The 72,089-nt window shown below is 39.3% G+C and overlaps 1 protein-coding gene across 2 annotated transcripts; it reads left to right on the forward strand.

Moving 5' to 3' along the window:
• Positions 1-1,118: 1,118 nt before the first annotated feature.
• On the forward strand, positions 1,119-55,918 carry LOC148038915 (plant cysteine oxidase 4-like). 2 transcript variants are annotated; one of them, XM_087674801.1, is made up of 5 exons: positions 1,119-1,436; positions 54,591-54,763; positions 54,902-55,058; positions 55,140-55,334; positions 55,509-55,918. In XM_087674801.1, exons 1-5 carry the CDS (start codon positions 1,307-1,309, stop codon positions 55,625-55,627), a joined length of 774 nt encoding a protein of 257 aa, XP_087530927.1. In that variant the 5' UTR covers positions 1,119-1,306; the 3' UTR covers positions 55,628-55,918. The 2 variants fall into 2 exon arrangements, with proteins under 2 accessions (XP_087530927.1, XP_087530928.1); XM_087674802.1 differs by having other exon boundaries at positions 1,122-1,400.
• Positions 55,919-72,089: the final 16,171 nt, after the last annotated feature.

Raw genomic sequence — 72,089 nt, forward strand, 5'->3', positions numbered from 1 at the left:
TGAAGTAGATCACCATGGCCATGGATGCCATATTGATAAAGGAAGCAAAAAAGACCATCTTAATAGGATCACACACACAGAGCCTTAGCTAACCTTGCATGTATTCATGCATCCAAGGGGGGTTTAGGAGAGAATTTAAGAGACTAAGAGAAAATTATAATTTATGAAAAAGAAAAAGAGGCTTGGGAATATTGTGCACTTGTTATGAAGGATCACTCGTTGATTCGGCAAATCTGTCAATTATAATATAGTATAGATTTGCCAACAAGAGAGTGGGCCATTAGGAGAAAGTAAAAAGAAAGCAACTCTACCTTATCATTTTGGTGCAGTAAAGGTCAACATATTGTGTGTATGTTATTCCTCAAGAGATAAGAAATTAGAGTTGAGATAGATCCTGCAAGGTCTATTGCTTTTTAGAAAATAAGTTTTTGAATTATATATTTCCAAAATGTGCCTTGCAGAAAACCTTAAAGCTCCATTTAGAGTTGAAACATTTAACATTTGTATAACTTCGATTGATTTATCATGTTTTTGTCTTCCTTCTATACGCTTATTATAGATAGATATTCTCATAATGCAAGAAGATATTGTAATACTTGAAAGCCTATATTTCTTCTCAAAGGTTATAACTCACACTTTATGTCTCACATAGCCAAAATCAGTGGTGCTTTGCTCTAAATCTCTCATGTCACAATATTGTTCCTTACATTGGTTTCCATGATGGAATACAAAATTTCCAAGATGTCTTTGGATCTCGAGCTTGACTTTCACCAAGTAATCAATCAACCATAGGGGTCACTCTACGTATACATCTTCCTTCCACAACAACAATGGTCCTCAAGGTGGGGAGCTCACATGACTATCTATTACCAACATTTTATAGAGAGCTTGAGTCTCACTTCTTGATAATGAAATTGTTTGCACGCTTAAGGTGACATAGATGGCCTGCATGACTCTCTCAATTCCTCTTGGAGTCCTAGAGTACCGAAGGTTGTAGCTCACTTTCCCTACCTTCGGATTGTTATAATTATAATTATAATATAATCATATTTATCATCGTTAAGCTAGATTAGCTCTCAAAACTTGCTTGCATAAATTGTCGTTCACAACAGTTGTCTACACCAAACGTCGTACAAAGTAGCTAGATCTTTATTTGTGGGTTGATCTATGGTGTTTGTAGGCTGTGGCTTTCCGAGGAAGAAGCGACATCATCAATCTATGGCTTCTGAGAGGGAAATCTGCCCCGGCGACCGATAGCTGGCGAGAGAGAGAGAGAGAGAGAGAGAGAGAGAGAGGCTGTGCGGCCATGGCTCTGCAACGGCTTTATGACGCTTGCAAATCGACCTTCACTCCCGACGGGCCTTCATCGGAAGGATTACAAACTGTGAAGTCTCTCATTGGTGTGATTCTGTCGCCTGCCCTTCGTCTCTTGATGTGTGTGTGTTTCTCTCTCTTCGTATCCATCTCCTAAAGTATCCATCTATCTATCGAATTCCATAACCTGAAATGTAAATGTCAGCTTGTGTCGTCAGTGTTCCGACTTGCTTATCTTGGCTCCTTAACAGCAAGGCTTCAATTCAATCCATTTGAAACAATAGAGTCACACATCACTGTACTTGCAAAGGTTGCGGGCGATTTCTGTGTAGGGAGTGAACCACGCCTAGAGTACAGCCTGCGACTTATCGTGGTACCTTAGTGAAATTCATTACTGGTGTATGCATCTTTGATGCTTCTTTTTGGATCTAGTTTTTGAGGACGCCAGGGTATTGCAAATGACCTTTGTCCATGTGAATGGTCAGTTCCGCACCTCATCAGACCAATTGAGGATAGAGACAAAGAAAGAGGCATGATCATTGAGAATATAGCCCCAGATGACCATATAGTTCATCAAGGTTTTCCGAACCTGCCCTGTTCATCAATATGTCACTTGCATGTCAACGAAATAATCTTCCATTAATTCCAAATCAACTTACTGGAATTGAATCCAAGCTGATCCTAGCTTGCAACACAATAAAACTGTCATGAATCTCTGCAAATGGATATTTGGTTTCCATAATTTGCAAGTCGCAAGGTGGACATTCCAGGAACTGCAAAAAGTGCCTGGCAATTTCACATGATGAAAGTGGACAAAGTTTGGCTGTTATGAGCGCAGGATCCTTTGTTCACCTGTAACAAATCCTCAGGATTATCATGTTGGCTCCTAAGGCCACACACACGTACGTCACGTTTCTGTACTTTATAACTGGTCAGTTAATAACATGTACTGCTGATAGTACTTCATCTGAAATAAACTTCTGCTGTTTGAGTACACCCTTAAAGACAACTATTGGTTGCCGGGTTTCATCATTTCAGCTATCTCACTTGGTTTCCTTGTTTCCACTGTTTTTGTGAGTGTGAGGGGGATGTGTGGCCGGCTTATTGGCATCCTAGGTTGGGGTTTTGAGGTGGAGCAGTTTCTATTTTGCTGCCTGACTGTTCTTGACTAGTTCCAGAGGCTTTCATGGTTGTTGGAGATGAGTTTGAGGTGATGAAAGTTTGCTACCCGTAGGATTCAGGCTGTTTGCGGAGTGAACATCTGCAGGTTGCTAGGCTCTTTGCAGGTCCACAAGTTATTGCAGAATTTGCATCTTGCTGCTGCTGTCTGACTCTTGATGTCGTCACTGTCTTGAGATATAGTGTTCGACTCCATTTGGTTCATGCTTGATTTTTGGCCAGGTTGCCCACTTTTTTGCACACCTAGATAGGCACCCCATCAATCATGTGTGTGCGCACAATTGTCATACTTATTTTTCTTTGTTCACGTCTTTGTTCTCATCCCCATACCCCACCCCATGTTTCTATGGCTCTTGTTATTTGTTGTATATATCTTGGCCATAGTGCTTGCATCATCCCATAGTCAATATCTAGCGAGCCCTTATATATCGTTACAAAAAGATCTCTTGTACCACACTATTCACACTATTCATCTTTATTTGCCAAGCTCTTTTCATCCATAGATCTAGTCAAGCCTATGCTCTATCCATGGTTTCTCATAAACTTTGCTTGTCTATTGGTGCATTGGTGGTTTGTGGTCTTCATTAAGAGTGTGAACTACTGTAGGTTATCCATGTTTCACAATAAGTGCTTTTGTTTGCTCCAACTTCCTCAATACAAAACTTTCTTCATGCCTTGTGGTTGTTTACTGCAGCTTGGTAGTTGGTTGCATGATTGTTGTCATTGAGTTTGAGCACAGTCATGAAGTGGTGCCTCCATTGAGAAGCTTTTAAAAGATGGACATGCTATGTGGTAGAGACTTTCAAGTGGAGTCATGTTGTTGCTCTGAGTGCTAGGATTGTGGATTACTCAATTTCATGTGGAGGGCTTTGTGTTTGAAGTTGTAGCTAAGCTTGTAGTGGAGTACAAAGCCTTTATCTTACTTGATAATCTTTGTTTGCGAATGTCGAGTGTCTCGAAGTAGCTATATATTTGTCTATTATGGAAGAGCAATTTAGCTGTGGAGGAGGCTGATTTGAGGATTTGTGCTTAGAGGAAGAGTGTAAGACCTCCTCAACATGTTATAACTTGTTTGAACTTTGGATACTTGATATGTCTTGTACAACTGTGTGAGCTCAAAGAGATCAAGCTTGGTTAATGGTGGCATTGAAAATTGACTTGCCTAATTGTTTGTGCATGTCAGATGGGTCCTTGGCCCTTTGTGTCACAGATTGCAATCTTCTAAGGGTCTTTCTAGATTGCAATCTTCTAAGGGCCTTTCTTTGAAGCAACAACCTCTTTCCTTCATCATTGGGTGATCATTTGCTTCCGCCTAGCCCTTGGTGCCTATTGTTTCTTTGCAAGTTATGGCACCTTTAATAGCTCCTCACCATCATCTCTCAATTGGGTCAGAGACTTGTCTCACTGATCGCCTTGTGGGGTCTTAGAGCCTCCCTTTGTTTGCAAGGGCTTAGTGCACATCATGTGTGTCTTATTGCCTTGAGCATATAATTTGATAGTTGATGCAAAATGATTTGTGTGGCCCATAAGAGTGAGGTGGCACAAGGCATGTTGAGGGGAAGATGCATATAATCTAGTGGAGTAGGGAGCAAAGGTCAATGTCAACAATCTTTGGTGGTATGACTGTTCTTGCGGCAGGAGATGCATCCATTGGTGTGTCCGTTTGTCTATATAGAGGCCATAGCACTGGTGTGGCAAACTTGTAAAGGGAGGGTGGGAGGGAGAAGAAGACAAGGGTATCTCTTGATGATGTAACGGAAGTAGGGTTAACTTGAAGGTGTTGTTGAACCCATAGCCTTTGTTTGCCTTCTCCAATGAAGAGGATCTTTAGCTCTTTGAGCACCTCTACTTTGATACCATGTCAAGAAAAGTGATGGGATGATATGCACTCACACCATATTAGAGAGACAATAGGGTTTTCGAGGAGAAAAGCTTAGAAGAAGAGCGAAGAATGATGAACATTGAATCATGCATGAATAAATCACGCTGATACAATGGAGCCAAGCTCAAAGATGATTGCATTGTCTTGTCTGATTAGGTGGCTGTATCTGAAGGGAATTTGCATAGTGAAGTGAGTGAAATGCAGTTCTCTAGGCTGTAGGATATTGAAGGTAAATGCTGATGATGAAGGATAGTTGTAGAGGGAGCATAACACACTCCTCGGATGTTGTTGGAGTCAAGGAAGAAGATCACCAGCAACCACCACACTCTAGAGATTAAGGGACAACAGGGCGGCCTGCCTCTGGCTAAAACGCAGCAATAGAGAGCCCAACAGCAACAAAACACAGCATATTGGGTGAGCCGACTGCTTGTCGGAGATGGTACAGATGCTGGAAAGGTGCCAGGCTGCAAAACACAAATCTTGGCTGACGAAGAGTGATGTCACTTGCAGCAATCCTATAAATGCCAGTCAGCTTGAAGATGTAGACCAGCCGGGCAGCAGCATCTGACTTATAAATGCAGCCTGTAGTGAGTGGAATAGGCCGCCAAGCATTAGATAGGTGCGAAGGATCATCCACAAATCGAGATGTCCTTTGGGTAGGGGTGTAAACAATAGTGGAGAGGCTGGGGAATAGAGTGAAGATTGATTGAATAGAGTGACCTGATGCTAGTCATCCTGAAGGTGTAAGACCAGTTGGGTGGCAGCATTTGACTTATAAATGGAGCATGTAGTGAGTAGAAGAGGCCACCAAACATCAAATAGTTGCGAAGGATCATCCACAAACTGAGATGTCCTTTGGGTAGGGGTGTAAACAGCAGTGGAGGGGCTGAGGAATAGAATGAAGACTGATTGAATAGGGTGACCTAATGAAGAGAGTTAGTGAATGAATGTGTCAGGAATGAAGGGAGTCAATGCCCTATTCATAGGCACAGGCAGTCTTGGGTGTCACCTGAGAATGTGGATGCTTAGCCCTTTTTGGAGTTGTAAATGTGAAACTTGAATGAATTAATGAAAAGAAATGGGGTAGGGGTGTAAACAGCAGTGGAGGGAGTGAGGAATAGAGTGAAGACTGATTGAATAGGGTGACCTAATGAAGAGAGTTAGTGAATGAATGTGTCAGGAATGAAGGGAGTCAATGCCCTATTCATAGGCATAGGCAGTCTTGGGTGTCACCTGAGAATGTGGACGCCCAACCCTTTTTGGAGTTGTAAATGTGAAACTTGAATGAATTGATGAAAAGAAATGCAGTTAGTGAGTGGGTTTCTCAACATCACCAACAATGATTGTACCCTCATATGAATGGAGATATTGGAGCTAATCTCCTCGGGGAGTCATTTGACTCAAAGCACTGTTGTTGATGAGCCAAGGCCTCTTAAAAGACAAGACAGTGAAAGAAGGCTCCTCCACGTCATTGATGCGAAGGAACATTGCCTCATGAGTAATAATTGGTGTAGATTGACAAGTAGAGGTAGAGGGAGGCTCTGATGATGTAGCTCCATCCTTTGCTCTAGGATGAAGGTGAGGGTATCCAACAATTCTTCTTGGGGTGTGAGGGTATTTCTTCTAATAGAGTGAGGACTCTTTGGATATCTTTTGCATTTTCCCTATAAATTTGTATCGAAGTTTGAAGATGAATCCCATTTCTTGGATTTCTTCTTCCCTTTCTTTTGCTTGGCTTATCTATGGGCACTAGCTTTGCCAAATTTTTTCTCCTTGTGATGCGCATCCTGCTCAAGCACCATGGGGATCAGCCCCTCTTAAGTGAGATTGTGTCTCCTATGAGAGGTGAAAAGGCTAGTGCATAACACACTATATTTTGGTGATAGAAGATGTGAGAGAAGTGCCACAACTAGGTCCTCGAGAGACGTGATCTTATCAAGGGATTTAAGGAGCATCCTCTTGCTTCCTTACCTAACGGTGTTGAGACGATATTGGTAGCATGTTGCACCATCTTCGAATTGCCCGTTCCTTTGTAAAAAGCTTTCTTACAACCTTCTAATACATCTTCTCACTTTCATTCTTAAAACTCTTTTCACTCTCTTCCTTGCAATCATGTCGTGTCGTGTCGTGTCGTGCCGTGACGTGCCGTGTTGTGCCATGCCGTGTCGTGACGTGACATGTCGTGTCGTGTTTTGCCAAAGGAAACTTGGGGATATTACTCTACACACTCCTTGTGATCATGAATCTCCTCCATCTTGTTGATGGGGTCCTTCATCATACGGAATCCGCAACAGAAAGTTGCTGTAGCAACAATTTATGGGATATGTGATGCCCATATGTTTGGACCAGGTAGAGGGTTGCCAATCTCTTCTAGACCTTTGTAGTAGTATAGATGCATCTTACATGCATGAGCATATAATTGTGAGAGTGCGATGGAAGAAGAAACACGAGCACACAGAGAGAGAGAGAGAGGGGGAGGGAACAAAAGATGAAGGAAGAAATACTGCATTGACCGAAGAAGAATGCTGAATACAATGATGAGGATTGATCAGTCCCTGCAGATAGCTCGAAGCGTCGGCGAGGCATCGGCGAGGCATCGGATCAGGCTGAGATGATGAAGGCAGCACCAATGACGAAGAGTGTGTCGGAGAGGAGTGTGCTGAAGATAGCCTGTGAAAGTGAGAGAGTGATCAATGAGATCGCTATAATTAGCCTAGCCAACACCCTCCAAATTTGACTGACACTCGATTGTTGTAGGAGGCCCTAAATCTAGTTGATTTGTAATAAATGTTCAAAAATGGCTGCATTTAATGCAGTCCGATTGTTGAAAAAAATGGAAAAAATAATGACAAAAACAATTAGCAGTCATGGAGCAATCTGACACTGACCAGAGGTGGAAACCTTGTGACAGACTAGGGAAATGCACAAGAAATGTGCTTGAAATGAGAGAAATGCATGCTAAATTGTTAGAGCTTCCACGTCTCCATTAGACTCTGACGGGAGCTCACAACTAGGAGATGATAGACAGACATGACTAAAACAAGTAGGTTGACATCCCCTCAGATCCTGGGAGTGTCTAAAGACCCAACAACCTCATGTCATGAAGCATAGAAACTTGAGGTAAAGGCTTTGTGAAGAAATTTGCAGCATTGTCCTCCCTGGGACAAGAGGCCACTGCTAACTCAGAATCCACGATTTGCTCCCAAACATAATGATACTGAACCTCAATGTGCTTTGTGTGAGCATGAAACATTGGGTTCTTCGCTATAGTAAGGGCACTCTGGTTGTCCATGCATAGCTCCGTATGTCCTATCTGAGGAAAGCCAATCTTTGCCATCATACGATGGAGCCATGCTACCTCCATGGCGGTAGAATAAAGGGCACGATTGAAACTAGCCTTCCTTCCGTGGATGGGTGGTAAATCCTTGATTACAACTTAATTACAGCAGCAAACAATAAATGCAAATCTGAAAATACAAATTTACCTATTGATCTTGGACAATGCATACCCAATTGGTCCTAAAATTGGCGCCTCTTTCAGTATTTCTTTAGCTTTATTAAAGAAGAAGTTGATTTACAATGGGATTCTCCCGATCCCTTTCGCAATCCAAACTCCCCTTGCTATCCAAAGTGACCATGCTGTCTTCAATTTGTTTCGCCCCTTGATTCGGGCACTTAATTGGCCTTCATCCACTTCATAGACGATGGAAATGCCTCAAATTCAATGACCGGCTAGTCACATTTGAATTTAGCTGAAATTCACCTTCAGCCCTAAAAAATCCAAGACTTGGAGCTTCCAATTTTCGGCACGCTTCTTGAGGCTGCTGTTAAATAATCTCTGCTGTAAATTAGGGTTTACAGTAGAGAAATTTGCAATTTCTCAGCTTCCAAGGGTCCAAATACTGAGATCTTTAGAGCAAGCCTGTGAAATGGCTAAGAGATGAGAGAGATGTTGCGCAGGTCGTGCGTGAGTTGAGTTGAGAGTGAAGGGAGTTGAGAGAGTAGTAGAGTGAGCACGACACTTGATGTTTGGTACAAAGACTTGTGTACCACATTTTAGGTTTTGAATATATATAAAGTACAAAGTGTAAGGGTGCGTTCACATCCGAACATGGTAAAAAAAGGCATGATAAGCCTTTATTCCCAACAACCTCCCACCTAAAGGCAATATGCTTGAAGGTAGAGGAATGAATCAACCAAGTGTATGTATGTACAAAGCTGAAAGACACATATACTATCCTACTCCTATCATCTGGCGGCAATGAGTAAACTGCGCGGCTTGAAGACCTTTCGTGAGGTCTGCATGATTATCATCCGTATGTACCTTGACAAGCTCAATGCCTTTGCTGTCAAGTACATCCCTGATAAAGTGATACTTTACCTGTATGTGCTTTGTCTTTGCATGAAAGACAGGATTCTGTGCTAGCATGATAGCACTCTGACTGTCATAGTGGAGGATAGGAACCGTTGTAATCCCAAGCTCTCTCACTAAGCGTGGAAGCTATAAAGCCTCTTTGCATGCCTTTGTGGTAGCCACATATTCTACCTCTGTAGTAGACAGTGCAACACACTTTTGCAGCCTAGATTTCCAAGAGATTGCTCCTCTTGTGAACATAAACATATATCTTGAAGTAGATTTTCTGCAGTTAGGATGGCTAGAATAGTCTGTATCCGTGAAACCAACAACAGATGACTTCTACTTACCAAAGTAGATACACAAATCCTTTGTGCCCCTTAAGGTATCTCATGATACCCTTCACTGCTTCCCAATGCCTTTTGCTAGGATATGCCATGTATTTGCTAGCCACTCCCATCGCAAATGCAATGTCAGGATGTGTAGCAACCATAGCATATATCAAGCTACCAATAGCTGAAGCGTAAGGTATCTTGGCCATTTTAGCCTTACCATCATCTGATGTAGGGCTGTCGTCTGCACTAAGTTTCACACATGGAGACAATGGTATACTAATAGCTTCCTCCCCCCCTCCATATTGAAGCATTGCTGAACTTTCGTAATATACTCCTACTGTGACAGATAAAGAGGACTTTTTGATCTGTCTTTGAGTATACGCACGCCAAGAATGTAATTTGCCTCACCAAGATCTTTCATAACAAAGCTATTGTGTAGACTCTGCTTCAAGGAGTCCAAGGCATGAACATCCTTGCCTGCAATTAGCATGTCATCCACATACAATACCAAGAGAATAAGGCTGCCATCTGCTGCCTTCTTGGTATATAAGCAGTGATCAAGCAGTGATCAATTTGAGAACGATGAAATCCCTGAGATTGCATGAATATATTAAATTTGTGATACCATTCGCGTGGTGCTTGCTTCAGCCCATATGGACTTTTGTTGAATTTACATACCATGTGCTCTTTTCCCTTTACAACAAAACCGTGAGGTTGCTGCATATAGATTTCCTCATGCAGATCACCATGTAAGAAGGCGGTTTTTACATCCATCTGTATGAGTTCCATGTCCTCAGATGCAACCAAGCCCAAGATGGTTTGCAAAGTAGTCATTTCGACTACAGGAGAAAAGATTTCATCAAAATCAATTCCATGTTCTTGCTTGTACCCTTTAGCAACCAAGCGTGCCTTGTAGTTGGGCAAAGAACCAGAAGTGACTTTCATTTTGTAAATCCATTCGCAGGGTAGCACTTTTTGTCCTTATGGCAAATGTACCAAATCTCAAGTGCCATTCTTCATGAGAGATTCCATTTTTGATAGCATTGCTTTTTGCCATTTCTTACTATCCTGTCTGTCCATTGCTTCTTGGAAGCATGACGGTTCACCACTTTACTCCAGGAACAAATCTATTTGGCTGTTTTTGCACTCTGGTTGACCTATAGACCCAATGGTCAATATTTGTTGGCTGTTCATCCTATAAATCTGCATTAACAGCTTGCTATTTTGCAGGCATAGCTTGCTGTATAATTGGTTCAAGTTGTTCCAAGTGCATGTGTTCTTGCTGAATTTGTGGGACATCATGGGCAAGATTCTGCTGATCATTTACAGCATCATTCCTTGCATTTTTAGGGACATTTGCAGCATGTATGTATTGCTGTCTAACTAGCATTCTTTGCTGTCCTATTGGTACATCCTCCCGGAATACAACCCTTTGGACCTCCTCTGTTCATTTAGGCTATTTGTGCATGCGATCTTCCTGGAAGATGATATCATTGCTGCATAGTATTTTTCTTTTCTCGGGATCCCATAATCTATACCCCATTTCACCTTCATCACCATATCCTAGGAAAATACATTTACAGGACTTTGGCTCAAGTTTACTGCGTTCTTCCTTGCGTATGTGCACAAATGCCTCGCAGCCAAGCACTTTCAAGTGTGTATACAAAGGTGGCTTGCCCGACCACACTTCTTGGGGAAACACCCCTCCCAAAAGACTTGTTTGGTGACCGATTAATCAAGTGTATGGTGGTCATAACAGCCTTTGCCCAAAAACCATGGGATAAAGTAGTATGTGACATCATTGTACGGACCTTGTCTTGAACGGTCTGATTCATACACTGTACAACACCATTTTGGGGCAGATTATGAGGAGCAGTAAGCTCCCTCTTAATCCCTTTGCTGTCACAAAAGTCTTGAAAGGCTTTGGACACATATTTCCCACCATTGTGAGAGCGAAGGCATTTTAAGGCCTTGTTGGTTTGATTTTCAGCAAGTGCCAAGAAATTTTTAAATTTATCCAAGGCCTTGTCTTTGCGACGGATTGGATAAACTTAAACCTTGTGTGTGGCATTATCAACAAAGGTAATAAAATACTTCTTTCCCCCTAGAGATAATCTTGGCATTTGACATACGTCTGGATATTTTGACTCTAAGGGTGACGACTTTAGAGAAAGAGATTTTTTGTGTGACATTTGAGCACGTTTACCATAAATACAATGATCACATTGTTCAAAATCAACATATCTCAAAGATGGTAAATAACCCAAATGAGAGAGTACTTTCATTCTAGATTGACTCATGTGTCCCAATCGGCTATGCCACAAAGAAACACTTGGCTGCTCAGTTACGACGACAACATGGTCACGCATACTAGAAACATGCAAAGGATACAGAGTATCACTTTTGGACCCCTTAGCAACTATGCGGGAGCCCTTACATATTTTCCATTTGCTATCCCCAAAGGTGGTGTGATAACCTTCATCATCTAGTTGCCCTGTGCTTATCAAACTCTTTTTCAGTTGAGGTACATGTCTCATATTATACAAAACAAACATGGATCCATGCTGAAATTCCAATTTCATACTACCAATGCCTGCAATTTTACATGCATAGTTGTCCCCCAAGAGGACAACAACACGTACAATACCATTGTAGTCGGAGAACCACTCATGATGTGGTGTGACATGAAATGATTGTTGTGCTAAGAAATGCACTTAACCACTTAAACAGCCCCAAAATATGCTTATTTTAGATTTATTTTAGCCAAAACCCTAAAATAGGGAGCAGATTGAGAGAATTAAGTGGAAGAGGATCTAGAACCCTAATTTTCTATAAATATTCAGCCAGCCCTCCACTCTTCTCTAATATCGTTTTTGTAGATTTTAGGTATTTCAGCTTGCTGCCCACATCTCGTTCCACAGAAGACATCTCAGCCAAAGCTGTCCATTGCTGTCTCCATCAGTTGTTGGCGCCTGATTTTCAGCCCTCTTTACGCAATTTGGAGCTGATTCCAGCCAGGCGACTGTTGTTCCTGTGCAAACTTGTTGCCCTACAGCTTGCCACATCATCACAGTCCTATTGCTTGCATTTCTAGTCTTTCTCTCTCTTATAGGCTGTCGTGCCTACGTTTTTAGTCTCTCTTGCAAGTTATCCTGCTTGTATTTTTAGTCTTTCTCTCTCCTCACTACTGTTTGTATCAGATCCAGCTTCTCACTGCTGCGTTTGCTTGTGTTCGACATTCGGAGGCTGCCTTGTTGCGATTCGGGATTCATTAAGAGTACGACACACTCATAAACTCATTACCCTCGCCTTGATCCTTGAGATACAGGAATTCGAGGTACAGTATTCATTCACTATATAGTGTGTTTGTTGCATAAGCATCGTATATTCAATTGTCATATCACTTCATTCATTCACTGTGTTCATTGTCTTTGAGTTATCCTAACCCTAACTGTGTTCTTTTATCAGTCTGTGCTTTGTCGTACGGTTTTCGTTTATGTTTTTGTGTTAGGGTATTTCTTTACATGGTATTAGAGCTTGATACTCTTTGAGAAACCTAGGTCTTTGATCTGAAAGCTCTACACAATAAGCAAGAACTACAGTAAGTTCAAATGACTTCGAACACAACAACACCGATTCAGTCTTCAAAACCAACTATGTCGAGAACCGAGCGAGAGTGGGCCGATCAGCTTGCTTCACAAAGTTTCGACATGGTGGAAGACACTTCTGATTACATGGAAGAAAAGCTAGGCAAGCTGACCTCTGAAAAATACAAACTGATCATAGCTTATAGACAAAAGAAGATTGAGGAGCTCGATCGAAGGATTGCTCTTTAAGAAAAGCTTTTAAATGAAGGTTTACATGAATCTCTCTCTTCAGATATTGTGCATAAATTTGATGATGTTGCAGGGCCGTTGAGACCTCCATCAGGGATGGGTCCCCCTCTTGGGGAACAAGACTCGGAGTATGTTCCTTTCTTTCATCCTCTTCCTTCCACTTTGATGCAAGGTACTTTAGATTCGTCTTTTGTTCCTTCTTCTTTTACCTCTTTTGCTTTGCAATATTATGGTAGAGATCATGTGGAAGAAAGAGTCCAGTCTGTTGACTACAGAAAATGTCCTCTTGAGGACCAATTCCTGTATGTTAATACATGTTGTGGGGATTATAAGAAAAAGCCAGATACCTCTTCTTCTACCCTTTCTTCTTTTCCGTCTATTTCACAAAACTGGAATGAATTTAGTATTCCTTTTTCTTCATTGTATGGTGCATCATCATCTTCACATTTTCATTTCCAATCATTAAATGATAAAAATAAACAAAATGCATTTGCATCTCCTGCAACTTATTTTCAAAACCCACCCATTCCACCACATTCATCCGCTGCTTCTCCACTTCCATTCACACCATTTATTTTTTCATTTCAGACATTTTATGTCGCACAGCATATCACACCGGGGGGTTATGGAAACATGGGCACATCCTTTAGGACTTCATCCTACCTCTGTTGGGTGGTGTTCCACCTACTTCATATACACTTTCGGGATCATTGCAGCTTGGGTATCCCCCCCAGTCTCTCTCGAGTGTGGATCAGTTGACTCCACAGTTTGCCTCCATGGCTTTACCTAGTGGACCTTTTGGTCATACTGCTGTGTCCTAGCCTCACTTTGGACAAGGCTTCTGTGTCCCCCAGTGCCTCCACCTACAGCGGCACCTTATGGAAACATTCATGTTTCAGTGCCTCCATCTTAATCGGCACTCATTGGACACTCACAGCCTACTTCTGCCTATCCATCTTTTTCCCCTTCTCCTTCTTCTTATCAGACATATCCACCTCCACCATCTTACCCTCCACAATCTTATTCCCTACATCCATCTTACCCTACGTAATGCATTTGAAGACTTGTTTGCTGAGTTATTCTGTCTATTGAGTTCTTCCATCAACACAAAGAACTCTCCACATTAGAGTTTAATAGCTGAGCATTCGAATTACTCAAAGCTGTCCTGAAAGTATCCGAACTTTCAGGTAGAGTGCATAGCATGAAGGTAGCTTGGAACTCTTCATCAATATGAAAATCCAAAGCAATCAGTTGACTGAAAATTGAGTTAACTCATTTAAATGTAGAGACATGGTTGTACTCTCTTTCATGCGAAAGTCCATCAGTTGTTTTAGCCAATAAACCTTGATGGCTGCACTTTTTTGAGCATACAATTCTTCAAGCCTTTGCCACATTGCATATGTTGAATTCAGCTTCTCAATGTTGAAGAGCAAGTTGTCTGACATTGAGAGCTCAATTGTTGAGCGAGCAAGCTCGTCCAAGTCATCCCACTTGTCTTGTTCCATGTTTGCTGGTTTGATTCCCTTAGTTTTGAATCTTGATGGGCTTTACATGTTTCTTCTATACCAAGACATTGTAGCATTGCTTCTGCCAGATTGCAAAATTATGGGCACCCTCAAGCTTCTTTATGTGCAAAAGATTACTGCTGTCATTGTTTCCAACCATAATTTGCAATCCCAAATTGACTAACCAGTCGCCAAAGGCAAGCCCAAATATGACACAAGTGACCACAGTGCACAAGAGTACCAACCAGCAATGAAAAATCTCAAGATTGCAGAAATTTTCAGATCTGCAAATGAATTTTCAGAATTAAAAATCTCGTGTGCTGCTCTCCTTAAGTAATTTCTAACACAATTAAAGACCAAGCCAAGAGTTACTTGTGAAATCCCCAAAATTTCATTGCAATTTTTGCTCCAAAGGCATTTCCGAGCACAAATTTGACAATTTAGGTGAAACCGGTCTCTGACTCACATAAAGCGGTAGTTTCTTCAATTAACACATGGTCTTTTCACACACACAAAAAAATGGAGACCTCACTTCCTTGCTCAGCACCAGATTGGCCCCGAAGACCGGCACTCCTCTCGGTATTTCTTTATCAATTAAAAGATGGAAAGTTACAAAAATTAAATGTTCGACAATACATAATCTGTAAACAGTTGGTTTTCATTTTTTTTTGAGTAAATCCCAGCTGCATAAGAATAGTTCAGCATGATTAGATCAACACCCTTTTAGGAAAGCATTTTCTATAACCATAACTCAATGATTCATGTGTAGAATTGCAGTCTGCAGAATTCTGAATTCACTGTTCTTGCTGTCCAGATGTCTGAATTCACAGTTCTTATTGTCCAGCATGTCTAGAACAACATTCATTTTAGGAAAGCATTTCGTGTGACCAAAACTCAATGATTCGTGTGAAATTGCAGTCCGCAGATCTCTGAATTCACTGTTCTTACTGTCGAGCATGTCCAGAACAACATCCCTTTTAGGAAAGCATTTTCTATAATCAAAACTCAATGATCCGTGTGTAGAATTGCAATTTGTAGATCTCTGAATTCACTGTTCTTACTGTCCAGCATATCCAAACAACATCCCTTTTAGTTTGGCATCATTCCAGCAGTAAAATAGTTCCACGAATAGCACTAAATCAGAGCTGAAAAATCTAGTTCCTTCGATGGAATCAGTCCATCATGCATTGCATTGGCTCTGAGAATAGAGAGAGAACTGACTAGAGGAAGCAAGCTCTATCTCCATACATGAGTCAGAGTTGAAGAAGTACTCTCTATAGCTGATGTTCTTGCAGCAATCTGCCCTTAGCTCCTCAAAACTTCATTCTCAGATCTGCCCCTTATGCCTATTACGTTTTTTTAAATGCTCTCTCTCTCTCTCTCTTTTGGGAATTTGTGCCACATGGCATATATGTAACAATTTTCCCGTTTAAACCTTCCGGTCTAAAATTCTCCATGATCGGTGGAAAATTTGACCTCGGCATAGACCAGAGAATGAATCGTCGTGCAAACACAAAGATAATGACACAAACAGATTTTGGGGTCCAAAAATAGTAACTCCTTAAATTTTAGGGATGGTGACCCTTGCATTCCTCAAGTTGTTCTGAGTAACTTTTATCATTGCGACCACATAAAAAAGTGTAATGTGGCTCAGTTACGTTGACTTTTATTCCGTGAGCATTCCCACATGTGCATCTTCTGTCTTGGCCAGGCTCATTGTCCTGTACCATCTCCAGTGGCTAAGCACGCAGTCTCAAACCATTGGCATTCTATTCTTTAGTGCCCATTCAATATGGAACTGGTTCTAAGGCTCAGACAAACCATTAGTCCAATTTGTCCCAATGGCTGTCTCTTCTGGCCATGGAAAGATCCCGGCTTAATTCAAGAAACCTCTGGGATAAAAAGCAACAACAACTAAAGAAAATAAAAATAAAATATCTAATAAGTAAAGAAGGAAAGCAATTGTAAAAAGTATCATCACCTGGTAACATACCCTCCTCTTGAAAGAAGCAAGCGACCTCGATTGCATGCTACACATACTAACGGATGACACAAGACGATAACAAGATTCTCCATGTTATTAGTGCCATCGCATGTATCACTTGCTAACAAATGACACGGGGCGATGGTAGGAGTTACCCCACTACCATTTGTGCCATTGCAAGTTCAAGTCTCACATAGGTGGAGGATCACATTTTGTATCCAACTATGGTTACTAGGAGCCTTTCTAATATACATGTTTCCAGATGCAACACAGGGTGATAGCACGTATCCCCGAACTATTAGTGTCACAACATGTATAATCATTCAATTGAAGTGTAACAAATACAACTTCAAAGCACTAAGATTTCATTCAATGATACACATGTTAATGCTAAGTGTAAACCTTACATTGTGCATTGTTCAATGAGATGCACTATTTAATTGTATAATAGAGAATGTACATTGCTTTAAAAAGCATTCTAAGTTACTGTAGATTCCACTAAGAAAGCTTCTCGGTAAAGTTGCAATAACTGAGGCGAATCTATCAATTCAGCCTCTCCCATCCATTTGGCATCCATTGGTGAATAGTTCTTGATCTTCACGAAAAATCTTCTTATAACTCTACCTTTTACTTTCCTATCCTTATGTGCCAGAATTTGCTCAGTAACTAGAATCTCATCTAATTCCTCTACTTCAGGCTGTTTCTCTTGAATCATATCTTTTGGCACTTCACCAATAAAAGGCCTCAGTAGGCTCACATGGAATGTATTATGAATTTTCCAATTCTCTGCCAATTTCAGCCTATATACCATGCCATTGATCTTCTCTGAGACTTGAAAAGGGCCATAGTAACGAATACTCGGCTTTGGAAACAAATGTTCTTTGCCCTTCTGTTTTCTCAAATGTGCCTTTTAAAAACGCAATAAGACCCAATCATCATTTTTGAATAAGAGTTCTCGACGATGACTATCAGCAGCTCTTTTCTATTTAGCTTGTGACTTTTGTAAGGTATATTTGACCTTTTTATATGCTTATTCCCAATCTTTTACATAATGATTTGTTTCAAAAATGTTATCTTTTGTCTACAAGATGGGAGGCAATTTCTTTTCACCTTCTACAATCGCAAAAGGTGCTTTACCAGTAGATGAGTGCATTGTATTATTGTATGCATACTCAACCAATGGCAAGTAGTGTTCCCAAGAAGTCTTATGATTTGAAACGTAACACTTCAATAGATCTAAAATAGTTGAATTTGCTTCTTGAGATTGTCCATCAATTTGTGAATGGAAAGAAGATGAAAATTTCAGCGTAGTGCCTATGTTTTCAAGCAATGCTTTCCAAAACAAGCTAGTCATTCTTGGGTCTCTATCGCTCACAATTGACCGTGGCATTCCATGATACTTGAAGATATTATGCATAAATATCTTTACCATGTGTTCTGACTTAACCTTTTTTCTCACAGGAATGAAATGTGCTTGTTTGCTGAATTTGCAAATGATAGTCTAGATTCCATTATTCCTTGAAGAAGTTCTTGGAAGATAAAAAATGAAATCCATGGCAATACTTTCCCATGGCCTTTCTAGAATAGGCAATGGTTACAATAACCGTGGTGCCTTCTGTCTATCAAATTTGACCTTTGGGCATACAAGGCAAGATTTGACATATGCATCAACATTAGATCTCAAGGCTAGCCAATAGAAGAGAGTCTCTACCGCTTTGATTGTAGAATCTATACCACAATGTCCTGCATACGGTGGAGCATGACTTTCTGATAAAACTTTTGGTCTTAGTCGTTTTGTAACGCATAGTCTTCCATGTATCATGATAAAGCCTTCTTTGAATACATTATGATCATGATGTTGGCCATTGATCAACTGTTCATAGATTCCAGAGAAATCTTCGTCATCAACATACTGCTCTTTCATATCATCCAATTCATGGTGGCTAACACCTGTGGTTTGCGAGATAAAGCATCTACAACTACATTCTTCTTGCCTTCCACATGCACTATTTGAAAATCCAAGAAAGCCCTTCTACTTTTATCTAGTACGGACACATTACTGTCAACTTCATTAACTTGCTTTGCAAAAACCAAATACATTGAAATATGATTTTTCATTACAGAAGTAATTGCAGAAGCAGAAACAACTGGGACAGACTCTCCTCTAGCACATGAGTCTTGGCCCTATGTACAAGAGTAATCGTTCTATTGTAAGTATCTAAGATAGTATGCTTCCTGTGGCACCATGGAATACCCAATAGAACATCACAGCCCTCTTGAGGTATAATATGGAACTCTGTGTCCACATAGCTTTGAATGTGCATACGTAGTTTGCCAAGAATGGGGGTGACATTATCAACATTCATTTTACATTATCAACATTCATTTCACATGTCTTAGTTGCCATATGCTCACTAGGCTGAGAAAAACCAGCTGTTGCATTTTGTACTCCAGGCATCAAATAAGGACTCTGCAAAGTCTGATAATTGGGCTGTAGATCAATATTAGCATAAAGTGGGTTCACTGCCTCAACAGGCATCATTCCTGGTGGTCCTCTGGGCAAGTATCCGAGATAACCAGTGGGTAATCCAACCATTGCTTGAAAAATTGACCCACCACCAAAGTAACAAGGATAGGTAGCAAACTGAGGAGGAATAGTTTGCTGTGCCACTTGTGCATAATTGCCTTGACCATTCACTCCGTGATCCTGTGCTTGTGCTTCTTGTTGCATTGGACCTATCTCCATGTTTGGTGTCTTTTCCACATGCTCACGCACTTTAGAGGTTTGCCTTTTTGAGTGCTCCATGGCATGGTGTGATGACTGAGCCTGAGAATCGTTATTATGCGACTTCAAAATTTTTTTCATCCGAGGATTCTTTACCAAATGTTCCAAAGAGCCAACCATACTAAGGAGTTGTGCCGTAAACAAGTCCTCCTATTTTTGCTCCTCATCCTGTGGTTCAATGTCGGTTCTAGAAGGTGCTGACACCTGTGCATCAATACTCTCTTCGGTGTCTATGAGCAGAACAAGAACTCTCTTCGTCATGAGGGAGTTTTCCTTTGCCTTTATCCATGTTTGCCATCTCTCTAGTCCTGTAATCTCTGTAAAACCTATGTGTATGGCCTTTTCACCCAAAACTTTTTGAGCTTTCTCACATAAAGCGGTAGTTTCTTCAATTAACACATGGTCTTTTCACACACACAAAAGTGGAGACCTCACTCCCTCGATCAACACCAGATTGGCCCCGAAGACCGCACCCCTCTTGGTATTTCTTTATCAATTAAAAGATGGAAAGTTACAAAAATTAAATGTTCCAAAATACATAATCTGTAAACAGTTGGTCTTCATTTTTTTCTGAGTAAATCCCAGCTGCATAAGGAGAGTTCAGCATGGCCAGATCAACATCCCTTTTAGGAAAGCATTTTCTATAACCATAACTCAATGATTCATGTGCAGAATTGCAGTCTGCAGAATTCTGAATTCACCGTTCTTATTGTCCAGATGTCTGAATTCACTGTTCTTACTGTCCAGCATGTCCAGAACAATATCCCTTTTAGAAAAGCATTTCGTGTAACCAAAGCTCAATGATTTGTGTGCAGAATTGCAGTCTGCAGATCTTTGAATTCCGTGTTCTTACTGTCCAGATCTGTGAATTCACTGTTCTTACTGTCCAACATGTCTAGAACAACATCCCTTTTAGGAAAGCATTTTCTGTGACCAAAACTCAATGATTTGTGTGTAGAATTGCAGTCTGCAGATCTCTGAATTCACCGTTCTTACTGTTCAACATATCCAGAACAACATCCCTTTTAGTTTGGCATCATTTCAGCAGTAAAACAGTCCCACGAATAGCACTAAATCAGGGCTGAAAAACCCTGTTCCTTCAATGGAATCAGCCCATCATACATTACATTTTCTCTAAGAATAGAGAGAGTTGACCAGAGGGAGGAAGCTCTACCTCCGTACATGAGTTAGTGTCGAAGAAGTACTCTCCATAGCCTGATGTTCTTGCAGCAATCTGCCCTCAGCTCCTCAAAACTTTATTCTCAGATCTACCCCTTATGCCTATTATGTTTTTTTAAAAATGCTCTCTCTCTCTCTCTCTCTCTCGGGAATTTGTGCCACATGGCATAGATGTAATAATTTTTCCGTTTAAACCTTCCGGTCTAAAATTCTCCATGATCGATGCAAAATTTGACGTCGGCACAGACCAGAGAATTAATCGTTGTGCAAACACGAAGATAATGACGCGAACAGATTTTGGGGTCCAAAAATAGTAACTTTCTAAATTTTAGGGATGATGACCCCTGCATTCCTCAAGTTGTTCTAAGCAACTTTTGTCATTGCAACCACATAAAAAAGTGTAATGTGGATCAGTTACAGTGACTTTTATTCCGTGAGTATTCTCACATGTGCATCTTTTGTCTTGGCCAAGGTCATTGTCGTGCACCATCTCCAGTGGCTAAGCACACAGTCCCAAACCATTGGCATTCTATTCTTTAGTGCCCATTCAATATGGAACTAGTCCTAAGGCTCAGACAAACCGTTAGTCCAATTTGTCCCAATGGCTGCCTCTTCTGGCCATGCAAAGATCCCGGCTTAATCCAAGAGATCTTTGGGGGTAAAAAGCAACAACTAAAGAAAAGAAAAATAAAATATTTTTATATTGTGCATTAATTTTGCAAATTTTGAGTGTGATTGTCCACTTTTGCATTAAAATCCTCAAATCTGAGAAAAGTCCCAAATTTTTGGGTCAAAATTGTACATTGTGCTTGTGTATATGGATGCTCGGCAAAGGGGAGAATGAAAAATTTCAAGAATTTTACAAAATTTGACGAAAAAGAAGACGTCTGCCGAATCTCGAACGCGACGTGTTGACTTGTTCGAGTGTCGTCAACTTTGCCTGTCCGCATGTGCTGTCGGCTCGCTTGCCCGTGTGTGCCTTCAGCACGTTACATCTACCCGTTTCGTCAGGTTGCAGCACATCCGTCTTGTTTGCCGCTTGTCTATACGCGAGCTGGTTACGTTTGCACAGGTCGAGTGCAGATTGTGCTGAGGCTGGTCACTTCAACCTATCGCTTGTTCGACTACCTCTCTTGTACTTGTCGAACACTAACGATTGGTTCATGAAGCTCTTTCTCGCCTGTCACATGGCTTGACGACTATCATTGGCTTCGAGAAACGTGCATAACCTGTCCGTTTTGATACCAGTTTATTGTGCAGGTTGTGCTTGAGTTGAGTTGAGAGTGAAGGGAGTTGAGAGAGTAATAGAGTGAGAACGACACTTGATGTTTCGTACAAAGACTTGTGTACCACATTTTAGGTTTTGAATATATGTAAAGTACAAAGTGTAAGGGTGCGCTTACACTCGAACACGGTAAAAAAGACACGGTAAGCCTTTATTCCCAACAAGAGAAAGCTGTAGGAGAGAAAATTCAGAGTTTTGTCGCGAAGAATGATTGAAAATCAGTCAAATGCAGCTGCTGCCCTGCCACAACAGCATTAAATGCTGTCGCCTACAATTGAGACATCCAAATCAGTTGTCACCTCGTACATGGATGCAATTGCCCAGTTGTGGAGGGTTCGAATTTGCAATTGCCTCCTCAAAACTCACTCGTGGCTGGTTACAATGGCTGAAAATAGGTTGGCCATGGCTGCTCATAGCTCTCCCACATTTGCTACAGCAAGAATGCTCTCGTTTTTTCTCTTCTTTAGTCTTTTTTCAGCCTGTATGGGCAGGTTTGCCAAGTGGCAGCCTTCTTAAATGGTTTTTTCAACATTATCCATAATTTAATTTTAATTTACAGCCTTTAATTACTGAAAATTAATCTAATAATTATTTCTATGCCCAGAAAAATAATCTGATTGGCAAGTAATTAAATTGGCTAGGCATTTTCCAAGTACCATTAAACGCCACATCTCTAGTGTCACCAATTGACACTTATAGCCAAATGAATGACCTAAGCAAACAATTGATACAACATACATGATACCACCAATTACCTGTGCAACATAACTTATAGGACCTTTTGCCTTTGACATTCCATGATTTTCTCGGGTCTCGGGCTCGTAAATTTACTCTAACCCCAGTTGCACCTCATATGTGCAATATTTACTTAATCAAAAATTAATCCACGTGTTAAGTGAGGTTTCAAAAATACATGTTCTCATGACGACGATACTCAACCTCTATATAAGAAAGAGCCGTAGTAGGCTGTATCTGATTGCTCCAAGAGAGAGCTCCCGATCCAAGGGAGAAAGCATAACATGTAGTGGACCGTCTCAAATCCACATCATGTGCCCAATTAGAGTCACTCCATCCAGAAAGAGTAACCCCCTCTACATACATGATCTCGTAGGTGAAGAAAGGTTCGTACCAAGGGATGCAAGCTCATCTTGAAGCTTCTCCATCTTGTGGATGTGATTTCTCATCGCAGGGGAATTTGCAAAGATGGAAATTTATCGTAGCTTCAACTGGAGAGATAATCAATGCCCTAATGTGTGGATTCGAAAGAGATGCCAATCTTCAAATCTCTACAATGGTGCATATATGTCTAACATACACAAGCATAGTATCTGTACAACTCGAAGAAGACAAAAGAGCGGGAATAAGCTAGATCAAGGAGCCAACAAGGCACCTATAATGAGTAGTATCGGGAAGGGGATCTCCTGCTACCACAAGCTTGGACTTAAGGTCCATGGGGCAAGAAAGAGACCGACACTCCGCCAAATCAAACTCCGAAAGAAGCTCGGAGATGTACCTATGTTGGGAAATAATATTGCCTTGTGCCATATGATAGATCTCCAATCCAAGGAAGAAGTGAAGGATTTCAAGATTCGTCAAGTCAAACTCTTGTCTCAAAATCTCCTGAGGGCGATTAACCTCCTATGCAGAGCTCCCAATGATGATAAGATCATCCAGATACAAAATAATCAGAACACAGTTGTCACCCTCAATCTTGTAGTAAAGGTTAGGGCCATGTACCGATCTCGATGGAAGCCACTGTGCAAGAAGAATCGATCAATCCTTTGGTAGCAAGTCTTGGGAGCTTGCTTCAAGCCATAAAGGGCCTTCTGCAATCGGTAGACATGGTCCTTTCTCCTGCACAAGAAACCTAGATCTCGCATAAGAAAACTTGGAGGTTGGGAGACATAAATCTCCTCCTCGAGGATGCCATTCAAGAAAGCGGACTTGACATCCATTTGGTAAACGGGCCAATGATTATGGGTAGTGATAGCCAAGATATCCCGAATAGTAGACATCCGAGCCATAGGTGTGAAAGTCTCAAAATAGTCTAATCCTGTACGTTGTACAAAACCCTTGGCAACAAGCTTGGCTTTGTGCTCGTCCAAGGAACCATCTACAAGATATTTGGTCTTAAATATCTACTTCACACCAATCACCTTTTGTTTTTGAGGATGCAGAACTAACTGCCAAGTTTGATTACGCTTGATAGAATCGAACTTAGTTTGTATAGCCCACCTCTAAACATCCTATGAAAGAGCCTTATCAATTGTAGTAGGCTCTCTATCTTGAAGAATTTGTGACATAAGAGCACTGTTCACACAAAGTGAACTATCTTGCTGGGCTTGTAAGCGAGGTTATCTGCGTGGACCTGAAGGGGTAGAAGGAAAGTGAGAAACACCAGAATCTTGCATAAGCGGTTGATACCACAAATAAATATGGAGAGGCTCATCTTACTGCGAGGGAGACAAGGAAGTTTTCGATCCTTGTAATGCACCCATCGAAGAAAGGGACTGCCCCTCTTAGAGAGAAGGGTCATTCTCTTGATCTGAGGAAGGTTCCCCTCCTGACAATGAAGGATCCCTCGAAGACTTCGGAAAGGAGACTAAAGGGATGGAAATACTCGGTGAAGGAGAAACATCCGTCAGAGGTGTTGGAGCTATATATAGCTCACCCTATCTAGACTAGGTCTCACCTATATATATGTAGATTGTGATAAATATGATAGCCTTTGGGAGTATATATGGTATCTCTTCTCTCTCGATCGTGTCTCTACATTTCTTCTCTCTCTACATCTTAACATGGTATTAGAGCTATCACGATTGACTACAACTAATTCCATGAAGAAGATAACCAAGAAGTACACTTATATAATATCTCTTCAATTCTTGATTCATATTTTTTTCATGCTTAAATTTGATGTATTCTGTATGTTATGAGCATCTTATGTTTTGAATTTTAAGCATAGAAGAAGTTCACTCAATCATCATCGATCATCATTTAGATTGCAGATATGTTAAATTGTAGATATGCCTTGCTTAGATACCCTAAAAGTTTTTATTTGGGAAACTCTTAAGGAAACTCCTTTCTTAAGAAAATCAGTTTTTTTGATGTGCTAGGATTCATAAGCTTTCTTTCTATAAAATCTGTGCTCAATTTGGAGTTCTATGTCAAAAGTTATGTCAGTTCAAGTAAACTAGACTTGAAACAGGAAAACAAACAGGACAATAGCTTTTTGTGCAGACTTCTACAACATAGGTAACTAGGTTTCATCACAATTACTGATTCTTGCGTTTTTGCATTTTGCTAAAATTAGCCAGATCATCATCCATTCCTGGCCAAAAAGTAAAGTGATAACATTTTGAGCGTTGTTTATATTTCTCGTCTATGTTGGATCGATTTCTTCTCTCAAACGTTTTATTTATTTTGGGTCGCTTTATTCTTGCCCACATTTCGTCTATCTTGGGTATCTTCCTTTTGGAGTATGCTTTTTTGAACTAAACCTCTTTTTTTACAGCATAGCTTTTGCGTATGATTTGTTGTGTTGTAGTTTCATCTCGTCGTTTCGTATATGATGTGCAGATTTTGTGATCTCATATTATACGTATTCTCTCGGCTAGCAATGTTGAATTCTATAATCGCCAACAGATTTTCTTTTGGATAACATTATGTTCCTCACTTTTAAGGACAAGGATTCCTTGGGTGAAAAGTAAAGATGCTGCTAATTCTTGAAGACGATGACTTGCATGATATTGTTTTTGGTAATTATGAATGTCCGTCTCAACCAATTGATCAGACTCATGATAATACCCTTGTAATTGAAGGACCTATCTTTGAAGAATGGTAAACTATTTATAATGAGTGGGTCAAACACGACAAAGCAGCTCGTCGGTATATTCTTTTTGCTCTTTAAGAATCTCTTATGTTTGATGTATGTAATCTTTCAACCTCACAAGCTATATGGGAGTATTTGATAGTAAATTTTGAGAATAAAAATACTTTATCTTTGTAGTCAGCTCATTGAGCTACAATACAATATCGGAACTTCTATGACGACACATCGAGTCATTCAAGAACATTATCAATCAACTTGTTGCTGTTGGTGATTTTATTTCACGAAAGCAATTGGTAACACAACTTTTTGATATTGTAAAGGATCCTGCTTATGATAATATTGTTACCATATTATCTAACAAAGTTGGGATCAATTTTGATCAAGCTTGTATATCTTGATTGAATATTCAGAACGACATGAATGACGACACACAAATCAAGAAATAGTTATGATCTCCCAAGAGGATACACGGTTAGAACAAATCAATCAAGCTTTACTTGCTTGAAGGCATTTCTTTCCACGCTCTACACGTAGGAGTTGTCGTGGTGGTAACTTCTCTCGTCTTAAGTTTCCTAACAAACATCGTTCTTATTGCAATAGAAATGGTCACACTACAGATGATTGCTGGGCAAAACAATATGATGAAGAACATGCTAACAAATAAACAAAGATGTTTATCCAAAGATTATTCTCCTCATGACTACCACAAAAAGAATGATCATTCAACTCATCTATGTTTCTAGTGGTATTTTGATTTAGATTGTAACAGAGCATATGTTGTTACACATGACAACACTATTGAAGAAGCAAATTGTGTGAGTTATTTTCTCTCCAGAAAGGATACTTCATATTCGTGATGGATCTTTTTTTATTATTGATCCTGGTACCACAGGAAACATGACATATCATTCCCAATGGTTACATAATCATCATTCTATTCTTGTCAAGAAATTGGTTTATCTTGCTAATGACACAACTTATCAAGTCAAAGGTATAGGTGATTTATATCTTGATACTCTTTCTTCAACAAGAATTTTGCGTGGAGTTTTATATGTCCCAGATCTACAAAGGAATCTTCTTTCAGTTGCAAGACTTGTGGATCTTGGTATCTTTGTCGGTTTTGACCATACCAAGTGTCGCATTGAGAAAGATGGCCAAACCATAGTTGTTGCTACTCGAAATTGTAATCTTTTTGAGTTGTTTTTAAATGAAGATGTTGCAAATGTTGTTATAGCTCCTGGCGATCTTAACAACAAAATATGACATTATCGCTTTATTCACTCTGATTTTTCTAAGCTTGTTGATCTTTATCGGCCTGACCTTGTTCAAGGTATGGAATTCAAAGCTCATTCTCATATGGGTATTTGTGAATATTGTGTACTTGGCAAGCATTTTCACAAAACCTTTTCCATTTTCACCACAACTCATTCTAGAGATTTGCTTGATCTTATTCACACAAATATTCGTGGACCTTTTGCTCTATCAAAATCTCAATATCGATATTTCATGACTTTTATTGATGATTTCTCAATATACACCACTTTTTTTATTTTGCGATACAAATCGGAAGCTTTATTATCTTTTAAGCAATATCAAAAAGTTGCAGAACTTCATACTAGTTGTCGCATCAAGAAACTTCGTAGTGATAATGGTGGAGAATACATTTCAAATGATTTTGATGATTATTGTACTTTTCAAGGTATTCATTACGAATATACGGTTTCCTATTCTCCTCAATAGAATGGTATTGCTGAATGTAAAAACAGGACTATTCTCAATGCCATGTAATGTATGTTCATTTATTTTGGCTTATCTTGATGTTTTTGGGCTGAAGTAGTCTTAATAGCAATATTTGTGCAAAATCATCTTTCTATAACAGCTCTTGGTAAAATACCGATTACTACTTGGACATGTGAAACTCCTTTTGTTTCATATTTTGGAACTTTGGATGTATTGCTTATATTCACGCATCCAAAGAGACTCGCCGGAAACTTGATTCTCTCGGTTTGAAAGTTATTTTCGTTGGATATTCAACTTTTTCTAAGGGATACAAGTTTTATAATCCATCTTTCAAGAAGATAATCATAAGTCGTGATGCTATTTTCAATGAGCAACTTATGGATAGCACATGGTCTTAGGAGGATACTGGGCGCACGTGGTCACTAGAGGGCATTGATGATACAAAGGCATTACTCACTTCTTTTCTTTTTCTATATGATGATGAACCTCCTTCACGGTATAATATTGACTCTTCAAATCAGGATTCACAATTTGCACCTATTATTGTTGATGATGACCTTGGCGTTGATCTTCCAATTGATAATGAGCATGGTACTTGTCATGTTTATGATGCTGATATTCTTGAGAATGCTCTCAATATTTGTGAAGACCCTGTCTCTTATAGTGATGCCATGTCATCCCTACAAAAGTAACAATGGTAGGAGGCCATGGAAGCTAAGTATGAATCTCTTCTCTTTAAAGGTACATGGGTTCTAACTGGGTTATCACTTGGATGTACTGCTATTAAATGAAAGTGGGTTTATAAAACTACAACAAGAGTAGATGGCACATTTGACAAATTCAAAGCAAGGCTAGTTGCCAAAGGTTTCTCACAAATTGCAGGAGTTGAATATCAAGAAACTTTCTTACTTGTTCATATTTCCAGTATTCGGGTCTTGTTAGTTTTTGCTGTTGAGTTTGATTTGGAGGTTCACCAAATGGATGTGAGAACTGCTTTTCTTAATGGCGATTTAAAGAAAGAGATATACATAGAGCAACCAGCGGGCACTCTATGTTCTCAAATAATCTTCATGAGCTTGATATCAAAATATTCAGTGTTTCCTTACAAATCAAGGTTTTATCTCTTGTTCTTTAGATTTTAACTTATAGGTCAAGTGCTGCAATGATAGTTTTGTTATTCTTGCTCTTTATGTGGATGGTACCATACTTGTTTCTAACAATCTCAACTTCCTTCAACAAGTAAAGAAGGTTTTATCTTTTGCATTTGACATGGTCGATCTTAGAGACATACACTTATGTCTTGGTATTCAGATTCAACGCTATCAAGAAAAGGGCGTTTATTACTGTGTCAAACAAAGTTCATTGAAGATATTATTCAGAAGTTTGGTTTGGGTTCTACACATCTTCTTAGTACTCCTTGTCTTGTGAGCTCTACCAAAAACTCTCATTTTTTGCAGAATGATGGACAATTAGCATTACATCAATCTTATGCTAATCTTGTTAGATGTCTTCAAATTGTTGGCTCAAATTCTCGCCTTGACATTATTTTTGCTGCAAATTTTCTTGGACAACATCTTAGTTCTCTATGCCTTAAACATTGGACTGCAGCTAAATGAGCTTTGAAGGAAAAGCGTTAGAGATTTTGGGTTGGTTTATCAGTGCCAACAAAACTTTGATTCTCTACATTCACTTTAACTTTTGGGTCATATAGATGCAGATTGGGCAAGCTCTTACTTATCTATGTGTTCTACAAGTGGAAATTGTTTCTTTATCAATGGTTGTCTTGTTTCTTGGACTAGCAAGAAACAATGTTGTGTTGTTGTTTCCATTAGAGAGGCTGAATATGTAGTTGCATCTTTAGTGGCTCGAGAGTTAGTATGGCTTCGACAAGTTTTACAAGATATTAGCCATCCTCCTCTCTCCAATACACCACTTCGATGTGATAACCAAAGTGTTATTAGTCTTACTAAAGACTATGCTCAACGTAACAAGTCTAAACACATTGTAGTGTATTATCATTATGTTTGATATGAAGTAAAGAAAGGCATGATCACAATTAAACATTGTCCAAGTGATTAGATGATTGCAGATATATTTGCCAAAGGACTCAATGAAGTACCCTTCACTCTGCTGCGCTCGCAACTTGGAGTTGTCTTAACTTCAATATTTGGGAATTAATCTATTATGACATTGTAGTGCCAGTGTACATACTCCTTGTAGGCACTATACACTTCACATATACACATACACCTCAGACCTCTTGGTCATCTTTGTACATGCATATTCAGTTTCATTTCACATGCACAAATTCACTTTACATGCACACAATAATCCTTCTTGATCATATTTGTACATTTGTATATAGGAGCTTGGGTTTTTTCCTTGTGCTTTCGGAGGGTATTTTCATTCATAGTTAGAAACCTTTGTTTGAGTGGGAGTGTTAGAGATATATATAACTCGCCCTATCTAGACTAGGTCTCACCTATATATGTAGATTGTGATCAATATGATATAGTCTTTGGGAGTGTATATGGTGTGTCTCTTCTCTCTATCGCGTCTCTACATATCTTCTCTCTCTACATCTCAACAAGGGGTGATAGGGAAGAAGTGGTAGATGGAGGAGTAGGAGGATGACGAGGGAGGGGTGCTAATAGGGTACCTAGAAGGAAAAAGAGGAATTGAGGGTGGGGGAGGGTTAGGAAAGAATAGGTATCACCTGCACAAGGACCATCAATCGGATCGTCGGAGACCGCAACCTCATCAAAGATCACATTCCCACTCACCTCAATCTTGTGTGAACGAGTCGTAGAGTCGATTGCCCTTCGTGGTCGTGCTGTATCCCACGAAGGGAAGATTCTACAACTTCGAGTCAAGCTTCGTTTGCCTCTTCGTTCTGTCCACATGGACATATGCCATGCACTCGAAGATGCGAAAATGGGACATAGAAGGCTTTCTCCCAAAGAAAGCGTCATAGGGGGTTATGTCCACCAAAGTAGAAGTTGGAGAGCGGTTGCGGATGTGAACCGTTGTAGCCATAGCCTCACCGCAAAGGAAATGTGGGAGGCCCCTATGCTCCAACATGGATTGGGGGCCATCTTCAGCATGGTTGATTCGCCTGCTCTACTACACCATTCTCAAATGGTGTGTTTAGATGAAAGTACTCCACTTGAATCCCATATCCCTACAAAACTCAGAAAAGAGGTTAGAAGTAAACTCGCTGTCGTACTCCACTCGTACGCCAAAATTATGGTACTTATCTGGTTTTGTTTCACTAATTTGTTTCCTGATTGTGAATGTGTTCCCGTTCTCCATTTCTGAAACTGTTCTGCTATGCACAAATGTGTATCTCTCACCGCATAAAACTTGAGAAGTTAAATAATTTGCATCCTCTTGCCCTATGGTTCTTGATTGTGAAGCTTCGAACCTCAAATCTAACAGCTTTGCTCTTGGAGTAATTTGTAAATTATCAACAATAGGTTTATGACATAATTAGTAATTTATGTGGAATATGTTTTGGAAGTTGGACCTTAGAAGTTGTTTGTGTCTCCATAAACATCTTCCACTCGCAAAAGCGGGAGTATGCATCGCTCTTGTACTCCAAAAAATAAGGCCACACATAACGATTAAAGTCATCAACAATTAGCATCAAATGCATGGCCTTCCCAAGGGAGGCCATACCCATAGGGCCACAAAGGTCGGTGTGAATCAACTCACGCGATGAAGAAGCCTGTCGTGTGGCAACCTGGGGATGTGGTTGTTGATGCTGCTTGCTTCTCAAGCAGCTAGGGCAAAGGGTGTGAACAGGAGGGAAATCAGGAAGGCTCTCCACCATCTTCCTCCGAGAAGTCTGTTGAATTGCGTCCATGTTTAGATGACCATAACGAGCATACCAAAGTAGCCCAAGCTCGTGGGAAGACCTTGCGGCTAAGGTTGTGAGGGTGTAAAGCCACCTTCTTGTGTACCGGTCCAAAGAGCTGCTCCTGTAAACTCATCCTTCATAGTCACTGTATCTCTGGTGAATACCATGTGGGTACCTAGTTGGGTAAGACCATAGATAGATAAGAGGTTGAAGCGTAGCTCCGGAACATAAAGAACTTTGGTGGAAGAAGATTGTCTGTTTGGTAAAAGAGAGGGATGATCCCCATGCCACGGACGGGAACTCTAGAGTTGTCACCAATGGTGATGATGCCACCTATGGATCTCAAATCCTGAAGCTAATATTGTCTCTAGGTCATATGAGAAGAAGCGCCACTATTCATGAACCAAGGCTTCTCTTGGGAAGAAGTAAGAGCCGTATCCTTCTCGGCAAGTATATGCACAAAGATAGACTTTGTTGTAGTGGGGGTCGCCTTTGAATCCTTCTCCTTTGGCTTCAAAAGGGGATACTTTTGCCAACACTTCTTCTCTGGATGAGTGCCCTTCCCATAGTGTGGGCGCTTGGGCTTCTTCTCCTTCAAATCCTTCTTGTCCTCTTCCTTCCTCTCCTTGGCCTTCTCCTTCTGTTGCCTCTTCCCTCCTCCTCTACATGCTGTAAATGCCTTGGTCGAGCCAAAACCACTGGATGCCACCTCTCTGAGTCGTTGGTCATGGCCCAAGACAAGCGGTGAAAGCTCCTCCCATAAAAGTCTCTCTGGGTCCTTCAGGTGATAAGGTTGGTGTAGAAGACATTGAACCGAGAAGAGAACAACTGAGTCAAAAGAATCATAGCCATATCCTCAGAAGAGATCTTCCGTCTGAGAGAGGCAGGCGCACCTCTCATATTCTCCATTTTCGTGACGTGCGCCTTCATAGAAGGAGAGTCGTAGAGACGGAGCATCCGTAGCTTCTTCTCAAGGGAGATCTTGTGGGTAAACGTCTCGTGCTGATATAAAGACGCAAGCTTACTCCACACTTTTACCGCAGTCTTCAACATGCGAACATGCACAAGAATGTTGTCCTGCAAACTCATGAAGAGAAAAGATCTGGCTCGAGAAATCTTGCTGGGATTGCAACGAGTTGCGCCATTATGATTAGATTCGCCAAAAGTCCTTGAACTATGAAACTATTATCCCACTCAAAGTGGGATGATCAACTGGGAGAGGGGAAGTACTAGAACTTCATTCTCCTTCTAACGGACTATTCACATGGGACTAAGGTTGCTAAGACTCCTCCCTCTTGTAGGGACTCTAAGTGAGTCACTCAAAAACAATAAGCTATAGATTAAGGATATCTTGCTCTATCACGCAGTAAAGAGTCGATGGCTTTTGGGCAAGTTTTTTCTAATATAATAGTCTTAATAGTGTTGTCCTTCGATATGACTATTTAGATGTATCTATAGCTCTATTGTCTCGAATTGATTTGAGAGCCTCCTCTATTAAAGTTAACATATTGAAAATCATCCGGATCATGCACAACAAAGGAAGAAACAGGAGAGGGTTTTGGCTCACACGACTTAAAAGGGTTATACAAATGTGACACAAGGCTTCGCAGAGATAAAGGAGATGTATCTCTAGATGTGCTGAATGTCATAATCCCTCCAAGCTGTGAGAGATGGCCAATCTTACCAATCGGTCCAGACAGAGTAGTAGCACTCGTTGGAGGAGTGTAAACCGAATTGTACGTGATGCGCAAGTACTCCTTAAACTCTTCATGTGTAAAAGGACCAAAACAAGAAGAAGAGGATAGTAAAGGTAAAGGTGTGTCTGCCGCCTCCTCGAGACCATAATGCCTTCTCAGAGCCTCCAATGATGGAGAGGCTTGATAGGGCGTCATAGGATCCAAAGAAGAAGGTGTTTGAGACATTATGAGTTAGAATCAAGTCGCATGTGAGTCTCGCTGACTAGCCTCCACAATCATCGGAGGATACTCTTTAGTTGAGCACCGGCTCTGATACCATGTGAAGGTGAGATCTGCACACAAGGGTGAGAAACTCACATAGAAGAGATGAGGCTGAATGGTGGGCAGCTTGTCTATTTATAGATATTGAAGGGTGCCCCAAAAATTAGGGTTTTGGGGGACCATTGAAACTCTCTTGAATCGCGCACTAGATTTGTGTTTTTCATTAATTAAGTGTGTTTTGGGGCTGTTAAAAAATGCTAATAAGCTATAAAGTGTGTTTTAGCCCAACATCTTTGTTGGCTACAGTTCGGAAAGCAAAGGCTATTGGTTATATGATCCAAGCACTTGCAAAGTTTTTGTTAGTAGGGACATTAACTTTGTTGGAAATGCAGCCTTTTTGCATGACCAATTCGAAATGCGAGCCACATATGATTTAGGTGATGTTTTTGAAGGTCTTCTACCACTTACTTTGGGATTCAAGCCAGTTGTAAATGCCTGAACAGATGTATTACAGCAAGCTGCTGCTGCTGTTCCACATGGTCCAATCAACCATTAATAGATCATGGTTTGCCTCTAGTAGCAAAACATGCAGTTGAACAAGAAAAATCTGCTGTAAATGCAGCAAAAATGGTTCCTAGGTGGCTGGTAGAGACTCTCTAGGAGAGCAAAATTGATGCCCTCTTACCTCAACATACTAGAAGGGGTGCTAGATAGGCAACACATGATATAGAGGGGGCACATTTGGTTGACAATATGGAAGTAGAGACTCCTTTTGATGAGCATTTGTTTATTAGCTCACTGTTTGATGATGATGAGCCTACTCCTTTTGATGAAGCACAAGAAGCTGCAAGATCCACATTGATTGTTGGCCATGCAAGAGGAGTTGGACTCTCTTGCCACTAATGGTACTTGGGATCTTGTTGAGTTGCCATCTAGTAAGAAAGCTATTGGTACCAAGTGGGTTTTTAAACTCAAGCACAAGGTTGATGGCACCATTGGTGGGTATAAGACACGTTTGGTAGCAAAAGCATATGCCCATAAGAAGGGCATCCATTATGAGGAGATATTTTGCTCCTACATCTCGCATGAGTACAGTGAGGTGTGTTATTGCTATGGATGTGCATTATGGTTGGAAAGCGCATCAGCTGGACATAAAGACAACATTCTTGAATGGTGACCTTCATGAGGATGTCTATGTCTCAAACCGCCAGGGTTTGTGGTGAAAGGAAAAGAGCACTTGGTTTGCAGGTTGCATAAGGCTTGTTATGGATTGAAACAAGCTCCTCTTGCATGGTATTCAAATTTTGGTGTTTATTTGGCCTGCATTGGGTTCAAAAATAGTCCAATTGCTCCCACTCTTCACATTAAGAATTAAGGGGGGGGACTTGTTGGTTATCATTCTTTGTGTGGATGATATGTTGCTCATCGGACCTCGACAATAAAAAATTGTAGTTATAAGGCTGATTTGAAACATGCTTTTGCTATGTCAGATATGGGCTGCTTGCACTATTATTTGGGGATCCAATTCACTTTAAATTAGCACGGTATCATCATGTCAAAGTCATAATATATGGACAAACTTTTGCATAGGTTTAACGGGCAAGACTGTAAACCTATGAGCTCTTTGGTGGAGCCAAGGCTGAAGCTATCCATGCATGATGGTAGTGAAATGTGTGATGTTGCAATTTACAGCTAGGCTATTGGCTGTCTTATTTACCTTTGCAACACATGTCATGACATACAATTTGCAGTATATCAGGTGAGCAAGTACAGGAGCACAAAGGTATCGGAAAAGAGGTTAAGAGAAAAGAGAGAGAAAAATCACAAGTAGGTGGCATGGCAGACTTTGATGCACATCCTTTTACAACACTTGTTTTAGCAGCATAGCTTCATAGCAAGCATTGATTCTTGATTAGCTATAAAAAAAACACGTCTAAAAAGCATTATTCATAATGCTTGAACCAAAGTTGAAACTCTTGACCAGCTTCGTATCATTGGAATGGCCAATTCATAGACAATCTAAAAGGAAACAACCCACTTCATGCTTGGATTACAAGCTTGGGCAAACATCAATTTTGACATCCATTATTTGGCAAAAGTAAAATTGCATTCCATGAGTGAAATCTTCATGCATTTGAGTCAAACAAGAAACTAGACGAAGAAAGAGAGATCAATTTTGGGATGCTTTGAGATATCACTATACCTCATCAAGTCAAGCGCCATATGTTGTGCTAATCTAGAGTTGTATGCTTGATTTGATGGCAAGAATTACAAAATTAGTGCATGTTAAAGAGCTCCAAGACTGAACGCAAGGTGGTAATGAAGTTGCTATTTTGAATTTATATATCAAGTCGAGAAGTCGATGATTAAAAATAAGAACTTCATTGTTTTGTGGCTGGCTCACCTATAAAGAAATATATCTCAGACTAAGCCCTTGATTTAGAGAAATTAAGTTGACAAACCAATTGTTGACCAATAATACAACGCGAATTGTACATTGACAAGGTGTTAAGTAGATCTTTTGCTATTTGCAAGGTACTTAGGCATATGTATTACTATTTTCCAGGGGGGAGACTTGCAACTACAGGCTTACAACGATTCAAATTGGATTGGTGACTCAAACACTTGATAGTCTACTAGTGAACATTATTTCTTTTCGGGCAGTTCATGCATTTCATGGCCTAGCAAGAAACAACCTACAGTGGCTACCTTGTCTCATGGGTGAAGAGTACGAGTGGAAGAAAAATAGAGTATGTGCGTCGATCGAGGTGTAGCAGTGGTTGGGTGAACAGTGAGTGAGTGAGAGTAAGAGTCGACCGATAGGTGTGTACGAGTGTGGTATACACACAGGATAAAATAAAGTATTTATACTTAGGATACAATACCCTTACATCCGCAAAGGTGAGTTCACATGTGTAAAGGAATATATATACGAGGGTGGCGTAAGGGCCTTTACACCCAAAAACCTTCCACTTAAAGGTCCTAAGCGAACCTTTAACCAACTTCCACTAGTCGAATAATGCAATGCTCATGTTGAGCCTTTACAAGACTTTTAGTTAGAACATCTGTAGGGTTATCCTGTGTTTTGATCTTAGTTAGTGTGACTAGACCATCATCAAGAACCTGTCTGATGAAATGATACCTAACATCAATATGTTTGGTACGTACATGAAACATGGCATTCTTAGCGAGGCATATGACACTGGCTATCACATCCAAGTATAGGTGTTTTGGTGGGCAGTCCAAAATCCTTGACTAAACGACCAAGCCAAACAACTTCTTTTAAAGCTTCAATGGCTGAAATATTTTCAGCCCCAGTGGTAGAAAGTTCTACTATCTTTTGCAATCTAGAGCACTAAGAAACTACCCCACCAGTCAAGAAAAAAAAGTACCCATTAGTAGACTGTGAGTATCCAAGTCACTTGCCATGTCTGCATCGCAATATCCTTGGAGATCTAATGTACCCTTTCCATAGCAAATACATTTTCTTTGTGTGCCCTTAAGGTACCCTAAGATGCATTTCACTGCTTCCCAATGGGCTTTGCCAAGATTTGACATAAATATGCTCACAACTTCCACTGCACGAGCAATGTCAGGTCTAGTGGCAATCATAGCATACATAAGTGAACCACAAGCTGAAGCATGAGGAACACCCTTCATAGAGCTGGCTGCCTTATCATCTTTTCGGCAATATGCTTTGCTTAGCTTAAGATATGGTGGTAAAGGAACACCAAGTGGCTTAGCATCAACCATAGAAAAACGATCAAGTACTTTGTTATGTACTTTTCTTGTGAGAGAAACAAGAGCTGCCGATCTCAATTTCTCGTTACACGCATGTCCAAAATGTGTTTAGTTGGACCCAAGTCCTTCATGGAAAAGGCTGCATTCAACTGTTTTCTCAATGAATTAACTTGGCTTTTATGCTTACCGGCAATAAGCATATCATCCACATAAACACAAGTATAATAAGGCTTCCATCATCAGCCTTCTTGATATATAAGTATTGATTTGCATTACTTCTTTTAAACCCATGTGAGAGCATGAAGGCATTAAACTTTTTATACCATTGTCTAGGAGCTTATTTCAAACCAAGCTTACACACCAAATGCTCCTTTCCTTGTATAACAAAGCCTTCTGGCTGCTACAACTCTTTTTTCAAATCACCATGCAGGAATGCAAGTCTAACATCCATCTGATCCGGTTCAAGATCCATAGATACTACAATGGCAAACAATACTTGAAGAGTGGTCATTTTGACAACAGGAAAAAAGACTTCTTGAAAGTCAATACCCTCTTTTTGTGTATAGCCCTTAGCTGCAAGCCTGGCTTTGTATTTGGGTTTGCCACCCTCACATTTGATTTTATAGATCCGTTTGTTAGGAATAGCTTTCCTATATTTGGGTAATGGAACCAAATCCCAAGTATCACCCGGCTCAAAAAACAAAAACAAAAAACTTCATTTCTTCCTGCATAGCTAGCTCCCACTTTTTCTTTAACTCACATGATAATGCCTCTTTATACGTAAGGGGTTCACCTTCGTCTGTGAGAAAAATGTAGTTCAAAGAGGGATCAAACCGTTGTATAGGACTTCTGACATGTGTAGACCTTCTTATCCAATGATTTGTGTTATCATGCAATGGATCCACATCCAAAGGAATGCCAATGACCTCATTATTTGGTTGCTGAACTGCATGTCCAAGTTGCTATAATACATTTTCAGGTTGCTGTAATTCATTTTCAGCATGCTGATTTGGTTGCCCAAGCTGGTTTTCAGCATCCCCTTGCTATCCATTTCATTAGGCTCAATGATGATATGCTCAAATGGAGTTGAATTTTCAGTGGCTGATGGTTGTCCAAGTGGCGGATCATGCTGAAATTTCACTTTTTTTTTGTCTTAGTCATTAGATGTGACATTTTTTAACAGCTTTGACTCATTAAATACCACATCCCGGTTACGTAGCACCTTTTTCATGCTTGGAACCCAAACTCTATAGCTCATTTCACCTTCATCTCCATAACCCATGAAGATGCCTCTATGAGATTTCATGTCAAGTTTGGTTCTGCTATCAGCAGGTACATGTACATAGCATTTGCACCCAAAGATCCTTAAGTGGTCATATAAAGCAGATTTGCTAGACCAAACCTCTTTAGGGATGCCACTTTCAAGTGCACGATGTGGAGATCGGGCAAATATGTACTGTGGTTTTAAGTGCCTCTTCCCAAAGTGATTGGGGGAAATTAAGTGTGGACAGCATGCACCAAATCTTCTCACATAATGTGCGATTCATTTGCTCAACCACACCATTAGATGACGGATGATAAGGAGCTGTAAGCTCCCGTGTAATCCCATTGACATCACAAAGCTTACTGAAATCTTTAGATACATACTCTCCCCCGTTGTCTGTTCTTATGCATTTTAATTTTAAATCCTTTTGAGTACTAACAAATGCATAAAACCTTTTAAAGCCTTCCTGTGACATTAATGTGACATTAAAAGTGATATTTAATGTCACATTAAGGTTATAAATGTGGAATGTGACATTAAAAGTGATATTTAATGTTACATTAAGGTAAATTTAGGGGAACATGCACGAGAATGACCGTCCGGGCTCTTGGGCGCCCGAACGGGGTTAAGGGGAGCCTAGAGAGTAAGGGAGTCCAGGAATAGTAGGACTCCAGGAAGTTGACGGCTGGCAAAGGGATCATGTTGAGGGCTAGCACTTATCTAGGCGTGGCTAGGAGGAGAACGACACTCGTGCTTTCCATCGATTTTGAGTTTTCTGACTCTCCGCCATTTAACATTGGTATCAGAGCCTATGGTTCAACGATCAGATCCGTTAAACTGTCAGAAATCTGTCAAGTTGTCAGCCGCCAGTCAGGCCGTCAATCTTTGTAACGTCGCGTGAGCACTAGGCGACGGGCCGAGAAGAAAAAAATGAGGAGGAGAGGCACCACGTCACATCGCTGAAAACGAGACGGGACGGGCCGTCGGAACGCGCCGTGAAGGAAAACAAAAAGAAGTGCAGCGCCACGTCACGTAAGTGACACATCTTACGTTACGGGCAGTAAAAGAAAAAAAAAAACGTGGGTCGTGAGGACCAGACCAGGCAAGGACGTGAGGACCAGACCAGGCAAGGACCAGATCAGGCGTGGAGCCGCCAGCATCAGACGTGGGTCATGAAAAAACGTGATTCTGTCATGATTGCTGTTGACGGGTAAATCCGACTGCTCCTGAGACGGATAGAACTGCGACTGCTGTGAGAGGGACAGAAGAATGTCATACACAACTGAAGCCACAGCCTGCCATTAAAAATCAGGGAAGTACTTTACTTGTATACAAATTTCTTATTTTTGCTTTCCAATTCCAGTGTATTAATGGCAGAAAAAGGGAAAGAAAGGGTAATGGAAAGTTCTAGTTCCAGGGATCAACCTATCGTAGATCCCCATGAATGAGACATACAAGAAGAACAATGGGAAGAATTTTTTGCCACGCGAGAGCAATTTGATGATCTTTCTGCTCGTGTGCAAACTCAGGGGGTTCAAATGGAATTTTTAACCCAAACACTTACTGAAATAAAATCTCAATTAACTTTATTGTTGGAAAGAGATAAAAATAAGATAGAAATCTCGGATGTCCCATCTTCATCGAAAGATTTAGATGTGACTATGCGAGATTCTAAGGAACCCCAAACTTACCATAAATTGAGGGATAATCCGGTTTTAAAGGATATGAAACCACCTCAATTTTACGGGGAGGAAAAAGATAGGAATAAAGATACAATCTTTAATTTCCTCCAAAAATGGGAAGATTTACATAAATTAAAAAATACCCCACCACATCTCCAAGCACTGGAGGCCAGTTTAACTTTAGGACCCAAAGCATATAAGTGGTGGCGAACCTTAAAGGAGGTGAATAAAATACCTGAAACTTGGGCTCAATTTGAATCCGTCTTTTTAAAAGAATTTCTTTCTGAAAATGAAATGGAAAGAAATTGGGAAGATTGGGATTATGTCAGACAAAAGGGAAGACCCCTGCTGACATATCTGGAGGAATATCGTGAGATAATCCTCAAATTGGAAGGAATTGATGAATTCCAAAAAACAAGAGGATTCATTAGGGGACTGGATAAAGCCTGTAAAAAGGAAGTAAAACGGAGTTTACCTAAGACGCTTGAAGAGGCAATTAAATTTGCATTAATCTATGAAGATAGTATGCGTCCAGGTACACTTACTAGTCCCACTGATACGGAGCCCAAGTCTAAGGAATTAGAAACCTCAAAATTTGTGGGCAAATTTAAAAGGAAAATGCAATTTTTAAAGGGTAGAAAACAACCTTTTGAAAAGAAACCATATATGAGGCCAAAGTTAAGTCCTGATGACTTTAATAAGGCCAAAAAAGAAAAATTGTGTTTTAATTGCCTATCCCCTAACCATGCGGCTTGGAATTGCCCTCAAAAGAAAAAGGGGGAAGATAAAGGAAAAGATAAGGACAAGGGCAAGGGAAAAGAAAAACAAATCCATGTAGTGCAGACCTTAGAATTAAAGGGCCATGAAAAGTATAAATCTTTAGAGGTCTTGCACATGGATGTACAACATAAGTGTTGTATGTCAACTTCTATGTGGCAGCCTACTTTTGGGCCACATGATTTACTTAGAGTACATGGATTGATAGCTGGAAAACGGGTTAGAGTCATGATTGATGACTCTGCCACACATAATTTTATAAATTATGCACTTGTCAAAAAATTGAAACTTCCCCAACAAACTAGTGAGCATCAATATGTTGTTCGTATGATGCAAGGCCAAGACAATAAAATATGGGATACAATGGTATCCAATCTGGAAATTGAAATTCAAGGATATAAAGATAAGCTTGATTTCCAAATAATGAACATGGAAAGAGCTGATATTGCTCTAGAGAGAGAGTGGCTATGGGGATTGGAACCATCCTTAAAACGTAGCTATCACCATAATACACTGGAATTTGAAAGGGATGGTAAGACTTTTGTCATTCAAGGTGAACATGAAGTATCTGATAATCCTTTGCTGTGTTCTACTGAAGTTCAGAAACTGATAAAGAAGGAAGTTTGTGAGGTATATATGTTATGGTCTCTTCCTGTACAGAATACTTTTACTTTCTGTAATATAAAGCAACAATTTTATTATGTTTGTGAGTTGAATGTTAATAATGAATTGAACAGTTTGTTAGATGATTTTAAAGATGTGTTTCCTTCTGATTTACCAAGTGGCCTTCCACCAGATAGGGGTGATATAAATTACCCAATTGATATAAATAAGGATACACACCCAATTTCAAAACCACCATATAGGTTTAAGTGAAACACAGCATCAAGAAGTTGAAAGACAAATTAAGGATTACCTGGATAAAGCATTTATTCAACCTAGTAATTCACCTTGGGCTTCACCAATTTTATTGGTCAAGAAAAAAGATGGTTCTATGCGACTTTGTGTTGACTATAGAGCACTTAATAAAATAACGGTGAAGAATAAATTTCCTATGCCCAGAATGGAATATCTTTTTGATCAATTGCAAGGGGCAAAATTCTTCACAAAGATAGACTTAAGATCAGGTTATCATCAAATAAGAATTAAGGCACAAGATGTTTCCAAGACGGCATTTCGTACTAGATATGGGCATTATGATTTTTTGGTGATGCCTTTTGGCCTCACTAATGCACCAGCTACCTTTATGAAGCTAATGAATAGTGTTTTACGGCTCTATCTAGGACATTTTGTAGTAGTCTTTTTGGATGAAATCTTGATCTTTAGTAAATCAAGAGAAGAACATTTGGAACACTTACAATTAGTATTCCAACTGCTAAGAACACATTCCCTTTATGCGAAGAAAACTAAATGTGAATTCTTTGCACAAGAGGTCAAATATTTAGGGCATATAATCTCGAAAGAGGGAATCAACATGGATCCAGAAAAAGTAAGGGCAATTATTGAATGGCCACCTCCACGGAACCTGGAAGAGCTGCAGATCTTTCTAGGTTTATCTGGATTTTATCGTAGATTCATTCGAGATTATGCCAAAATAGCTGTTCCAATGACAGACCAACTTAAAGGGAAAGGGAAAAGTTTTAATTGGGGAGCAGATCAAAATGAAAGTTTTCAAAAACTTAAGGTAGCTATTGCTACAGCTCCAGTATTATTAATAGTGGATCCCAACAAACCATTTGTGGTTGAAGCTGATGCCAGTGATAAGGCAATAGGCGCGGTCTTATTACAAGAAGGTCGACCAGTTGCTTTTGAAAGCAAGAAATTAGATCGTGCAAAACAGAATTATTCTGTGTATGAGAGGGAGCTGTATACAATAGTACATGCAATGAAGAAATGGAGGCACTATTTGTATGGTGCCAAACTTTTGATTTTATCGGATCATGAAAGCATTAAGTGGCTTAATGATCAACCAGATTTACACGGGCGTAAGGCCAGATGGGCCGAACTCCTCCAAGAGTTCGATTATGAGATAAGATATAGAAAAGGAAAGTATAATATAGTAGCTGATGCACTCAGCAGAATGCCCATCATTAATGAATTGAGTTTTACTCAGTTCACTTCCAACTTGCTTGAATCTTTAAAAGGGAAATGCCAGGTTGATCCGGCATATTCCAACATATGGGAAGCAATAAAAAATGGGGATCCAAATGAAAGTGCTTCTACTGAGGAAGGAATATCTGAGGATGTTCAACAAGGAAATGGAGCATCAGGGGTTGCTCAAATTGGATTCAAGTGGAAGAATTTTACCATTGATAATGGTTATTTACTCTACAAGGGTAGGGTATGTGTCCCGAAAGATATAGAAATAAGGCGCCAGATACTCTTTGAGTGTCATGATACCCCTAGTGCGGGACATCCAGGAGTTAATAAGACTTATAGTCTTATTAAAAGGCAGTTCTATTGGCCTAGAATGAATAAGGACGTCCTTGACTGTGGTCAAATGTAATAAATGCCAAGTTAATAAAGCTGAAAAATTAAAAATGGGAGGACTTCTCCATCCATTAGAAATTCCTTCGGGAAAATGGGAGAGTATCTCCATGGACTTTATTGTTGCTCCACCTAGAACACAGAGGGGGCACGACTCTGTGTGGGTAATTGTGGATAGGTTAATCAAAATGGCTAGGTTCATTCCAACTTCGACTGATGTTAAAACACCAGAATTGGCTAGATTGTTCGTAGAGAACATATACCGATTGTATGGCCTTCCGGGAAATATAGTTTCTGATCAGGATAGAAAATTTGATAGCCATTTTTGGCGTGCGGTATTTAGGAAATTGGATACTAAACTTAGCATCAGTACGGCAGATCACCCGCAAACAGATGGGCAAACTGAAAGGGTTAACCAAATTCTTGAAGATATGCTTAGGGCATATGTAAGTAAAAGGCAAACTAATTGGGAAGAGTATTTACCGATAGCAGAGTTTGCATATAACAGTGCCAAGCACTCTTCCACTGGATATAGTCCATTTATGTTGATGTATGGGTTTCAGCCCAGAGCTCCTTTTGCAGTAGGACTGCATAAGGAAAAGGTTCAGGCAGCTAAAAACTTTTTGGAGGATATGAATAGTATGTTAAAATTTGCTCAAGAAAATATTAAAAAAGCTCAAAATCGAGCTAGAGCATATGCAGATCCTCACCGAAGAGACATCTCCTTTGAAGAAGGAGAATTGGTCTATCTTAAGGTGCCTGAACAAACTAAAACTATGAAAAAGAGACATTGTCCAAAGCTTTCACCAAGGTATTGTGGTCCTTTCATAATACTTAAAAGGGTGGGAGAATTGACTTACAAGCTCCAATTACCTGCTGGCAGTAAAATACATCCAGTTTTTCATGTAAGCAAATTAAGGAAGAAGCTGGGTGATTTGGATAATCTAATCTTAAATGATGATATTGAGGAGTTATTCTATGACCAATCTGATCCACATGAACCAGAAAAAATATTAAATATTCGTAATAGGCGAACGAGGAATACTATTTATCAAGAATGTTTGGTTAAGTGAAAAGATTGTTCAGAAGAAAGCTCAACATGGGAGCGAGTAAGTACTTTAAAGAAAAGGTTTCCCGATTTACAGTTAGACCTTCCAAGTATCGTTTTCGAGGACGAAACCGATTCTTAAGGGGAAGGAAATGTGACATTAAATGTGATATTTAATGTCACATTAAGGTCATAAATGTGGAATGTGACATTAAAAGTGATATTTAATGTCACATTAAGGTAAATTTAGGGGAACATGCACGAGAATGACCGTCCGGGCTCTTGGGCGCCCGAACGGGGTTAAGGGGAGCCTAGAGAGTAAGGGAGTCCAAGAATAGTAGGACTCCAGGAAGTTGACGGCTGGCAAAGGGATCAGGTTGAGGGCCAGCACTTATCTAGGCGTGGCTGGGAGGAGAACGACACTCGTGCTTTCCATCGATTTTGAGTTTTCTGACTCTCCGCCATTTAACACTTCCAATGTCTCACTTTTTTGCTTAAGCAAGTAAATCTAGAATGGTCATCAATAAAAGACACAAAATAATGAAAACCACAATGAGTTTTTATTGCCATGGTGCATACATCAAGATGGATTAAATCCAAGATACATGCCTTCCTAAAGGCTCCATGAGAGTATGGACTCTTTACATATTTTCTCACAGTTATCATAAAAGTCAAGTTTTGAGTTTTTCACATCAACTCTTCCAAGTGAAAAAAGTGCCTGCAAACCCTTTTGGCTCATGTGTCCAAGACGCTTGTGTTATAACTCCATGTGTGACTGCACTTCAACAACTGCAACAAACTTTCTAGGAAGTGCCTTGTAGTAGAGATAATATAGAGTCTCTTTTTTATCACCTCTAGTGACTAGCATAGACCCTTTTTGTATCTTCCATATTCCACCACTAAAAGTAGTGAAGTAACCTTTGTTGTCTAGTTGCCCAACAAAATGCAAACTCTTCTTGATGCTAAGTACATACCTAACATCATGAAGGATGGATTCTTGACAATTTTCAAGAGCCAGGTGTATGGTGCCCATTCTTTCAATATCACATACATGGTTGTTGCCTAGATAGACTTTTTCAAAATTACCTTTTGCATAAGAAGAAAATCACTCTAAAGATGGAGTTACATGAAATGAAGTACCACTGTCAACAATCCACGATTGTGACAAACCATCATGAGCCGACAACAAAGCATCTATCACATCCCTTTTAGTGATATACATGTCCTCCATTGTTATATCATGTGGATTTGAAGATGCAACCAGCAAATCAACATCTTTATCTTCTTCTATCTCTTCAATAACAACACTAGATATCACATTTACTTTTTCTGTTTCTTTAGGGGTAGAGCTACCATCCTTTTCATTCTTTTTGCATTTTGCATTAGCACGATTCTTGCATTCTTGTTCCTTTTTAAAGTTCCCGCAATCGAGCTTTTTATGCCCTTTGCGACCACATTGATAACAAGTGACATCTTGCTGTTTTTCCTTGCTTTTGTTGTGATTTTTGTTCTTATTTGCAGCATTTGATATTTTTTAAGTTCTTCCTCTTACATTTTAGAGTGATCCATTGTTTTTTACACTTGTCTTGTGTCTAATCTTCATTGAGAATAGAACCATGCACACATCAAATGTCAAGTTGGGGTTGTTGCTCAATGATACAACTAGTGCTTGCCATGAGTCGAGCAAAGTCATGAGCAAGAAGATAGCCCTCAATTTAGGATCAAAAGTTGGCAAGCCTGCATCTTGTAATTGACTCAAAATACCAATGAAAGCATTCAAATGCTCCGAGGTAGGCTTAGACTCATCAAGCTTCAAGTTGACAAACTTTCGCATGAGATCTACTTGATTGAGAGGAGTTGTATTCTTATACGTAGCCTTGAGTTTCTTCCAAACTGCATAGGTAGTAGCAAGTCCCTTGATATCAACCAAGATATTATCTGTGACAACCATTTTAATGTAAGTAATGGCATTTTTATTCATTTTAGCCTAATCCTTATTTGACAAAGCAACAGGCTTATGTTCTGCCAAGGCATCATCACAATCCTTCAGAAAGAGTATACCTTGCATATGATCTTTCCAAAGATCAAAGCCATTGCCATTGAGTTTATGAATCTCAAATAGATTCTGTGTTAGATGTAGATGCATTGCCAGCCATCTTCAGCAATTAAAATTGCAATAAAGTGCTGAATATTTTCAGCCAATTAGCAAAGTTGCTGAGTGTAACAGCAAGTACACACACTAGTACTTCCAAGATGTCCAAGAAGTAGATGTTTTATTGCAATTTCAATCTCAAGTATTGATTACAGCAGGTACAAAAATTAAATCTGATACATTTGCATGAATGATAGCTTCTACTTTAGTAATACATCACCATGATACCCAAACGCAATAACCCAAGTACTGTAATGAGCATTCAGCAATACATGTGCCAAGAGAAGCTGCTCTTTTACAACATTTGAAACATCCCAAGTTTAAATTTCTCCTACTCAGTAGTGAATTTATTGCAAATTTCATTGTCAAGGCTCAAATTGACTCAAGGTGCGTCATTGATGTGAAAAGGCCCAAAATTTTTATAGTGAATTTGTCCCAATTGTATCAATACATCTTCTCGAGCATCAAATACAAGCAAATGTTACAGAAATTTTACAAATTCTACAAAAGCCCTAAATTTTAGGATCTAAGAGTGCACAAGTTTCAATGAAATTGGCTCAAACGAACAAAATTTCACTTATATGTGAAAAGCTCCAAAATTTTCGAGGCATGTGCACCCAATGTTTGCAATTTATGGGTCAACAATCACTGTTATGCGTATCTGGTACCAAATTTGAAAAAAGCCCCAAATTTCAAGCGTAAATTCGTACAGATTTGCATTTTGTACTTGCGCGTGTGAACACCTAGTAAAATAAGGAACACGACTCTTCAAAAAATTAAATAAATAAAAAAAGGTCAAAACATTGATTGTTTTGGCCCGTCACGTGTTGCGTGACCCGTTGCTTGTAGTCTTGGCATGTCACCATCTGTCTGGCGCGTGCAATCTAGTCGCTCGTGAGACGTTGACTTGACCTTCTGCCTTCTACCACTCCAGTGCATATCGCTTGCTACTCGACCTACCTGTCACGTGTGCGCCCATGGCTTGTCCAACCTGTCTGAGGTGGTCGCTTGCTGCATGTTCGTTTGCAGTAGATTAGATGTCAATAGTCTGTCAAATCTATCGAGTGCCCATCAGACTTGCACCTGATGTTGACACTTGTTGCATGCTTGGTACGGGTCACGATTGTCTGCATCGATTCTCGTGCTTTGATACCAATTTGAAGAGTACAAGCAGAAGCAAAACAGAGTATGTGCGTCGATCAAGGTGCAGCAGTGGTTGAGTGAACAGTGAGTGAGTGAGAATCGACCGATAGGTGTGTACTAGTGTGGTACACACAAGAATAAAAGAATGCATTTATACTTAGGGTACAATATACTTACACTCGCAAGGGTGAGTTCACATGTGTAAACTAATATACATAAGGGTAGCGTAAGGGCCTTTACACCCAACAATGAGATCGAGTACAAGGTAGCTTTCATAGCAATAGTTGAATATGTATGGATGTGCATATGGTCGGTTGATCTATAGATCTCATTGGAGGGTCTTAGACCCATTTTTTGATAGTTAGAGTGCTATTGTAATAGCACGAAATCCGTTGTTTCATGCTTGTACAAAACACATCGAGGTTTACTATCAATATGTCACAAAAAGATATTATGTAGGAAAGATCAGCTTGATGTATGTTCCTACATAGAGAAATGCTACATACATTTTTACCAAAGCGTTACCATGTGATAAGGCTGAAGTCGTTTGAAAGTCCTTGAACTCACTACTGTTGGGTGATTGATCTTCCTTGTACTTTGTCACATTGGCTATGTAGGAGGGTGTTAGAATTTGTTAATTTTGTGCAGTGCCCAATGTAATTTGTGGTGTGGACACTTATTAAAGTAGTGATGCTAGGCTCTAGAGTAAATAAACCTAACTCTAGTTAGTCGGTGGAAATGTGATTAGGTCAACTATAGATCTAAGCCTTAGTTGTACTTTCATCTTTCTTTTCCAATTAAGCAAGTATACTCTTTCGTTGAGCTCACACATTGTCACTATCTATCACGAGGATGTGAATTTTTATTGCTTTGCTTAGCACTTGATTAAAAGTTAATGAAATGTGCTAATGTGACTTGCACATGCGAGGTGTAAGTTAATTATTTCACAGTGTGGGACCCAGGACCTTGAAATATTAGTTGATACCAAAGGTAAAAATTGTAATAAGTGATGTCTAATAGGTACTAGGTGGTACCTAGTGTCAGATTTGGGGCTAAATCAATTTATTGGCCACTAATGTCAGTGGTGATATTAGAGGCAAATTGACGTAGCCAATTTAATTATTGATTGGTGGGATTATTTGTCTGGGAACTAGAATAATTATTAAATTAACTTTTTAAATAATATTTTGAAAATTAATTTAATAAGTTGATAATGCTGAAAAATGGGATTAGAAGGTTGCCCCTTGGCAAAACTTGCCCATGCAAGTGGAAAAAACGTTTTGAGAGGCTAGTGGAAGTCTATTTCAGCCATTGTGTGAGAGAGATTTTTACAGAGCAAGGAGATGTTGTTGATGTGATTTGTAGCTACCAAGGACCATTCCTATAGTAGGTGATAGCAGCCCAAGGTGCTTTTGGTATAGGTGACAGCATTCAGGAGGAGGCAATAGTCTTTTTGGTAGTTCTAAGCTATACATGGTGGCTTTCATGGTTGTTTGAGCAGGACAATAGCGGTTTTTTAGCATTTCTCATGATGAAACTCTGAAATTTCTCTCTATCGCATTCTCTCTCATCCCCTGGCTATCTCTTAAGTTATTTTAGTAGAATCTAGCTATTTGAGTCATCAAAGATGAAGATATTGAAAAATCTTTGTTGTGAATCCTAATTTATAGCAAAAACAAGAATTTAATAGCCACCTCGGGATGCGTGCTCAAAATTAAAGGCCTAGGGCTTGAATTTCAATAGCTGAAATTTAGGAATTTTAGGGAGACTCAAGAGGCCAGCCGACCAATATCATATTTGGGGTTGGATTTGTCTTTCAAGGAGCAGGGTGAAGGCTATAATCCCTGAGCAAAGCAAGAAGCAAATTGGTTTGGAGGCTTGGTGGTTAGTTTTGACAGCAATTGGCACTTGGATTAGCGGAGGAGGTCAGAGGATCTTAGTTGTACTCTATCTATTTGCAATAAAAGTTAAAGAAATACTAGAAGGGGCATTAATTTTGGGACTAACAAGTTGTTCATTGTCCAAGATTAAAGTGGTAACATTTGCATTTTCATTTTATGTGAATTTTATGCTTGTTGTAATTACTATTAAATCAGGTCATTATCATCCTCTTTAAGGAATGAGGTTGGTTAGATGGTTCTATTACTGGAGGCATGTGATTGAAGGTTAGAAGCTTTGCTTTAGTGTTGAAATTGTATTCAAGCGAGCATTACAGCAAGAATGTCTGTAGACAGTGAGATGGGATCAAGTAGAGATGATGCCTCTAATTTTGAAAATTCACAAAGTGTTGGGGAAAATACAATGCTTGATCTTGGACAAGGCACGCAGCATGGGCAGCAAGTTGAGAATGAGGGAATTGGACAAGAGGTGGGTCCTTCTAGGTCTCTTGAAGGTGATGACTAGCAAGAGGAAGAGAAATTTGATGACTAATTTAAAGATCAGCTAAGAATATCAGCTAAAATGTTTGTGTAATTGGCAATGACAAACGGTGTGGACTTTGTAGCAACAGCAGTAGCATTTGAAACAGACATCCCAGACTACTCATTTTTCTCCCTGGCAATGCGTTTCTTGCTTCTGTGATGTAATGATCTGGCTTTTTACAATAATGGCACCTTCTTGGCTTGCATGTCCCCTGCTTGTTTTGTGAAGTTCCTAAGTTTCCAAAACTCTGCAGAGCATTCCTGGATTGATTGCCCTTGCCCTTTTGTCTTGCCATAAAAGCCTGTTCAAAGGCTACAACATCCACCTTGGGTTGTCATGTCCGATGGCGTCCGATTAGTATAGTTTGATGCTAGTACGATACTAATCAGACTAATAAATCTTGGACCTACATCCGATGAAAGAAAAAATACGTATAATTTTAAAGGGAGAACTTGAAAGGATGAATAAGATGGCGGGGGAGGGGAGGTTTTTATAGAAAAGGAGGGTGAATTTGTTAGTTTAAAACTTTAATATTTAATCTTTTCTCTTGAGTCTTTGTGTGAGAGAAATAAAAGATAGAGAGAATGAAAAGAAAGATAAGAAAGAAAGAAAAGAATAGAGAGAAAGAAAAGAAGAATAGAGAAGATTCAAGAAAGAAAAGAAAAAAAGGGTTGCGGGGCTTGAAAATGGTAAAAAAAGTGATCGTTTGCTCATCGCAAGGTCCAGGCGTTTGGGACCCGGTGCCCGCATAACGGTCGACTGTCAGGAGTACAAGGTCGGCGGACAGGGTGCAATCAGGCAACTCTGGCGGGAAACGAACCGGACAGGTATGCGGACGGGATTGGACGGGTCGGACGAGTCAACCCGTCCATCGGACGTGGACAACCTTGCATAATCCACCCCACTATTCTTCCTTGTCTTCTCTTCTTCCAACAACAAACTAACCAATTGAAGAAAGGTAAGTGGCTGCAGAGAAATTCTCATTGTGAGATTCAATGCCATGTGAAAGGCCAAATAAGAAGGTGGCAAAGAATTCAAAGTAGTAGAGATCATCTGAGCATTAGACATTGACATAATGCTAAATATTTTTTGCAACAAGTATATACTTCATCATGAAGGACCATAGAGAATAGTTATTGCCATCCAATCTACTTTAGATACATAAGTGAATACATCACTTTGTCCTTGATTTGCCATGATAAATGTCACTCTTCCAAAAGGCACAAGAGCAATAACAAGAGCTGGCCTGACCTGGAAATCTGTAAATTTCCAGAAATCACAGCAAATGCCAAGCTGTAATCAACTAAACCGTGTCACACTTGACCACTACTAACTCAATGTGCTGAAATTTTTGCAGATTTTAGCAAGTAGCACGCTGTCCAATGCAAGAACAGTGCTCAGCAGCACTAAAGACACAAAAGCCCCAAAATTTGACTGTCTAATGTGCACGATTTCAGTCAACTTCAGACTGAAACTTTAGTACATATGCCAATGTCTACCAAACATTCTGACCCAAATTCCAACAAATTTCTGCAATTTTTGCATGAAAGCACTTGCTGTAGCAGAAATAGACCTTTCCATGTAAAAGCCCCTTGCCACGGCTTTGATATTTTGAATAAAATGATAAGATATACCTGCCTCGGCTGAGAATGAGCCAAGGATGAGCTGAGCACGAGTTGTGGGTGCTTGGACCAGGCAGTGGCTTGGATAGGTTGGCAGCCCAGGCAGTGGGTAGGTGATTGAGCACGAGCTATGGGTGCTTGGACCAGGTGGCGGCTTGGATAGGCTGGCGGAGTTGGCGGCCCAGGCGGTGGGTAGGCAATTGAACAGGGAGGTAGCGGCGGTGGCTGTTGGGATAGACAGGTGATGCAGCCTGAATAGGTTGGTGGCAATTGTACTGCAGGCGACAGGTCAGGGTGGTGGCGGCGGTGGCAGCGGCAGCTACCTGAACAAGGCAGCTTGTGTTGCAGCTGGTGGAGTGGCCGTCCAGCTGGGTTGACAAGCCAAACGTGGAGGTGCTGGATGGGTAGTGGCTGCTGCTGCAGCTGGTGGATAGGGTGTTGACCTAGCGAGGGAGTTGCAAGGACCTTGAGCTTTGATACCACTTGATGGATCGGAGATGGCAGTATCAACACATCATAGAAGGGCCGATTCGCTGACTTACCTAAAGTTTGCTCTCATAACGTGAACTATAAATTATCTTAGGGGAAAGGTATGACGGCTGTGTCAGAGCATTGCAAGGGATTTCATAAATCCTTAGTTTTCTACTAGAAAAAAGCGTTGTACTCCATGAACCAAGGGTAATGGTAGTTGCTTCTTCTAGACAAGAAGCCTCTCAAAGAACACCTCCAGATGTGAGCTAGTTGTTCATAGGTGACTATTAGGTCAATTAGGAATATTCAGGTTGGTCCTCCATGGGTAATGACAGGACGCTTCCCCTGCGGGGTAGACCTAGGATTAACTAGCCGAAACAAAATCCGATCATTCTAGTTAGAGTATGGATGGCGATGATTGGAAGGTAAACTCTACCAAGGTCGACTCATCAACATAGAATATGAAGAGAGATTTGACAATGAGCGAACTACTAAGTAATTCACATGAAATTCTAGGCCAGAAATTACAGATTTCACATTTCGAAGTAACCCCAAAGGAATCACTTTCCTTTGATTAGCCACACGTAAAACTATATGGGTAGGTTCTAGATTCTTCAACCCTAATTCTTGCATCGTTTGCTCTATCATCAAATTGACTGTTGAGCCATCATCTAAGTGCACTTCATTCAGCAAGTGGCCATTAATAGTATGTCGAAAGTAGAGAGAGTGAGAGTGCGGTCTGTGCACGACTTGAATGATTGAAAGTGTGTTACACAAGGTACAAAGTACAACCCTTGACTTTAGGGTTGTGTAAGTGACCAAACTGTGTAACATAAATACACAAATAAAGAGTAATATGACTATGGGGAAAAACCTCTCTTACGGAGAGTAAAAGGTGCCCCAATGTCCTACTGTAGATCATCAACACTCCTATGTGAGCGTAGGCATGAGTAAAACCCAACATAACGGAGCTAGTGGCTTCTCACCCGAGGTTGTATTTTAGGTTCTATTGCTCATTTGGTGTCCTGACTATCTTCTAGGTCTCTTTTTAGGTGGCATTCTTGGATTACAGAGTGGATCTTATTCTCTTCACCTCACTCTTCTTTTGTGCTGCTTTTTGGGCTTGAGAGGGGGTGTTGAGAAACCACATCATTCTGTCCAGTCTCCCTTCTTCATTCCCATTTTTGGTTTTAGTTTCTAGCCCCAAAAAGGGCTTTCTAGGGCTTTCTAAGAGAGTTGGAGTGCCACTCGAGAGACTTCAATGGGCAAGACTTGAGACTGTTCGTGCCTATATATATACAGCACATCCCCCATTTTTAGCATCTCACCACACCCACTTCTTTTCATGAGGTCTCTCTCCTTTGTCCACCATCTCCATTTGTTGTGCTGCCAGGCGTTAGTCATCTCCTTCCCAGATCTGCGTTTATGGTAGCAGTGGCTTCCTTCTTAGTTGGCGATATCCCTACATAGTGGGTGACAACACTTCTCCTCCTGGTGTTGGCTTTTGACAGTTGGCGATAGCTCCTCCTCCTCTAGGTGGCTTCATGAGTTTGCGTTTGGCTGTTTGGCTGGCTCCTTCATCACTTGGTGATAGATGACTAGCCCTTGCACCTTGTGACTGGCAGTTAGCTTCACCCATTTGCATTTGCTGCATTTGGGATCTGCTTCACTACTGACAAACTCCTCCTCCACCAGGCATCAGCATCAGAGCTTGCGACATTTGCATTTTCAGCTTCTGACTCTTCACCTCCGGCGTCACTCTCCAGCACAGTTGGCTTCAGTCTTCAGGCTGTGTTTGTAGACTCAAAGGCTCCTCATCCTCCGATGGCAGTCTCCTTGCTCCAGGCATTACCAATCATCATCATCCCTGTGTTACGGATTCAGAGGCTTCTCTTCGATGGCAGGCTCCCTGCTCCAGGCAACACCTCATCATCCCTGTGTTTGCAAACTTAGAGGCTTCTTCGGCAGTCTCCCTGCTCCAGGGCATCCTTCATCCTACGGCACCCTTGTATCAGATTCACTTCATTATTTCATTCATTCATCTGAGTTTCTCTCCTTTTCTCCTCTCAGTGTTTTCTGTACACACTGTGTTTCTCCCTTTAAACCCTACTGTTTCTCTGGTTGCTCAGTCATTTCTTGACAGGTGGCAGTGGCAGCAGGAAAGGGGAATAAACAGGTGGAGGGAAGGGCATGACAGACTGTCACTGTAGGTACATGGGCATGAAGGTGGCAGCAGTGGCTGACTTGGGGGAGGGGCAGACAGGCTGCAGTGGTAGTGTGAGAGCAGGACGGAAGAGGAGGCTTCTGGCAGCGGGCAGGAGCTGGGTGGATAGAACAAGGGGGTGGGCAGAGCTGGCTCTGACAGTGGGCTGGGCAGGCGACAAGGGAAGAGGTGGTGACAACAGAAGTGGCAAGGGAGGAGTGTGGTGGTGAGGGAGGAGTGAGGCAGTAGCTGTGGTGGCAGCAGCAATGACTTGGGGGGTTGGGTGTGGTAGGCAGCTCGTATTTGCCTGCTCTTGTAAGAGTTGACAAGAACTTTCCCTTTTTTTCTGATAACTGATGTATGATTTTTTGCAGAACATCCAAGTCCCTATTAACGCAAATATACAAATTTTCAGTGTTTTGTAACCAAAACTATACATAAGATATATGCCATTGCATCCTGATCAGTTTCATACTTCAGCTGTGGTGTAGCTCATGGCCATTCTATAACTCAGAGATCTTAATCATCTGCCTTGTAACATTGTGGATGCAGATTTGATCACCCTTTCAGAACTTGGTTTGAACGAAGAAACTCTCATCCAACAAGATCGTGGCTTTGGCTATTTTGGGATGTTAAGTGGTTGGAAGGGCCTACAATCATCCATGGTGGCTCGGTGGGCACCACCAATTTCCTATCTGCACATTCATGAATGCGAGAGTTTTTCAGTAAGCATGCAATCTGTAAATCAAAGATGGTGAATAACTTGAGGATACATGCATTGTCCTGGTCTTGGAGATTATTAGTCTGTGATTATACATAATGTCTGATAGTGCTTATTTACAAGTTTTTTTTTGCAATTGCAGATGGGTATCTTTTGTCTCCCAACCTCAGCAGTCATTCCTCTTCATAACCATCCTGGCATGGTTGTCCTAAGCAAACTTCTTTATGGCTCTATGCATGTGAAAGCTTACGACTGGGTAGATCCTTCTATGCAAAGCACTGGGACCACGCAACAGCAGTGTAAGGCTCATGATAAAGCTTTCTTTTCAAGTTTGAAGGAACATCTCTTCTATTTGCTTTAAGACTTCTTCCATTTTGCAGCTAGGGTCGCAAGATTGGTTGTAGACCAGGTTTTTTCTGCACCTTGTGAACCATCTATATTATACCCTGCGAGTGGAGGAAATATACATGCCTTCACAGGGGTAACATCTTGTGCTGTTCTTGATATACTTGCTCCTCCATACTCCGAGAAACAAGACAGGAATTGTACCTATTACCGTGATTATCCATACTCAGGTAGAAACTTATTGGAGATAGTTGATAAGTATACTTAAAATTAGAGTGATAATGCAGCTGCAGTGAAAATATTGTTTCATTTCTCTTTAATGTTTGAAAATTTCTCGACATTGTGTTGCACTCAGCACATCAAGATCTTTATGATCATCAGGCTTTTGGTTTTTTAATGAGCAGGTGTTCTTACGGACAAAGATGCCAACGAACAGGTCCTTGCCTGGTTGGAGGAATTTCAACCTCCAGCTGATTTTGTTGTGAAATGGATACCTTATGAACCTCCAAAGATTCGATTGTAGTACTGGGCAATTGCTGCAGGCTACAACTTTACTACGGTGGACATCTTCAACTGGCCATTAGATTGAGAGCAGCATTCCATCCTGGAAGAGGGTTCACAGTTGAAAGGCTACCTTCCATCGGGATGAGAAGACAGTATTGCATTTCTTTGTTTAGGTTGCGCATATTAAGCTTATGGTCATGTACAGTTTGTATTGGTAATATGTTCACAAGTCTTTATGGTCTTGTGCTGTGAAATTCAGAAGACAGAGAGACCATTTAAAGGATGAATCAATAGATGTTTTCATTCCCCATGATCGATGTGCTGCTAAAAGGGTTCTTTTTTGTCGTTTTTTGAAGGACAAGATGTGCTCTATGCTATGCTATAGCAGCATGTAGAAAACTCTCCTTTGTGTTTGGGGGTTTCCTTTTGTTTTATGTGCTTCCTTTGTCCTTGTGGCTTGCATAGCATGTAGAAAACTCTGCTTTGCATTTGGGGGTTTCCTTTTGTTTGATGTGCTTCATGTGTCATCGGGGCTTATGTTGCGTTTCCATGATAGTGTGGATAAAATGAGAGCTCAATTAAAACATGTGAATCCTAGTCAGCACTAGATGTACAGATGCAGGCACTGGGATATTTGGATGACAACTCCTTTGGATGATTGGAGTGTTTTAGGTCACTGCATTTGGATTAGCTTTAGCTTCAGTATTTCAGTGCAGCTTACAGTATTTTCACTTTTCATTTTGACTCTTGGGTATAAGATAAGCATGATGTAACTCCTTTCAGGTCACGTAGATCTCCCGGGCTTTTCTATAGATATTGATATGGCTTTCTGTCTTTTTGTGCTGTGCATGTGTCAGAATGCATGCTTTGGCTACAAATGTAAGTAAATTCATGTCATTGGAGTGACCCCCTGCAGAAAGAAATTACTTAATGGAAGCAGAAAGGAGCCTTAGGCAAGGACTCTTGGGCTCTTGGATATAAGCTTAATAGAGTTTGGAAAATAGTCTCTAAAAAGATGGTTACTGAATGATAAATGCAGCACGTAGTACATGTGCCTGCAGTCATGATATCTCATTATTTTGAAAACAGAATGAAGGTTAGATTCATGTATTGGAAAATTGAGAACGGGGCCGATAGCTATGTAAACAAGGCAGTTGTCCCTTGAATGACTGACACTATTAAATGCAAATGTTTTAACATGTTAGTAATCGTTTTGGTGTTTGCACTTTTTTTTGGGTGGGTGGTTTTTTAAACCGGGGCGGGGGCGGTTTGGTGTACATTCCAGATGGCACCTCGTGATGTATAGATTGTATACTATCGATTGTTTGCAAGTTTGGTTTCTTTTCCAGTCATAATCTGTTGGCATTTGATAAACCATGTTTATGTCCGTTAGTTTGCGCTTTCTACTATGCTGTCAAGCATCTACGTTGCGTTTATGATTCTATCTTTTGAGTAGCTGAGGTCTGGTGTGATAGAGGTACTTGCGTTGACATAGCATGTACGTATGAGTTGAGTCACACTTAGATGTGAATGTTGGCAACAAAGCATTTTGGAAAGGCAGAACACAATAGTGTAGACCACTTACTGATGTTTGTCCTCACTAATAAGCTTCCTAGTGATGTGTCGTGTATATCCTTGTCACTTTAGGCTATATGTGATATCTTGCCTTTGACTTGGCATGTTCAAGGTTGCTGTAATTACTCATGTATGGCCTCCCTCATTGAAGAGTGGGTTCCTCTTATTTTGACATGTTGGTAATTTTGATATTCTTAGATGCATCAAAGGTCAATTATTTGTAAATCTTGTTAGTACTTTGTATGTTGGGTCTTGCTTCAAGGCTCGAGTGTCTACCAATCCTTGAAAGATTTTGGCATTTTCATAGGACTCTTCAACTCATTGAGGTGAAGTATTGCCCACGATGAATAAATATAAATCTTTTCCAAAAGATGTAAAGATTGGGATCTATTTTTGTTGGGATAATGAGACCTAAGCACAAATAACTAAAGTAAGTACCTACAAGTAGACCAATTCATAGTTCGTTAAAAAGTTAATCAAAAGACTTAGGAGTACCAATGGTCAACTTTTGCAAATGTTTGCAATACTCCATATGTAGTGTCTTGCATCGAAAGCTCAATTGCATTATTGGAAAAATGGCCGCAAGATTGAAACTCAAAGAAATTGATGGGGGCTTGCACAATTGCTGGAGCATGTGGTCTAATTTCTTACTATGTGCAAAACTTGACTACTCTTGATATAGAAACGCTTGGCACATGTAGATTTGACATTGGAAATAGTGTGCTTTGTTCTTAGTAGGATAAGAGAAATGTGTATAGGTGTTGCATGGTGGTGGTCAACTTAGTGCCATGATATGTTTTTGGTTGACTCATATAATGAGCAAAACCTTGGTTTCATTTGTAGCTATGGTAGTTACTTATGGAGGTGTTTCAATAATTTGTTGTTTTGATGTTCCTTATGGAGGTGTGGTTGAATGCTATGGTAGTTACTAGTTATTGTTAAATAAAATCTTGAATTTATTTTGCCTTAGAGGAGTCTTTGGTTTCATCACCATGTAGCTAACTATTAGTCATCAAGTCATCATTTGTGTGAATACAAAGAGATGGGGTGGTGTCTTGTTATGTCAGTTAAGACATTTTGTTGTTGGATTCGATGGCAAATTTGGTCTTACTAAACTAGAAGAGCACATGGTGGTCTTCATTCTTGGCTTACTAGTGGACCAATTGAGGGATAAAATTCATGGAATACAATGTTCAGATCTTGGGAGAAATAAGAAGGGTTTGAACGTGTTAAAACTTTTAGGAGAAGGCGCCCTTAACAAAAGTAAACTTAGAGCTACCTTTTTTGAATTAAAAAGAGAGAAAGAGGAAAAGCATGTCAAGCCCTTCTTTTCAAGTTGCTCCTTAAATTTCTATATATATATATATATATACTCTCCTCCTCTCTTCCTCTCTCCTAGTTAAAATAAACTCTTTTTCCCCCCACAATATAGCTTTGCTATTAGTGTTGCTATATAGTGATGTTAATAGCAATGCTAATGGTGACCTTGGTAAAAATCGTCGTTATAGGTTCGTATTGTCTCATGATCGTCTTGGTGGGATATTTACACTTATGTCTTAATGTTCACACACACACACACACACACTCATTGGTTGTAACCTTTTATTACATACAATATGTTATTTGAGCCTTGAGTTATATTGCTTGCACTCTAAGAAGAAATACTTGATGTGCACATATTACCTTCATTTGTTCGGGGAAAATTGACATGGAAAAGAACCATTATCATCTCTTCATGGGCATCTTGATACATATTAATGCTTTGAGATGATGGACCTTTCTCAATGGTTAGTTCACTGGTGGCTAGTAGTGATCAATCATGTCTATGGGGGAACAATACTTGGGATCTTTGGTGCTCATCATGAGTATTAGTTTATTACTTAGTTTCCAAGGTTTTTACAATTGAGTGCACACTATTGGAGATCCATAATGCATATTAGATGGTATTTGTGCTACAGTTGTTATTTGGGCATGTAATATAGAATTACTTATGTTCCAATTGTAAAGCCCTCTATGGTTATTCTCTTAGATGTATTGGCTGAAGTAACTCATTGACCTTTGTATGAAGGAGGGGATTTCCATGTCTTCCCACTTAAATGAGTTTCATTCTATTTTTAGCCACTTGTCTTCATAGGGGATTGAATTTAAGGAGAATGTTCTACCATTGTTTTTGTTGCTAGTTACATTGATTGAATCATGAGACACATTTTGTATTGCTATGTGTGTACATATGCTTGCTGATGGGCTAAAATTGCAAGATATAGAGGGTGCATTATTGAATGAAGAAGCTAATAGAAAGAATGTTTATTCTTTCCATAGCTCTCATGCTTTGATAGTTAGAGGTAGTGATGCTAAGAGCGATAATGATTGTCATGGGAGAGACTTTCAAAAGTCTTGTTTTTAGTCATGTGGATAGTCTCGCAATAAGTCTTGTGGCCATAAGTCTACATTAGCTTGTCATTATTGTGGGAAGCCAGGCCATGTTTGGCCATAATGCCATAAAATATGTGATGACAAGCACAAGGAAAAGGGAAATGACAAACTGTAGGAAAAGAATGATGATCACCCCACTGTCTCAAGTAAGTCTAGTGTTAAAATTGAAGAGATTAATGTCTTGCATATTGATTTGGATAATGATTACATACTTGTAGCTTCCTCTCTTAATGTTTAATAGTTGACTAATGCCTCATCTACTTATGCTTAGTGTGTGGTTGATTGACTCAAGGGCTTCATTTTCATGTTATCTCTCATCAAGAGTGGTTCCACTCCTATCTCAGCATGACAGGATCTATCAGATTGGATAATGACTTAACATTGAATATTGTTGATATTGGAGATGTACGGATGTAGTTAGCTTCATGCAGTATCTTTACTTTGCATGATGTATGTCGTGTTACAACTTTGACCAAAATCCGACTCTCTGCTAGATACTTGGATAATGCACATTACTTTGTATCTTGTGGTGATTCCTCATGGAAGATTATTAGTGGGAATCTTGTCCTTGCACAAGGTGCCAAGTTTGACACTCTTTACCCCCTTACTTTGATCATGTTTTGTTCTTGGATGCAATACCACATGTATCATTATGGCATCTTTTCCTTGGGAACATGTCATTAAAGGGAATGGAAATGCTTACCTATTTGTAGTATCTTCCACCCCTTGACTTTATGATGGCTTTGAATCTTTTTACTTTGTGTAGTCTAGTTAAGAGGGGCCTTTGTACATTAAAATTGCAATTGTGGCATGCAATCATCCATAAAGGGATGCATCATTGTGAGTGGTTATGGATATGCAGAATTGTGAATACGATGAAAAAAGAAGAAGCACTTTTGGTTTATTCTCTTATGAATAGGTGGCAAAAGAAACGAGTGGTTGTGAATATGATCCAAGGGCCAAGAGAGCCACCCCTTAGCTAGGGGCTCCCAAGGGGGTTTGGAGGCAACAACCCTGCATCCCCACCCCATGTCCAAAAAAAAAACACACACACATACGCACAATAATAAAGGGAATATTCTTAGCAAACTAATGAAGATTAATAATATGGTATGTCGATCATGTGATAGACCACCTTTATGTTGGGGTGTGAAAATGCTCAATCGTGGACATGTCATTGCATGTAGACAAACTTGACAAGTAATGTAAATGTCGTTCATTTAACTTTTCAATACTTACCCATAATGGGAGTCATGCTAATGGATAGGAGTCTTAAGTGGTAAATCACATGTTTTCCACATGCTTTTTCCATTGAGTTTTTGAAGTACATTCCTACTATAGGAAGTACAGATCTACTATAGGATTGGTAGTCCTGTTGTGGGATTTGTGACCCTAAGTAGAAATTTTAAGTGCTTAGTAGGATGTTTGCCACTTGGGAGAGAAACCTCAGTAATGAGGAAAAACATAGGATGTGTTTTTTGGGGGGTGATAACACAGTGTGGTAAAAAGACCTACAAGTGACATAGGCTTTTGTTGATTTAAAGCTTGGCAATCTGGTAAAGATGAAGTCTTTACCATGACTGATTGATATGAGACCTAGACAGGATTGGTATAGAGGCCAATTGGAACTCTATTGGACAAACCTACTCATAAGAGGGTGATTTTTTATATGAAAAGAGGGTTGGCCATTCAAGGTGGACATGAAAGCGATGTTGAAAAAGGAGAGGAGACCAATGATTCAAAAAGTTCTAGCATTGATGATTGAAGATGATAAAGAATGGGAAGCCATTGTACCTTCTAGAGATGTTGGCATTTTTGGGCTATCAATTTTGGGTCCAAAAGAAGAGAAGAAAACAGTAAATCCTATATAGACAATGCATAATTAACGGAGAAAAGGAATGTTAGGTTTCCTAAGCTAATGAACATGTTGGGAAATAACTTAACTAATGGTGAAAGAGCTAAATATTCAGCCATCTTTCAAAAATATCCAATGCTATTTACTGTTGAATATTATCAATTGAGGGGTATCAATAGCATTGTGCATCAAATAAAAAAAGGATTTAAACGAGTAGCTTAGAAGCTAAGAACGCTTGGTACAATTTAAAGAAATGTACTTAGAGATAAAGTTCAAAAATTGTTGGACGTAGGGTTTATTTACCCTATTGATGATGCAAAATGGGTATCTCCTATTATAATCAAACCAAAGAAGGATGGAAAATGGATAGTATGCATTGATTTTAAGCCTCTTAATGCTATGACCAAAGGATATTACTATCCTCTTCCATTTTAGGATGAGTAATTGAATCAAGTAGCGGGTCATGAGCTTAACACTATATGTGATGGCTATTTTGGATACTTCCAAATCAGAATAGCTGAGGAGGATAAGAAGAAGACAACATTCATTATTCCTTAGGGATGTTCATATTATAGAGTAATGCCTTTTGGTTTGATCAATTCATATGCTAGCTTTTAAATATGGGTTAATTGGGTATTCACTCCTTTGTTGGGAAATCTTTGTGGGTGCTTATAGATGACTTTTGCATATACAACTTTAGAGCTTTGCATGCTTAAAAGCTAGAAGAGGGTTTTTGCAAATTAAATCAAGATGGGGGATAACCAAGATCCTTATAAATGCAAGTTAGCAAGGGGTAAAGTAATACTCTTGGGTCATGAAGTATTGGAATTTCACTTGAACCTAGTAAAGTTGAGACTTTGCTTGTCATAGATTCTCCTAGAATTATAAAAGAGTTGAGCTTTGTTCATAAACTAAGGTATCTATCGAGATCTTTTCATATGCTAGTTGGACCTGCCTACTTTTCCTGGGTAACTTCGTGTTGGCAAAGTGACCTATGGCGTGCTGAACAGATCTGGTGTGGCACTACTTGTTGTATTTCGCTGGTGGTATCAATCCATGATGCATAGCCATGTTGCTTCAAAGCTTGTGCCTTCGTTCCACTGGTTGTAGGGCTGCAATCGAGTGCTTAAGGGGCTAATACACAGGTTGCAGCTATCTTCTTCTTCCGAGTGGCTACTGCCGGTAGAAAATAAGTGCTGTTGTTGGGCATCAATGTTGCTGGCCAGCAGGCTGCTCTTCTCTGCACCTTTGTTTCTTCACTTCATGAGGCTGGCACTGCTACGCTTGGAACTAAGCAACCCAAGGCCTCTCAGACTGGGCCAGCTTGTACTATGTAGATAGGACTGCGATTCTCTCTAATTCTCCCTCCTCTACAACTTTGCCCAGGTGCTGTTGAGAACACAGATCTGCCGTGAACTACTAGTGAAATCTGGCGGGATTGCTATCTTATATGCTTCTACTGTCCCTCTTCGTTGTTTCTTTACTGGCTTTTACTGCACTTGCAGTAATAGCAGGCGACTTCTTATTTCTCCTCTTCCAGTTCTATATCTTCTCCCTCATCTTCTTCAGCTTGATGCTGTGGGTGCTGTTTTAATTGGGCTGCTCCTCCTTTCACATGGCTAGTCAGAAGTTAGCGAGCTCTATAGTACCAACTATTCCAACACCTCTAATTTAGCCCACGGGGATGGAGTTTTGGAATAATTCATGATGCCTTCTCTTCTCTTTTTGTATCTTCCACCACTTACCTGTCGTCGATTTGCAAGACCGGCACTTGCATTCTTCCCTTCTTACCTTTGCACTTCTCCGATTAACTAGATCTTGCTTTGCCCTTGTTACTCATTAAAGAGACTATGCTCTCTTTTCTTGCTATTATCTCCTCTTCTTCCATTGACAAATCACCTTTGAAGCATCATATTGAAGGTTTGAAATTAGAGCTTCATCTTGAGCCTCTTATGTTGTACCATTGAAACTAGAGGTTATCACAAATCTGAAATTTCAACCACCTCCTCTGGGTCCTACCAAATCACAGACCAAACTTAGTAGTCACTTTCTTTGAAGCCTAACACCTAAATCATGAGCATATTACATCATGGATCAAGAAAGATCGCTAAAGTGTATTGGCTTGTTCTAATATCATGCAACACAAACAAGAACAATAGCCATTATAGAAATTTGTTGCTTGAATGCTCATAAACATCCATATTTCAAGCCATAGATTTCTTGAATCAATCGATAATAGTTAACAACAAATAAACTTTAGGACACTGGTATAGAAATTCGGTATACCATGATAATACACAGAGAAAGTGTAGGCTTGAATATATTCTCGTTGTCTTTCTAAAAGATACATTGACATGCTATAATAAATGAGCAATACAAGCATAGAACAGACAAGAACTCTTCTTTCTCCTCAATTTCCTTTCCCCCAAGAATCCCATTTCTCAACGCTCCCTCAATATGCATGTAATAATGTGACCCTTCATACCTTAGGCTAATATGAAGATAACTTGAAGCCTTCTAAGGGTACATTTACATGCCAAACACAAAGTAAAGTGTATAGTGCATTATTATGGAAGATAATAAACATCGAGGGTAATTTTTAGTCAAGTTAGTTACACAATGCAAACCCTTCAAAATTCCTTGGCCTAATTTTGAACACCAGATATTGCACACTTCCAAGACTTAAATTACCACTTAATGGATAAACTCACGTCTTTAATTGGTGTCTACATTGAGTTGAAGAGAACAAGATCAAGATACTATTAGTGGATTTTCACTATATCAAATAAGAAACACATATAACTATTAAAATTTACATTTTGGACTTTATCAACCACAACCTTGGCCTTTTTGGTCAGGTTCACATGAGATCTAGAGTCGTCTAATGTGCTAAGGGTACCTAAGGAGTGCTAGAGTATCTCATTGCATCCAACCTAGCATAGATGGCCTAGAATTCTTATATCCTAACTATAGCAATGCATGATTAATGCTATGGACCCCAACTTACAAGCAATTTATTGCTATGAGCAGGAGTGAGCTATGTCATGATTTACTTTGCATGTAGAGTCATAGTAGTCGGCTCATAAACGAACCAAGTTGGCGAACTCTTGGTTGATGCTCCTCAAATTCTTGTAGTTGTGGCTATTGTAACCTTGTGGAGGTGATGATGTTGTCTTGTCACATTGGTGGTGCTCATCATAGCATAAGCCTCTCCCCTCAACCTTGTAGACCAAAAGGTCACTAATGTCTCCTTGACTCCCTTCATCCATCGGGTCATCAGTGTCTCCTTCTACCTTGAGCACTCAAGCATGTTCATCATTGCATAAAGGGAAACCAACATCAAACCTACATGAGAAGGGATTTTTGGTTTTTGATATTGCTAAATTGAACCCACAATTTGCCACCTAGTATCCTAGATAGAGCTCTTATTGCGCAACCCCTGGATAGATCCCATCGAATGCTATCCTCATGTTTACCATGCATGACTAGAATAGTCCCACTATGATGCACCACAAAGAATTGAGCTGGTAGTGACCCCCTCCTAGTCTAATGCCATCCCCAAAAGCTTAGGTTACTCATGACTCTTGCTAGCATGTCATGTATAATTGACGACCTAGGTTAGTTGATCATGAACAACAAAGTCAAGAGAGTTATCACTATGTTCCACAAGCTTGTTAGGCAAGTATATATGGCATCTTTGAGAAATGAAGAGATCAAGACTCCAACTTGTTGAAAGAATATGCCATACAGACTCTCCATGATGAGTTTCCATGATTATCTCTAAATGATCGATTTTTCAATTATTATATAGGCCTAGACATTGGTAGGTGAATTCAATGATTGGCGTGTAACAACCACCAACTCAACTCCATAGGACAAAAGTTGAAAATCTCCTTACTAATGAACAACCCAAACTAACACTACAACAAACATACTAGAATCCTTTTTGCATGACCTATTCTATAAATGGATATTTATTCAAGCTCTCAACAATTCAAATTCAAAGGTTTACATATTTCAAGTTTTCAAGATTTCTAGTTTTAACGTTAACGGGTTGTCAAACCGCTCCTAAATTTTAGACTTATATTTTTGTAGTAAATATTCTAGCAAGCTACTACTTGAGACCACTCCAAAATAGTAGCCAAAAAGCTTGAACCTATCTCTACTAATCAAGATTTACATCATTTTCAACATAAATACTTCCACCATATGCTGAGATATTTGGCATATCATTTAAGACAAAAATTTATGCAACAACATTCATGTAATGTCTTGCTCATGATGCTAATCCTGATATTCATCATCTACTCTTTAGCTCCTCTTCTTGTTGCTCTATAAACTCTTATAATAGCTAATCCCTTCTAAATTATAGCTTTTTTAGGAAGATGATGACTGGATTCAAATGCGGTCCTCATCCTCTTTCATATCCCATGAACTCCCTATTGCAAACTTGCAATTTATTGCTATTAGTCTTGCACAAATGTTTGTTAATGATTTCACATTGAAAATTGAGCTATTATTGCCCCTTGAAACTCTTGTATTCTAATGTTGCTCACATATTTAAGACCATTTACCCAAAACCATGATATCAAATTCCTTGAAACCTCAATAATGGCTACAATTCGAACTAAACTAGCACTCCCACATGATGAAAAGAAGAAGGTTCTCCATTTCTAACTTTCAAACATACAAATTGATAAATTTTCCTCTTGCCTTCTTCCACCATAACTTACTCTTTCTACATTAAAAAGTATGGTTGGTCCATAATATTTTTCTCTCTTAGCTTACTTCCATTTTGCTATATGAAAAATTTATGTGGCTATCCATGCAACCTCAAAAATCCATGAATCAATAGCATATAGGACCTACATCAACACCTTGTCATGGCTGACTTCCAACCTTGAAACTTCATGGATCAAAAGCTCACTTAGTAGCCATCCCAAAACCTCTCCATTTTTGTACATGTTCCTTCCTACTCCTCTCTTGCATGCACATAAAGGCCTTTAACTCCTTATGTTTTTTCCCACATGTATATCATGACTATTCTACTCTAACCCTTCTCTTTTCTTTCTTGTTAGGCCGAGTGGAAAACATGTCATTTAGCACCTCTAAACTCTACCAACGGGCATGTATTTTGCTATGGGCACATATACAATATCCAAGCAAACTGTATTTACATCATGGGGGATTTACTAGTAGTAATAAGGAGACGTCACCTGTGTGCAAGAAATATATTAAAATACCCCTTATCTACCCCCTATTTATGGGACCTTACCTTATAAAATGTACCTTCCTTCCCTTAAATAACCCCCCTCCCTTACACTCACATGGTACCATACGGTAAACCCTAGTGGACCCCCCGGGATTTACATCTTGTTTGCACTCAGTAATGTATTGTAAGTAAACATTTTAATTTATCATGATTACCTACCCCCTCAGTTTTTAATATATAAATTGAACAAATGCTTTATTGAAAACCCAAACCAAACATGACAAATAAATACTCTCTACTCTCAAAATCTTGTCAATTAGGAAAACCATATTTAAAACTACTTGTAACTTTTGATCTATAATTTGAATCATTGAGTTTTTTGAAGGAAAATTGTAGCCCATGTTCCTATCTAAAACTCCCAAAAGACATAAAAGAAAATGTTTTTTTTCCTAAATGCAATCCACTACACACATCAAACTTTCAAAGCATGCATCTCTCACATACTTGCTCAGTTTGCTACCAAATTTGATAGGGCTGATCTTTAGGTATCAAAAGTAAATTGTAGATATGTTTCCCATCATTAAAAGGTCCTTGATTTATGTTTGATTACAAAGCATTAAAGCAATCCAAATCTCCTAATAACTATAGTAACCTACTCTGCAACTTGTATGTACATTGCTTACAACACTCTTATTTGCACGATCCTACACATATACTTCTTGAGATAGAACCAATTGATCTTGCTCTTATGAACTATCCCATCTATAGACCTTGCAATAGATAGGTACCATTTTTAAAAAAAATTTAAAGAGTTATTTCCACTTGACTCTGAACTTACTCTAGAAAGTAGAGTCCAAACCACTATCATACCTCTCATAACCAACATTCCCTTAGGCAAGGTCATTTCTCTTTACTTGAGTATTCTTCTTTTTAAGATTTGATTCTCATAACAAATCATCGCTTGTTATCTATTAAGTTGTAATGCATGTCATTCAATGCTTTGTAAATCTGTAACTCTAACATGTCCAAACTCATGTCTTCTTTATAAACTTCATAGTGGAAAACATGACATTCATAGGCATTATAGCCTCTTGACCATACACTAGATAAAAAGGAGTAAATATTGTGCTAGCCTTTTGGATGGGCCTACAAGCCCATAAAGCCTAATCTCAAAATGATCTTCTACCAATTTAAATAGAATCTTCTACAAAGTCCCATTAAGTGCTTCTACTAAACCATTACATTGAGGGTAATAGGGGGTAACACACCTATGCTTCAAATCCCATTGCCTTGTTGGTTATTTAACTAGCTTATTTTAAAAATCAGGACCTTAATATGTCACTATCTCCAATGGTATCCCAAAGCAGTAGTGTATATTCTCCATTAGAAACTTGGCTACATTCATTTGTGCTAGCCTTAAGTTTATGCCACTTTGGCCACATAATTCACTACAATGAGGATGTAATATTTCTATGTTTTCATATCAATGAAATCCAAGCCCTACTTCTCAAATATTACATAAGTAATAATGGCTTTAACAAGTTTTGAAATCAATATCCTCTTAGCAAATGGTTACCAAGCACGATAGCTTTTACACAAGTGAACAAGTACATCTAACATGATTTTTCTTTTTAGTTAACTCAAATACAAAATGACATCCACATCCTTCTTTATAATAGGTAGACAAAAAAAATTTGAATTTTAGAACTATCTATTACTCTTATTTGTACATTATCAACCCCTCTCATATACAACTAGTTATTCATATGCATATATGACCTAACTTTTTTAACAACTATTTATCTTGTGTACTAATCAACCAAATAGTTCAACTCACTAGTTTTTAGAAATTCTTCTATCAAATGAAGGTTTTCTTTTCCCTCATATATAGTACTATCTACCCTCATAACAGTGACATAACCTAAAATAGCATTTTTAGCTAGCTCATGAGCTCTAGTGTTATTCTCTCTACTAACATGCCAAATTTTAAATTTTTGTAACTACTTAATCAAGCTCTTTACATTGAACAAGAAGTCTCTTAAAACTTCCTTTTTAGCTTTATGGACACTAATTTTAGACTTGTCTATCTACCAACATAGTATTTTCTTTTACCAAGTCTATCTTTCTACATCCAAGTTAAATGCATTGTTCTAAACTAGCATATTTTTGTATTTCCGTGCTTTTCTAACTTCTGAAAAGGCTTCTGGACCTTTAGCATTCAAAATGGTAAATCGTAAGCCTCTCTTTTTTAGTATTCTTCTATAGGTGCAATAAAATAACAAAGCCACATCTTTATCTTTCATTGTCTCATGGATCTAAGGATGTAAAATTAGCTTTCTTCTTATGGTAGTTGCATTCTCAATATGATCTTTATAAGTCAAAAAGTCTGCCAAATTAGCTCTTACAATATCATCTTTCAAGCATACAAACTTAAATTCTTGCAAAACTAATAAGCATTTAGCCATTTAGTCACACTAGAGGCATTTTTACTAGATCTCAAAACTTACGATAACAACTAGAAACTAATATGCACCATAAAAGGCTTTTGAATTAGGTAGGACTTCCATATTTTGATTGCATATACCAATCCCCAAATTGACAACTCTTCTTCTATTTCAGATGCTCCAATAGATCTTCTTATGCAAAACACAAGCCTTATGCAAGACATTCCCTGTCCTTTTTGCACCAAAATAGCTCCAATAGCATTCTTTCCAACATTGATGCTAATATAAAAAGGCATAAGAATTGGAAAAGTGCTTTCCCTTTCCTTTTAAAACCCAAGGCTTATGTAGGAAATTCCCTTTCCTTTTTGCATCAAAGTAGTTCCAATAGCATTCTTTCCAATTTTGATGCTAATATAAGAAGGTATAAGAATTGGCAAAGTATTCAACTTCCCTTTTATTTGTAGAAATGCATCCTCTTCAATCTATGTCCAAAATAAAGGATCTTTTTATCCTGATTTCTATAAGGGATATACATGTTTAACTACTATGTGGAAATGTCTTGACAAATACCTTTTTGAACAAAGTTTATCAGCTCTTTAACCGTTTTAGGAGAATTCATAAGAAGTAAAGCCTCAATTATACTTTGGTTGGGTGAAATGCCATTAGAAGATACTTCATGATCCAAAACTATCCTTTCAATTCTTGCTATCTTACATTTCTTAAGAGAAAAATGGATCTAGCTTTTTAGCATTATAAAGCTCTAAATTTGTATACACAAAGGTCATCCATAAAAACCCTTCGATATTTTTCAATCAAATGGGAAAATATCCAATGGATCCATATTTGAAACCTAGCATATGTATTTATCAAATCAAAATGCATTGCTTTATTAAAAAAAAGCATCCCTAAGGGATAGTGAATGCTATCTTTTTCTAATACTCTTCTACTATTTGAAATAGAAGAGAGTAATAATCTCTTTTTATCATAGCATTATATCAATGCATACTCTCCATTCTCTATTCTTTTTTCGTATGATTACAATAGGAGATATCGACTTTGCATCATTAACATGATAAATAAACCCTTGATTTAGTAGTTTTTGAACTTTAGCTCTAATAACATTTTCTTGAATTATACCAAGTATTCTTAACTTCTAAGCTAGTGGTATGTATCCTTCTTTTACATTAATATTCTATACATGATATTAGTACCTCTTAGTTAGGAATATTCAACAATAAATAGCTTGGGATTTTCTAAAAAAGTAGATGGATATTTCACTCTCTCATATCATCAACATTCCAACATTTATTCTTAGTTGGTTGCCCATTTTCTAATCAGCTTCTTTCTCTTCTTCTAAACCCTAAATTGACATACCCAAACACGTCAACATCTTTAGAAAGTAAACTATCTTTCCATTCTCTATCTTCTTCATCAATGTTGGAGCTTTTTATCTTCTTCATTCTCTATCTTCTTCATCAATGCTGGAGCTTTTTATCTTTTCCATTCTTTATCTTCTTCATCAATGCTGGAGTTTTTTATATTTTCCATCATTTGTTTCATTTTCACCTTGAATTATATATCTTATTTTCATATCAAAAGTTACCATCTTATGAGCTAATTTACCCAAGTGGAGCTCCAATTGAACTCTATACATTCACTATTGATCTCTATGTTTTCAATTAACTCCTAAGAAACTTGCATTTGGTTACAAAAACTTGTGCACCACCATCTACATAAACCTGAACAACTGTCCTCCTATCTCCATGCATCTATGATACATATTATGTCTTCTACATTCGATAATTATGCAATCCCTATATGTCCAACTTTCATCCTCTTCTTATGTTAACAAACACATGCCGTTGAACACATTTGCATTAGATGTCCATATGTAACTCATTGGTGATTGCTTTGCTAAACTTTTGAAAAGTGGGATACATACTTCATGGGATCTATTAGCCCAGTCACACACTACTCGTAGGCTCGATATATCATCATAGCCACAAATTATATAACTAAATGGTTTGAAGTTAGGGCAACCCATAAAAATGGTGCATATACCAGTGTGTAGTTTCTCTGGGAGCAAGTTATTTTACATTTTGATTGCCCCATCAAAATTGTTAATGAGCCAAGGGATATACTTTCTTAACACAGTAATTGAGCATTTGCTATCTATGTTTCCTAATCATCCCCATAGGAAGTCTAGTTCTTACTAATCCCAAGCAAATGGCCAAGTAGGAACCACAAGAAAAGTTCTCATTTGTGGCTTAAAAAGCATCTCAGTATATCGAGTTTGGCTTGGGACCATAAGCTTATGGTAGCACTATGGGCCTATTGGACACCTTATAAGACTACCACCACTAGAAAAACCTCATTTTGACTCACCTATGGCACCAATGCCATTATGCAAGTTGAGTTCTTAATCCCTAGTCTGAGCATTACTAATGGTGGAAAGGTACTAAAGTATGGCAACATCACCTAGAAAATCTCGAGTGCTTAATTGATACACATTTTTAAGGCACTCATACCCTACTTGCTAAAAAGTATTGATGGCAAGTGACAATCCTTTGATAGGATCTCATGTTACTTTACTCGATCAAAGGCTAGAAGAAAAAGTTGAAACCCCAAGGCCTTGGATCTTTCTATATTTGTGTTATCAACACGACAAGGAATGTTGAGTTAGAAACCCTATATGGCTAGACCATCAGCTATTTTAACAGCAAGAAAAATAAAGAAATATTATCTTTCACATGAATTGCCCATGGTGAATGTTGATAGTCATCTATTGCATATAGAACAAACATTTTATGAATAGTTTGAAAAATAATAGCAACTACATTTTGGACCAAATCCATCAAATCCAATTATAAATGTTCGAGTTGTTACTATTAGTAACTTAGAAATGAAAGATGAGCCCCTAATTCTAAAAATATACATCTGCATATACCTTACAATATCTAAG

The sequence above is a fragment of the Lygodium microphyllum genome, chromosome 3 (assembly GCF_053477565.2).
Source record: "Lygodium microphyllum isolate KBCC chromosome 3, Lygodium_microphyllum_v1.1.10, whole genome shotgun sequence".
Taxonomy (NCBI): Eukaryota; Viridiplantae; Streptophyta; class Polypodiopsida; order Schizaeales; family Lygodiaceae; genus Lygodium; species Lygodium microphyllum.

Excerpts from the sequence above, each read along its gene's own strand:
- LOC148038915 (XM_087674801.1), top strand. The coding sequence starts at position 1,307 with ATGGCTCTGCAACGGCTTTATGACGCTTGCAAATCGACCTTCACTCCC. Across the intron at positions 1,437-54,590 it reads TGCCCTTCGTCTCTTGATGT|ATTTGATCACCCTTTCAGAA; the intron begins GTGTGTGTTTCT and ends TTGTGGATGCAG. Across the intron at positions 54,764-54,901 it reads ATGAATGCGAGAGTTTTTCA|ATGGGTATCTTTTGTCTCCC; the intron begins GTAAGCATGCAA and ends TTGCAATTGCAG.